The following is a 72,089-nucleotide window of genomic DNA, read 5'->3' as shown; positions in this document are numbered from 1 at the left end:
GTATCGCAAAAAAAAAAAAAAAAAAAAAAACAAAGATTAAAAGTAGTTACACATACACATGTATAACTGAATCACTTTGCTGTACACCAGAAACTAACACAACATTGTGAATCAACTATACTTCAATAAAATAAATAAAATTAAAAAAAAAAAAAATCAGAAACATTGCATGATATAATTAAACTATATTACGCTCAAATTCTTTCTCTAAGGCTAGTTCCTATTATTACCTGTTTACATATTTCTGTCAAAGGAATATGTTATTGAAACAGAGGAGAGAGGTAGTACACAAACACCTAACAACTTATAGCAACTAAATAAAGGATATATATTTAAGGTGACAGCCTCTATTTGAAATATGCTCTAAAGCACTTCTCTTAAATTATACTATGTAGGTGGGATGCTATAAAAAGAATGTTTTCCTTTTTGTACATACATTGTACAGTGTAAAATGTTACATTATTTTGAATTTTTAAAAAGGATTTTTAAGGAAGAAAAAATCCAAATACTAAGGATTTGTCATTTTCCTTATGTGCTATTAACTTTGTCTTTAGTTTACAAATGAGAATCTCAGAGTCTGAAACTGTTTCATTTACAAGAAATATAAGCCACTCCTCTTAAAAAATAAACCATCAAGGTCAATTTGGTTCACTGTGAACAGTTATACCTAAATAGTACTAAATATTAGGTTCAGGCCTGGTGCTGAAACCATGTTAGACAAATCAGTTAATAAATGCTCATTTAGCCATATCATATGTGAGATTACCTGTTAACTTCCATGTGGGATATGAATGCAAGTTCTCTCTCCCTTACAGAGTTAATACCAGAACTGAATAGACCGAGTTAAAACATATTGAAGAAGACAAAATTGGGGCTGGGGGGAGCGGTGCAGTGGCAGTTCATGGCTAATGCCAAATAAATACAGAAGAAAACATCACCATGGAGGCTTACAGGAGAAAGCTCTCATTGCACGGGTTTATTAAGCAAACTTTCTCTTCCTGTATGTGATGTTAAAGCATCTGCTTTAAGTTGAAGGATAGCAAATCGGTTACACAGATGCTACCTCTTCCCTTGCAGCAGACATAGAAATCCTCCCCCAATAGCCCTGCCAGCAGCAGCCTGCAGCAGCTGACCAGCACTGGCAACCCAGAGGACACCTGCCTGCCAGGCTGAAATAGGCTGTGGGCCCCCTGCCATGATAAGGGCTTTATCCACAAAATTTAGGACACAGCTTGGCACACAAAAGGTCTCTAATTAAAAGAAGCTTAAGTAACTAATTAACTTATTAAGTTACATAATTCGGTTCTTGCCTAGGTGTGAACCATTTCTTTTCTGTATTTGACTGTTCTCCAACCCAGGAGGGACAATATTGAGATAGGCTCACAGGTCGGTGGCCTGTAAACAGAGTACTAAGGAGTAAAGAAGACAGTAGAACACAGGAAACTGAAAAGGCATAAAGAAGCAGGAGCCCCCTGAGTGGAAGGGAAAGGTCTGAAATTAAAGAACAAAAGTAATGGCATCAAGGTCAAGTTAAGCTGACCATGAACCTGAGGGAAGTCACTGTCCCACACAGAGGTGCATTTTGTTAAAAATATAAAATACAACTTATTTGCAAGTGTATATAGAAAGCTTTTGTACAGTTTAAAGAGCAGTAATAAACTAAACACTCATATGCCTACTACCACATCAAGAAATAGAATATTCCCATCCCCAGAAGCCACTCCACACCCTCACTGATTGCACCCCTTCTTGCTCTTCTCAGTGGTAACTACTGCCCTGAAATTGTAATCATTCTCTAGTTATTCTCTGTCTTTACAATCTATGTGTCCCCATGTTTGAACATTTGCAGTGGAATAATACTATGTGTCTCTTCTTCTATAACTTTCTTCTTTTGTTCAAGTTTATGCCTTTAAGATCATCCATGTCATGTATGTGCTGAAGCTGATTCATTTTCACTGCAGTGTAGTATTTTACTATATAATTATTCCATACTTGTTTGTCCATGTTACTTTTACGAACACTTGGGTTTTTCCAGGTTTTTTCCTATTATAAACAATGCTGAAAAAAAGAAAAAAACAATGCTGCTGTAACCATTCAGGTACCTGTCTCCTAATACACAAGTGCCAAAGTTTCCCAAGAGCATGTACTTGGTAGCAGAATGGCTGGGTCGTATGGTATGGTCATGTTCCACTTTACTAGGTAATACAAATTGTTTTTCAAACCTGTTCAAAAGTGATTGTACCAATTTGCATTCTCCCCAGCAGCGGATGGGAGTTCCCACAGCTGGACATTTTTGGCTGCATTTGGTATTATCAGTTTTTCTAGCTTCTGCCAATTTGATGGAATGTCCCTGCAGTATTAAGTAGCATTTCCATTCTTTCTTTTGCCCATTTTTTTCTATTGGATTGTCTGCCTTTTTATTATTTATTCCCAGGAGTTCTTTATATATTCTGGTTACTAACCCCTTGTTAGTTAACCAGGGTTCTGATAATATTTTTTTCCCAGTTAGTGGTTTGTCTTGTCCCTTTCTTATTGGAATCTTTTGATATCTCTAAGTGAGAAATAATCCTGGTTAGTCAGTGGCAAGGGGAGAGGAAGGGAGAGTTCACTGGAGATCACCCCCACACACACAAAAGAAAAGAGAAAAGAAATCAAGAGAGGCTAGAATAGGAAGTCACTGTAGAGAATAGTCATTTTCTGACATAAGGGTAGAGAAAACTGGGCCAGGCAACATTTAAATATAAGTGGAGAAGAAACAAAATTACACCTAAGTGTTTTTTTCCAAAAGCCTGATCACCATTATTTTCTTTTAAATGCAATGCTTACTAATATTTTTCAAGTTAGCTATTTTAGGATTTTTTTTTTTAGGGAAGAAAAGCATGTTTGCCTCTACCTCAGATACTTTCTAGAAGGCACATTCAGAAATTCATGGCAGCATATTCAAATTGCAAACGTATTTCTCTGGGAGCCTGGGAACCCCATGAAAGTGAAATCCACAGGTCTAAACATAAAATGTGATGACAGCAAATATACTGTGATTTAAGGTTTGGGTTTTATTGTTTCATTTTTATTCCATTTATTCATGGCAAATGAGCATTAGGGTTTTTTTTTCTTCTTTTCTCCTATCTCCTTTTTAGATTCTTATTACATTGCATCGCTAGAGTCACAAGTTAATTCTCAAATGTTTTGAGCACCAAACGAGTCAAGTTTTCGCTACCGCTTTTAATAAAACAATAAATAAAACCGGGCACTCCCCTCAAGAAGCTTACACCCAAACAGAAGGCAGCAGGCAATTGCAATACAGTAAGATAAATCTCACATTCTGGGTGAGAACAAGATGCTATGAAAACAAATAACAGGGACATCCGACTCAATCTAGTTCAATCTCATTACGTCATTTGGGAAATTCTCCTATAACACTTTTTAAAAAAAAATTCATTTCTTCCCCAGAACCTCTGACAATTACTGATCTTTGTACTGTCCCCATAGTTTCGCCTTCTCCAGAATGTCATATACTTAGAGTCATACAGTATACAGGCTTTGCGGATCGACTTCTTTCCCTTAGCAATATGCATTTAAGATTCCTCCATGTCTCTTTTGGGGCTTGATAGCCTCTTTCTTTTTATTGCCAAATAATATCCTGTTGTCTGGATGTACCAGTTTTTAACTCCATTCACCTACCGAAGGACATCTCGGTTGCTTCCAAGTTTTGGCAATTATGAATAAAGCCACTATAAGCATTTATGTGCAGGATTTTGTATGGAATAAGTTTTTAACTCATTTGGATAAATTCTAAGGAGCACTGTTGCTGGACTGAGTGGTAGGAATCTACTTACTTTTGTAAGAAACTGCCAACTCTCTTCCAAAGTAGCTGTGCTGCTTTGTATTCTCACCAGCAATGAATGAAAGTTCCTATGGCTCCACGTCCTCACCAGCGTTTCGTATTGTCAGTGGTCTGGATTTTCACCATTCCAATAGGCATGGAGTGGTGTCTCATTATTGTTTTACGCCCCAAAGCATTTTTGTTTCAGAAATAGTAATTGCATCCTCTGACTACAAGTTTTGCCAAACTCTTCATCATACGATTTTTGAAAGAATTTTTAAAGTCTCTCATGAAATTGCAATGGAAAAGCAAAAGGCAAATAATAATAATTTTGTAAAGAAAGAAAAAACTTTTGGAGGAAAATGCTTATGTATAATGAGGTGCCGTCTTTACTTATGTTTAAATGCTGTCCTATTCAGCTTAATCTAACTTTCTGAAAAAAAAATACCCCCAGTATCAATATTTATTATAAAGCTATAGTATATTACTACTGTAACACTGGTATTGGGATAGACAAGCAAACAAATAGTACGGAATCTGGATGCTGGAAACATACCTACTCATATATAGAAACCAGCTGCCTTTGAAATTTAGTGAGGAAAGGAAGGACTTTTTTTTTTTTTGCGGTACACGGGCCTCTCACTGTTGTGGCCTCTCCCGTTGCGGAGCGCAGGCTCCGGACGCGCAGGCTCAGCGGCCATGGCTCACGGACCCAGCCGCTCTGCGGCATGTGGGATCTTCCCAGACCGGGGCACGAACCCGTGTCCCCTGCCTCGGCAGGCGGACTCTCAACCAGTGTGCCACCAGGGAAGCCCAGGAAGGACTTTTTAAGAATTATGTTGGTACAATTGGACATCCATATAAAAAATGTTAATTGGTACACATTATACACAGCAATAAATTCCAAATGAATTGAGGACCAAATGTAACATTTGAAAGTCAAACCTTTAAAACTTTAGAATATAATTTAAAACAACATCTTGATGACCCTGAAGGAGAAAAGTATATATAACAAAGTTTTTTCTTTTAAAAAAAAAAGCACAATGTGAAAGGAAAGATAAATAAATTCAAGTATATTAAAAATGCCTCTTTATTGACAGACATCATAAAATAAAAGGCAATCCACTGATTGCTATGCCCATTACTGATAAAGGGTTAAGGTCTAGAATAAATAAATAACTCTTACAAGTTAATAAGAACCACCTGCCAACCCTCCCAGGAATTATCTAGGAAAGTTTTAGATGCACAAATTCTACAGTCTAGAATGTCCATTCTTAGGCATTTACCCTAGAAAAACTCATGCATATCTATCATCAGAAGGATGAATAAAGAATTGTAGAATATTTATTCAACAGAATACTATATAATAGTTAAAATGACTAAATCTCAAAACACAATGTTGAGAAAAAATTGTTGAGAATATGTTGAAAATGAAAGAAATGTTGACACAGTAAATACCCTTTTATCAAACTTTTAAAATATGCAAAACAGTATCACGTACTGTATGTAAATACGTATGTCATAAAATAGAACAACTTAGTAGCAATGATAAACACAAAATTTAAGATGTTGATTACCTCTGGAGATGGGCCTCCACAGTATGTGTATTGTGTTATTTCTTAAGCTGAGCGATGCATACATAAGTGGTCATTAGCCTCTGAATCCCTTTTAGTATGTCTGAAATATTTCATGATTAATTTAATTAAAGGTAAAGAATTTTCTTTTAAGGGAGTACTTAAAATATAGTGCTGTGAGCAGAACAGGCCTTCTGATGAAAAGACTTCTTCAGAGACTTAGATAAGGCCCCAACTCCCTCCCAGGGCACACTCCGAACCCAGTATGGAACCTCCCCTAGTTGCAAGCATGCTCCTATCTTCCATCACAATGTTGACCCTTTGACATAGAGCCCTGCTCCTGCTTCCTCACATCTGCCCTCAGATAAACACCCCTCTCAGTGCCCCATGCCCCCTGCCCCTACTCAGCCACTCCCAGCCCATGGCATCTTCTCATCCGGCCTGGCCTCTGCCAAAAGAAGCCGCAGACAACCCCCTCTGACTATTCCCACTTTTCTCCGGTACATCTCAGACTCGTGGATGCTTCAAGAGCCATTTTTAAAAGCATTTCTGAAACGACCAGTAACGTGGCGTTAATTAACATTCCCAGCACAGGCGTTTACTGAATGTTCTCATTACTGAACCTCAGATGGTGTCTGTAGAGCAGCTTTCTTGACTACTCCCTGTTCACGTACACAGCTGGCTTTCCCATTTGATATTCTGCTTAAATATCTACAACTCTTTATTTAATAGTTAAGTGCAAAAATGCTCCAAGTTTTATTGCCACCATTGGAACTGCTTTCCCATAGTCTCTGTGTACAATACCCAAAGCTGAAGTAGCACTTGGTGAAGTCATGCCACAATACATCATCTTTAGATGCTTTTTGCTGCAAAATGCTCCACTATTACTGCTGAAGAATGTTTTGGCTTTTGAAAAAGTATAAATTTCCCGAATATTGTGAAGGACATTTTACAGGGAAATTTTGGATCCTAGCCCAAACTAGGTGATGTTGACACACACAATGTGCACAGAGAAAGACAGTGTAACACAAAACTACAAATAATAATGATAAATTTAAATACTAAAAAAAAAATGTTAGTGGAGAAAAATAATTCAAAATGAAGTTTAACAACTGAGAGTAACTAATCAAAGTGTTGGGACCCTGAGGAGTTAATGAACAAACCAGGTTTGGTGTCACCAGCCCTCCCACTCTGACCTCACACTCACTTCCCTTTTCTCATCCCCAGTAAGTCCCCATCTCTCTGTGTCCCTGTGTCCTCATTCTGCCTCCTGCTGAAATGAATTAGCACAGCTGTGCCCTCCTGGCTTAGCTCTTACTGAGCAGATCTTATTACCCCAAATTGGTCCTTCCTTCTATGCTGCCATCAAAACCTACCTGTTCTGTGTCTCAGCCACAAGGGCTCATTCCTTTTTCACAATGGAAACTTGTCTTCTCTTAAGTACTAATGGAAGGTCATGGTTCCCCATTGTCCCTTCCATGGACATATACATGAGCTCTAATCCACATAAATGAATCCTTGATGCTGAAATTTTACATGCCATAAATGGCAGCTAGAAGAGACATTTGCGGTGCTAAAGGTGCTTTTTCGGTTTCCCTAAATCACAGCCCCTGAGTAACTCTGTCTTCCCCAAAGCTGTGTAGTGGGTTGACCTTCCAGGGGCAGGCAGAGCCCTGCTTCTTTGTCTTTTTCTGTGGTTGTCATCCCAAGAAAATCCAGACTGTGGATTGTGCCATGGTCCTAAAGGACACTATGGGACATGCCGATGGAGTTGATGTCAACACTCTGCCTTTAACTCAGACGCAGGAGAGCCACCTCCCAGGATAGACAGCTGCAGGCACTCGGGTGTCCTGGACTCTGACCCCCTCATCAGAGACCATACTGCATCTCACCTCCAGGTCTGCCCCTGCAGTCTACCAGCTCTGCACTTCTTGTTTGCTTTTCTCTTTGAGACTTGGTTGTCTTTGAGACACTTTGGGTCTGGTGTTCTGCTCTCCTTCTCATCCACTTACCTGTATCTTGCTGCTCTGGGTGTCTATCCCACTCACAGCAGCTTGTCCAGCTGGTGCTTCCCACTGGCCTTCCCAAGCCCTGAAGGTAAATCTCAGCTCCCACATCAGTTCTTCTCCTGTGTTTAGTGGTCAGGATGAGCAAAGCCAGCCCCAGACATGGTGCAGGAAATGGTTACCTGCACAGTGATTGCATGTGTGGTATAATTTGAGGGGCCATTTTACAGAAACGTGGTTAGGAGTCCAAACCCTAGAGTCAGACTACTTGGGTTCAAATCCCACATCCAGTAGCTATTAGCCGTTTAACACTGGGAAACTTCCTTAACCTCTCCAAGCCTCACTTTGTGGGAGTGATCATGGCACCTTACCTCATAAGTTGATCGTTAAAAGTAAGTGAGACATACAAATACTGAGTCTAGCATCGTAACCAGCATGTAGAGCTAGTGCTGTAATCATTACTACAACCAGGCGTTACAGGGCCTGTGCTTCTACTATTAGAGGTTCAGTCCTTTATCATCCTCTCCTCTGACCCATTACACTAATGCACAGTGGACTTTTGGCAACAGCCAGAGAACTTTATTCTTGACAATAAGGCAGTGAACTCAAGGAAACCTAAGGGTAAAAGTGGGAAAAGGCAAGAGGTATAGACAGAGAAAAAAGCCCTGAAGATGAACTTTACCTAATTCACCTGGGATTGACCCTTCTGACTGGTGGGGGCCTGGGTCTGTTCCTGGGGATGAAAGGGAAGATTGTATATTGGATAGGTAGGTAACCATCATGGTACTTCTGTGTGGAACAGTTCCAGGAGTGTACTCACAGGGGCAATGAGCCAGGGTTGCCATTAAGTAAGACACAACGTGAAGGTGCCCTCTGGAGTCATGTGACAGGGTGGCCCTGAACTGACAATGTTTGCCACCCTCCTCAACATCCGTTCCACACCACTCCCCACCCCATTGTGCAAAACCCTGCTCCAGGGTGAGGAATTATTGACTGATCTAAGCCAGGGGTTCTCAATCAGGAACAATTTTGGCACCCAAGGGACACTTAGTTTTCACAGCTGTGCAGTGGAAGATGGTTATCGTCACCTCATGAGCAGAGGTCAGGGATGTCACTAAGCATCTGACAATGCACAGGACATCCCCCACAGCAAAGAATTATCCAGACCAAAGTATCAGTAGAGCCAGGATTGAGGAACTCTGGTCTAAGTCAGCCACAGCAATCATTTCTCCTTGCCAGTGGTAAGTTCAGGGGCTCAGACCTTCTTTTGTCAAGAATGCTTAATGCATAGGAGGTAGAAAGTGGAGAAAGGGCAGAGTTTCATGTGACAGTTGACTTGGTGAGGATCCACACTCCATAGATGGAGTGACCTTAGGATTATTAATTAGCCCCATCCCTACACCTGACTTTGGGAATTCACAGAAAACTGAAGTTCTATATCCATTTCACCTACGTCTTGAGCAGTAGGGAAACCCCTAGCTGAGATTTAAGTTACATTTCTATATATTTTAAAAGTATATTTTATTTCTAGAAAAATATATCTGTAGATAGCTCCCTATCAATTAAAAAAACAAGAAGTAACATTCCCTTTTCCTGAAGCCTGTGTAGACATAATCTTGAGATATGTTTGGTTTCAGTCTCTGTCTGCTGACTTTCCTGGGACTTGCCTCTAGTCAAGATCTCATCCCTCCACCCCTCCAAGCACTGGACTAGACCACGAAGATCATGGAGATCTTCATCTTTCCTACTTTTTTATTCCCTGTACCTAAAACTTGTAAATAATGAGCGTGCAATAACGATCTTTCGAATGACTGAATGGGTGAACATACAAATTAATATAATCTGCAATTTTGTTGCTAATTTATTTTGCTGTTTTTCTCCTAAGAATTACTAAGCATCTTCACCATTTTTATACATCTACTGGTACCTGATATCAAATATTACTCCAAAGTATCCATTTCATTTTGTTTCACCTGTCGTCTCATATTTCTGTTTAGTGTTATTGTCTGTCTCTTGTCCATGATAATCTTCTCAGCCTCATGAAATTCACCAAAGCCCTTGCCAGCTTTCCATCATCTTTGTGCTAAAGCCCTAGTCTCTCCCCCCAGTGCTGGGGCTGTTCCACACCATCCCAGGAAGAAGAGCCTCTCCCAGAGCCAACCCCAGCCCCAGGCAGAGCCTTTGCCTGTGGTGACTCCAGACACGTCTTCCTGTCCCTGTTGGGCTGTACACTGGCTTCCCATCCACAGTCATCACCAGGCTTGATCCCCCCGCAAATCCTAGGAATACTTCTCTCTCTGGTTTTTTTCTTGGATGACTTCCTCCAGCTTGTCTAGAAGCCCTTCATCCTCTCTAACAAAAGGAGAGAAAGGTGTTCTCTGCACATGCTATTTTTTTCCCCTATTGTGGATTCTCTTACAAACCTACAGAACAAAATGGTGCCCTGCATCCTCTCTGCTTACTTCCTGTTAATGTCACCTTCTGTCTCCTCAATATTCCATGAATAGTATTGTTTGGGGCCAGATTTACTACGTAGCCTAAAACTGAGAGCTCATTTTAAAACTGCTTAATCAGATTTGGATTAATAAATATGTATTTTATTTTAACTTTACTTGAACATACTAAGTGCTAAAAAATTTAAGCATCAAAAACATGTAAGTCAGACTTCCCTGGTGGCGCAGTGGTTAAGAATTGGCCTGCCAATGCAGGGAACACGGGTTCGATCCCTGGTCCAGGAAGATCCCACATGCTGCGGAGCGACTAAGCCCGTGTGCCACAACTACTGAGCCTGCGCTCTAGAGCCCACAAGCCATAACTACTGAGAGCCTACACTCTACAGCCCATGCGCCACAACTACTGAAGCCTACATGCCTAGAGCCCGTGCTCCGCAACAAGAGAAGCTGCTGCAATGAGAAGCCTGAGCACCGTGACAAAGAGTAGCCCCTGCTCGCCGCAACTAGAGAAAGCCCATGCACAGCAGTGAAGACCCAACACAGCCAAAAAATAAATAAAAATCAAAAAACAAAAAACAAGTAAGTGTTGAGTTTAGAGAAAGTTTAATACAGTACTTGATGTTACAAATAAGTAGAGAAAATGAGCGCAAGTTACAGAAGTCATTATTTGATGCACTCTGTACATCAGGTGTGAATGGAATTTTTAAGTGTAGGTATCTTTGTAAAAACAGTGACTTGTTCCTTATTCTCTCCTTATCTAAGGGCGGTGGGGGGACCTTGCTCTGATAGAAGCAGAGGACTCACATAGTACAATAGAGTCTGATTTCATTTTTTTAAGTATTTGCGGACAACCTTTAAGCCTCTTCCCCTTGTGCTCCACATCTGGGCAGGTTGATAAGAAGCCCTGGGTGCTCTTTCCTTTGGCTGTACTGAAAAATTAAACTACACAAGCTCCTGCCTGCATGTGGGAGCCCTCACCCTGACCCCACTCCCTAACCTCAATAAAGACCCCAAGCCAGTCTCCTTTCTTTGCCTCTCAAGCCCTTCTCTGCCCAGAAAGCCTCATCACATAAGCGATAAACCTTCCACACCTGTGTGCCTGTGTGGCATTGATAAATGGGACAGAGATGTTGTCAATATCCTTCTCTGATTTAAAGAAAAAACTTTAAAAAACACATTTCATTTTACCTCTGAAATGCTTTAGGAGCAATGCATTAGAGAGTATACTAAAAGCACTGAAGAAATGTTTTCCAGTCTCTTCTTTCTTTATCAAGTTTTATTATTCTTACTTCCTCTGCATCTTAGAAGCCAAGAATGGAGCAGCTCTGAAAGATGGCACTTCAGGAAATTATTTCTGTCTGTGCTTTGTAATTTCGCAAGCCATTTTGTATCTGATATTCATTTCCTGCTGGTGACTAAATGGATGTCTTTAATGTCTCATTACAAATGAGAGCCCAGAGGATAGGTAGGCAGAAACTTTATCACTGATCACCATCAGCCAGAGATTACTGAGTATTATCCATCTATGATCATAACAAGAGATAGACAACAGGAAACAGGGCTGGATTAATTTAGAAAGTGTTATACCCCCTGCAGAGCCAGACTTGCCTTCTGGGACAGTAACATTTATAAGAGTAGAGATAAGAGTATTTTTTTTAATTATTTAAATTTTTTTTTTGGCTGCGTTGGGTCTTCGTTGCTGCACGCAGGCTTTCTCTAGTTGCGGGGAGCGGGGGCTACTCTTCGCTGCGGTGCGCCGGCTTCTCACTGCAGTGTCTTCTCTTGTTGCCGAGAAGGGGCTGTAGGTGCACGGGCTTCAGTAGTTGTGGCACGCGGGCTTCAGTAGTTGTGGCACGCGGGCTCTAGAGCTCAGGCTCAGTAGTTGTGGCGCACGGGCTTAGTTGCTCCGCAGCATGTGAGATCTTCCCGGATCAGGGATCGAACCCTTGTCCCCTGCATTGGCAGGTGGATTCTTAACCACTGCATCACCAGGGAGGTCCCAAGATAAGAGTATTTGAGTAATTTTTTCAACTTACGTTAATAAGCAGTAGCTACTCTGTCTCATTCACCCAGCATTAATATACTATGTAGCTCATAGTAGGCACATGATAAATGCAAAAGAAAATGAATGAGTGCATTAGAACCATTAGGTATTTTTGCTGAGCATCAATTTATTTTGTATTAATATACGCTGGTAAATTAAATATTGAGATAGCTAAATCATTCTAATTTAAAGTTTTATATGACCAGCATGATCTAAATTATGCTATCTGAACAGTGCTCAGTGAAAAAAAACATAAGGAACACTTGCATACATCTCCCTGGATACCTTGGTAAGAGTGTCTCTAGGATACATTCTCAGCATTGGATGTACTTGGTCATGGGGTTTTCTTTAACTTTATTAGACATTGCCAGTTTGTTCTCCAAAATGGCCATACCAATTCAAATTTCCTCCAGCTGGGTACAGAGGGTTTTCATCAATCCATATCTTTGCTTGCACTTGGGCTTATCATGTTTTTTTTAATTTTTACAGTATGATGGACTAGTTATTGTGGTTTTTATTTGTATGTTTCCTGATTTGTAGTGAGATGGAGCACCTTTCACTGTTTTATTGGCTACTCAGGTTTACTCTTCAGATCTTCTGTAAATTATCCCATACCTTTTTTCTCCCCTTTTTTCAGTTGAGTTTATTATCTTCTTCCTCTTGATTTGAAGGAGTTCTACGCTGCCAGCACAGGTGGGTGTTGGAATAGGAAGAAATAGGTTGGAGAGTCAGAGAATATCCTCCTTACAAGAGGCTTTAAGAAGCAGGCTAAGGAGTTCCGTATGGGTGGCTTTGCTGAAATGGGGGACCAAGAAGGTAAATTTCATGAAAGAGCAGGGTGAATTAAAAAGAGAGAGACTGATGAAAGTTGAGGCATCAGCCGGGAAGTTCAGGAATAAAGGCCTGATCTTCAAAAGCAGCAGTGAAAATGTAGAGGAGGCATAATGGCTGACAGATACTCCAAAGTGAGCAAGTATTTGTTTTGATGACCCTGGCATTAGGGGATGGAGGAGAATAAAAAAAACCAAAGATGGCCTGGAAGTTTCTGATTTGGAAGACTGAACGGTAATGATGCTCTGTACAGATATGGAATAAGAAGGGGAACCACAGTGGAGGGAAGGCAGCCACTCAGTCTCTGATTAATGAGAGTAAGACACCTTGAAGGCAAAACTCTGTACATATCCTCTCTATGTGCAAAATTCTCTAATTCCTTTCTAAATATGCATTGAATTTTGGAAAAGGTAGAATTCAGGAAATTCAGACACTTTTCCACTCTCTTAAGAGGATAATTCTGGGCCCAGAAAATTAGTATTGAAATGAATTTATTAATACCACAGAGAGACACCGGGTGGGCTGAGAGTTTAAGATCCCTATAAGGTTATTTAATCATTCTTACATTTCCTTCACATCACTGATTCAGAAAGATTTACCAGCTGTCTAAGAATCTGAGCCATAGGAAATTTAACAAAATTTATTTCACTTTAAATTATGTTTATTGTGAAATATTTTAATTACCCATAGATAAAATTCAACTGCTAATGGGAGGTTTGCAATACACGAATTTGAAAGTCAAGTGATTACCATAGTCGATGCTATTGCTTTCAGAGAAAACAGCAATGTCATTTCATCTGGAAGTCTATGCATCATATCCCAGTGTCAGTATCTTCAACCAGTGATCATCCAAGCCAATTGTATGCTATTCCCCAAGAGAAATGGCTCTAAAGGTACACCTAGCTCTCTAGTTTTATAAACGCATATATCTTGTTGCCATTTGACCATTATGTAAAAGTTAACCCCTTAAAATTGAGGATGGATCTCTCTCTCTCTCTAACCCAGTAGTTTTCAATCTTGGCTGTACGTTGGAATCACATGAAGAATTAAAAAAAAAATCATATTGATCTCTAGCACCCACCCGCTCCCTCATGCTAGTCGGTCTGGAGCGCAGTCTGAAGAACAAGTTTTAGATGCTCCCCAGGTGATTCTAATGTGCAGACACATTTGAAAATACCTGCTGTTTTCCTAATGATTCCTTGAAAGGTAAGTTTTCTTTATATTTTTAAACAATTTCCTGAAAGTATGAAAACCTTGTTAGAATAGACCACTGATGTAAAGAAAAAAGTGTCAGAGGGAATAAAAAGCCCAATGATACAAGGATCAATAAAGGTAGTTCTTCTAGGAAATACGAGGGCACTCTAGGGAGAAAATTGTTATTTGGGGAAATTGTTTAAAGGCTTTTAGATGGACAAGGTCAGAGCCAATGACTACTGTGTGTGGGAAATGTTGAGTCTAAAAAGTGTTGAAATTGTTTGTATGATAAAAAGATACCTCCCTTTGGCAGAGAAGCTATTTCCCATTGGTTCTGTAATCTGATTTGTTGGTCACCAGGTTTGGTTTTCTTAAAATAAGCATTGTGTTGATTCTTCTGGCTGCTGAAAAACGGTTGATTGGTTGGTTGGTTGGTTGGTTGGTTGATTTGGGGAGGAGCAAAAGAAGAAATTGGTAGATGGCCTTAGAATGCCCTTCTTATGATGCCAGTAGGCCAGATCCTAGAATCTGGAGAGAAATAACCAGTGAGCAGCTTCTCGGGTAAGGTTTGATTGCTGGAGCTTTGAAGCAGCAATGTCAAGTATCTTTCTTTTCCATGTTGGAATTCCCCCCTTGATTGTCTGCCTAGATCTTCTGTAATGCTTTGCTAATAATCACAACTACTAGTTGTCTATCTTGTGTTAGTGTGGTCTTAAAGAATGAAGAAAGAGAGCTGTGTTCATGTTTATAGTGAAATGGGACAACCTGCAGTAGCAAACTGTAGAAACACCAAGTCAGGAAAACAACTGTTGGATGACAGGTGACAAGCAGAAATCCTATAGGGACTTCATTGCAATTTTTTGCAATTATACAGGAAGAAATACTGAGATGTTTTATTTAGAGATGAAAGGAGTAAACAACTTCAGAAAGCTTAAGAGACTGAGAAATATATGCCTTCATCTAAGGCAACCTAGCTCCAGATAATTCTAAATTTATTGCATTAGAGAATTCTGGAACTGCTCAATATCCACGTTTTTCCTCCTCTTCTTGAGAACACTCCTAAACAATATTTCCTGCCCTCCTTAATATTAGGTTGGGCCATGTGATTGAGCGCCAGCTAATGGAAAGTGAGTAGAAGCAATTTAAAGCACTTCCAGGCCTGACTTCCTGAACTTCTCATGTGATCTTCCATGTTCTTTCTCTTTACTCACTAAGCAGATGAATTCAGAGCTTCCAGCATAGAAATTTGAGAATACCCTAGAGCATGACAGAGCCACCAAATAAAGGAGTCTAGGTACCAGAATCGTCACAGGAAAAGGTGTCCATCATACACTCTTTGGACTATGAAAAAAATCAAAACATTTATTTTGTTAAGACACAGGAAGTTGGGGGTTGTATGCTAGAGCAGCTAGCACCTAGTTTTACTTAACTTGAAAACATACTAAGTGACTATCCAAATCCAAAGAAACCCATTCTGTACAGTCATCCACCAAAACAAACAAACACATCCTCAGTACATTTAAAAGAATTCAACTCATACAAAGTATGTTTTCTGACCACAATGGAATTAAATTCGGATATCAACAACAGAAAGAAATATGGAGAATCACCAAATATTTGAAAACTGAATAACACCCATCTAAGAAACTCACGGGTCAAAGAAGAAATCAAAAGGCAAATTCAAAAGTATTTTGGGGCTTCCCTGGTGGCGCAGTGGTTAAGAATCAGCCTGCCGATGCAGGGGACACGGGTTCGAGCCCTGGTCCGGGAAGATCCCACAGGCTGCAGAGCAATTAAACCCATGCGCCACAACTATTGAGCCTGCCACCTAAAGCAGGTGAGCCACAACTATTGAGCCTGCAACCTAGAACCGGCGAGCCACAACTACTGAAGCCCACATGCCTAGAGCCCGTGCTCCACAACAAGAGAAGCCACCGCAATGAGAAGCCCGCAACAAGAGAAGCCACCTCAATGAGAAGGCCACAACAAAGACCCAATGCAGCCAAAAATTAATTAATTAAATAAATATTTTTAAAAGTATTTTGAACAGAATGAAAATGAAGACAACATTTCCAAATTTGTGTATTAATATTAAAGCAATACTTAGGGAAATTTACGGTATATTATAGTTATTTCTTTAGTAGATCTATATCCCATCCTTTCGGTTCGGTTCCTTCCTCATTATTTTCTTTCTATGTGAGGATGGAAACTATGATTTCATCTTCTTTGTCTTATTACTAATTACCATAATTTACCTACTAAATAAGCATGTATCAGGAGACTACTGTTGACCTATAATACTGACTCAGAGTAGCAGTTTGATAAATAGCTACTGAATAAATAATGAGGAAATTTTGTCTCATTAGTATAGAGAGAGGGAAACAAAGGAAATGAAGGACTTGGCGGCTCCATCGTCTAGATATCTATGCTAAATCAAAACATTTAGTATTCAGGTTCATCCCACTTACAGTCTGTTTTTTTTTCCACTTATAATCTTGATCCTCACTTTCCTCTCTTTTAAAAGAACAAGTCATAGAATTACAAATCTAATCTGGTCACATCTAATGCACAGATCTCTGGCATCTCCAACAAGATCGTGTCCAGCCCCCTCTGAATACCTCCAGTAACCTATTCAATATACCTGTAAATTTTCTGTATTCATGATAGTACAATGCTTTGGATTTACCTTTCTAAACTGATTTGTAATTCTGATGAAAATAGGAATGTGATCATTAGCACTGAGTCTGACTTGAAGTCCTTGCAGCTCAGGTGGTCTAATTTCTAAAACGAAGAGTAGTTTATAGAAAGACAGAGTTATCTTCATTCAATTAGTTTAGACTTAGAAGAGCAACTATGTATTCCCCCAAACTTCCATTTTCTTCCCTTTATAAGTTATTAACAAACAACATATTTGCGTATATCGCCTTGAACATGTTTGTATTTCTATCTTCTACACACCCTTGATACACAGGCTTCATGAACACAACTGAAAGCAGCCCTTCTCTTTAAATGCCCTATATTACCCTTTCGAAGGTAAAGCAATACCCAAAGACCATGAAAAAATAATTCTGATCACATTCCCACTCCTTTATCGTTTTGATGAAGATCTGCCTTTTGAGTCGAACTACACGATTCCTATTCATTTCCCTTGACCATTTTAGTGGATTCTTTTCAGATTTCTGCAGCTACACTGTGCCTTCCTCATGACCTTAGAATTGCATATATTTTCCAAGAGCTTATGTAAGAGGATGATCGTATTTGCAGTTTTCTTTCCATTGCCTTTTGATGATTCCTTCCATTTGGACAGCATTGTCTGTATTCCAGAATTTATCTTGCTAATGTCTCCAACTCTTACTGCTGTATCTTGTTCTGGAGGTAAAACTTAGATCACAAAGTTTATCATGATTTAAGTATATTTTGGAATCAAATTTTCCAAGATATATTACTTGAGTTTGGCCACAGTAATCAAATCCTGCCCTTAAACTCTTTTGTCACTATTCAATGTTTTGCATAATCTGGTGAAGTATGTTAATTTAATGTCTTCTGTATTCCATGTCTAGTTACCTAATATTTTAAATGACATTACATTTAGCATATAAATGCAGCTCTCTTCTTCTAAGGCAGCATGTGAATCTTACTAATTTTTATTAGAACACAGTGAACTCTGCCATTAGTATAGCACTCTAGAACTCTTAAGTAAAACCAACACCTTTTATTTAGAATGACAAGTTCATAATCACTGCCATGTGCAGGCAATCCAAAAACTCTGGTTTATACCAACCTGTTTGATCAAAGGCAATTTCAAATGAACGAAATAATTGTATTTCCAGAGAACAAAACACTCACAGAGAAACCAGACTTGGTTATTTCCTGCCCTCAACGTTTGTATTGGAACAAACAGCACCCAGAGCAAACAGAAGACTAAAATTGAGCAAAAGCAGTTGCACTGGCCACCCTGAGGTCACAGTCTTTACTGGTGAATATAGAATGGAAGGCAAGATGTGAATGGGGAATAGATGTGTCCCCTAACAGAATTCTTTTGGAGCAATCACTACTCTCAGTTAACAAATCCAGTTCACTTATTTCAGCTCCCTCTGCAACTCTTTCTGAGCAAACCAGCAGTATAACTTTCTTGATAAGCCAAAACGATAACCAGTCATATGCCGGATATCTCTCTGATACCCATATTCAACTGAAGTCTGTTACCTATTATTAGAGCAGGGAATTGATGTGTTCCAATTCATTAAGTTCGCATACATAAATACAGTGTGGAGAAAATGCTACCATATATCAACTGAAAACATGTTTTGGTATAATGTTTTCAAGTATTTTTATTATGTATTTTAAATAGTATTTTTGTTTAAGATGGTTGGATGATAGTCTAACTCTGTGTTTCTCAATGGAAGCTACTATTGGCACTCAGGAGGAAAAATTCCCCATTGTTCTGTGCATTGCAGGATGTTTAGCATTCCTGGATGCCCTCTGCAAAGTGTCAGTAGAATTTTCCAGTCATATGACAATCAGAAATGCTCCCACATATTTCATAATTGTCCTTAGGGCAAAAATTCTGCCCTCTTTCCCAATAAAGAATATTTTGGTAAGGTTTCTCACTAGATTTGATGGATTTAATAAGTTATTTCCCTATTGTATGGTCAGTGATTCTCTAGAGAAATTCTAAACCAAAGAAAAAAAGGAAAGCTGAATCTAGAGGATAATTTGTACAGAACCATAAAAATACTCATCTCTGCTTCTACCTTTCCCTAAATGCCTAATAGAGGGTCTAAAGTTAGAAACTTTAAAATGTTAAATTGTATATGACCAAAATAATAATAGTGAAAGACAAATGACAAACCAGAAATATATTTGCAGGGGTTAATAACTTTAATGTATAAAGAATCCCTACATATCTATTGGGCATTAGAAAAAAACTAATGCCCAATAGAAAACTGGACAGAGGAAATCAGCAAGAAATTCAAAAATAAGAAAAATGGTTAATAACATAAGAAAACATATTCAAACTCATTAATAAACCAATTAGCATAAACCACATAAATTAAAACAAAAAGGAGTATTATTTTAAAGTATTATTTATTATTATAAAGTTGAAAACTTTATTTAGATGAAAATACTCAGTATTGGTGGAGGATTCAAAGGCATGAGCAAATAGAGACCAAAATTGATGTAGCCCTTATGAAGGAAATTTAGCCATGGCTATGAAAGCTTTAAAATTTTGCAATTCATTTAATCCATCAATCCAAACTTTGGGGATTTACACTAGGAGTACAACTGTGGTTGTGAGCAAAGATTTGGCTACAGTGTTGCTCCTTGAATCATTATTTTTATAGTAACAAAGTAAATACAACTTACGTTTTCAAGAAGAGGAATATTCGATTAAAAACTATTGAGTATATAGAAAATAAAATATTATGAATGAAAAATAATGCCTTTGAAAAATATTTAATGGTATGGAAAATAATCTTAGGATATTATTAAGGAAAAAACTCAGGATACAAAACAATATGTATAATATAATACCTTTTTTGGAATATATATATATATAAGTGCATGTATGTATATATGTGTATGTATAAACATATAGAGACATATATATTTATATGGAAACATATTTATAGAGACAGTGAAAGACGGAGAGAGAGGTGCTATGTCTCCTTTGTTGAGAGGGATTGTCTACCTTGTTTTCCTTTGCAGGGTCAAAACCTAGCATGGTGCCTGGAACATAGAGTGTGTATTGAGTCTACCAAGTCAATTGCATATATAAATGAATGATTAATAAAGGACTATGGGACTATGAAAACACTCACTAAAATGTTTATTCGTTATTGGGGCTGAGATTAATAATTTTTTTGTTTTTCTCTTTGCCTACCTTTTTTTCCCTGGGTTTTTAGTCAATGAATAAGTACTTCTTTTATGCTTAAAAAAAAAAAGTGTAAAAAGTCACAGAGAAAGACTTAATTTAGTTAGGAAGAAATTTTTAGATTTTAAAGGAAAAGATTTCTACATGTACTGTAGCAACTTTGCCTCTATTTATCATGATCAGCTGTTTCCTAGCCATAATTTGAACTAATTTAAGTGCATACTAACCTGCTGTGTTAAAAAAAAAAAGGGTTTCCCCACCCTCTCCGCCCTAGACTTTGGAAGTCTGCACCAGAGACTTTGGAAGTAAGACAGTAAGTTTCTGAATCATCCCACCTTGCATGGGAAGCAGGGACAGTGTAAATGGGGAGCCGAACCCCTGGGAACACTTAACAGAACAAGATTCTAGTGCCACTTGTAATTCTGAAATGGTGAAAACATTATAGATGAGGATGTTAGGCTCTTTGATTTTTATGTTTGTTTTGGTTCTTGTTTGAAGAGGTATGTATATTATGTCAGCTAACGTCAAGTTTGTAGTCATAATTTGAGGAACAGTTTAGTTGCTTTTAAAAAGTAGCATTTCTTTCTCAGTTACACTCAATTCACTTGTCTAGAAAAGGCAATGACCTACTACGGCAAAGAAGCAAGAGTGCCACCTAGTGGCATTTTTCTAAACATGCACATGGTTCTCGGGAACTGGAAGGAACTCGAGACTTAAGTCAGAGAGGCAATATGGTGGAGAATGGCTCCCTGACCTAACATTCCTTACCAGTTTCAGTGCACTGAATTGCAAAGGCGCCTTCCTATCTAGCATTTTAGATTTCAGAAATTTGGCGATTTTGGTCAGCATGGGAAAGATATCCTGAATTACTAATGATCACTACCTTGTGTTATGAAATACAAGGTTCTTTGGAGATCGAACATTGTTCTCTCATAGCATCATTTAGAATACAGCCAAAATCATCTGGTTTCAGGGAGCTGTTGCCCTCTCTGCATTCACTTATTCAATCGTTTAATGAACATTTAATGGGTACCTCTAATTTCCAGGAACTTCCAGGCACCAAGAAGATAGAAATGAATAAGTTACATTCTCCAGCTGGGGAGAAGCTCATAATCTATCATGGGCTACTGCACTGCATGATTTGTTGTTAACTCAGCACCACCACCATCCCCTTTAAGGTCTCCTCTCAGAATTCCCTTCCCTGGGATGTGGAGCTGCCTATAAGAGGAAGTTGCTGGAGATTTGGAAGGCGGAAGAGGAAGAGAAGCTGTAATCTCCGCTGGCAGCTGCAGCCGGACTCACGAGCAGGTGAGAGATGCACAGCAGCTCCCTGGGGAGCTCTTGGGGACCACCCGTGTGGCTGCTGCGCCCTGAGGCTGTGAGAGTGCTTCTCCGAGATCCTTGAGAGTCGCAGCAGCTTCCTGGTGAGTTGTTACTTTGGGCCAGATCTTCTTCAGTGTCAGCCTCCTTCCTTCCCCTCTGCAGCGGCTTCCCATACTTCATTACTCCCTCAGCTCTTCCTACAGTCAAGTAAGCCCCTAATTCCTGTAGCAAACCCTGTATGCCCAGAAAACATGGAGTGGCTTCTGTTTTCCTGACCAAGCCCTGAGTGATTCAGACACATTGTGGGATAATCCTACAGCATTGCCATAACATAATGCTATAGGAATATATGAAGTTTTATGAGAACTACGTAGCAGAACATCCCAGCTTTAGAAGGATCGGGGAAGGCTTCCCAGAAAAATTGGCATCTGAGGTAAGTCTTAACTGTGAAAAGAAATTAGCCAGGTACAAAGGAAAACTTAGAGACTGAAGTATTTAGGGAGGAAAAGCCAGGTTTTAAAAAGACTAGCTAACCAAAATAGAACCATGTTTAAAGGAAAAGAAAAAAAGCCTCAAGGCTACAAGTTATCAAGTTTACAATTAGTGTGTTGATGGAGAATAAAATGGTACTTTTCTCACACAATTATCATTTCTGTAAAGGTACTTACAGATTTGTAGATATCAATGTGGCAAAATGTAGCAGTGTTGTTGGGTACTTAATTCACCCCATCCCCTCCCTTAACCAGATTGGCTCACTGAATTCCCCAGCTGCTGTGAAAGCTCTCCACTACAGCTCACAAGGCAGCCTTCTCCAGAGAATTGCCCTCAGCTGGTGAGTATTCCCTAGCCTGGAAGTGCCTGAAAGGTTTTGCCTTCCTCCAAGGGCATCCCTGGGCAAGGGCTGGCAAAAACCTGGCCCCATGCCTAAAGGTAGGATAACTTTGTAAAGCCTTTTACTATCCCCACGGGAACAAACTAAGAATGGACGTTAGCAGAACTTCATCTTTGCTTAGATTTTCCCACTGTCCTGTCCTCTGCTTTTCTCGCATCCTGATGTGTTCTGGAACTATACACAGTTTACAGTTGCTTGAGCGGGAAAGGTGAAGCATGGGTGCAGCCAAATCATGCCAGGACTTCTTGTATGCTGTGCAAAGGGAGTTTGAACTTTATCTACTAGGACCATGGCCGTCAGATTTTTGAATGTCCACACCATCTGTAAAAAAAAATTTAGAGCATGCTGTATGTATATATTTAATTATTAATGTACTAACATGTTGTACATTTTTTAAATGGTGTACAGACACAGAAATTTTAAAGGGAAAATTTTAAATAGAAATTCTATTTTTCTTGTACCCAATAGACAACCTTGCATCCTGCTTTAGGTGACATGTGCCACTTTGGGGGCCATGGAGGCAGGGAGGAAGGTTGGTCAGCTCTGCATTTCAGACCCATGATCCCATTAGTCTTCTCATCTCTAGGCCAATGATGTGTAGCTGTCGCTCTTGGCTAGAATAGGTCTCCAGTGCCTGCTCTTGAGAAAGGAGGGAGCAGAGATTGCAGGAGTACTCTATTCGCTCTTCTGATGGGCGGCTTGCCTAAGATGATGCCCACCTCCCCTGACCCCTGCCAACACACACAGTCAAGCAGCTCTTTACCAGCATTTCTAGTGATAAAACCTAAACAGTACAGACGTAGGAGATGGGGATGGAAAAATCAACCCTCCCACCCCCCACCAAAAACACACATGCAGGGGTTTCCCTGGTGGCGCAGTGGTTGAGAGTCCGCCTGCCAATGCAGGGGACACGGGTTCGTGCCCCGGTCCGGGAAGATCCCACATGCCACGGAGCGACTGGGCCCGTGAGCCATGGCCACTGTGCCTGCACGTCCGGAGCCTGTGCTCTGCAACGGGAGAGGCCACGACAGTGAGAGGCCCGCGTACCGCAAAAAAAAAAAAAAAAAAAAAATAGTGGGTACTTCTCAGGGTTGTTATAGAGACCTAGCATGGGTTTTAGATCGGGGTTAGACTCACAGTGAGTCACCAGTACAGGTTAGCTCGTGTTATGGGTAAAAAGTCTTTTAGCTGGATTAGAATACACTGAGATGAGGCAGGGCTCGCTAGAGTGGGTGCTCATATAACTGACAGTTTGTGTAGATTTTATTGCTCAAAAGGCAAATAAAATCAGATTGGGGTTGCCCACATTCCTTCTTACCTTTGAGTATGAGAGATCTTAACCTTTTAAGAACACACTCTGTACAGGTACGTTTAGGAATACGGATCACAGAGAAGGAAGATAGAAGGTTCAGGAAAAAATACATATATAGCTCATACTGGCCTGAACAAGAACCATATGTTGTTAGCAAGTTAAAACTGTTCGCTTATTACCTATCGCAAACTGTGGAGCTTCTGTGCTTGGATTTATTCCGTGAAATGAATGTGTCATTTCTCCAATTTGGCATAAAAGTTTGTCTGCCTTACCACATTGGAGAAAAATCATAAAATGTCTGAAGAGAAAATCATGTGTCTTGGCTGTCACCTTGTGGTCTTATGTATTATATTAGCCCTCAGAAATCAAATATTTTATACTGCAATAACCAATTTCTAAAATACACTAATAATTTGAGTATGACTTTTTTCCTAGCATTACTGAAAATCCTCCAAGTTGCAAAGAGGACTATAAATTAATTTTTGGCATCCATTTACTGGCTAGCTAGGGCCTGAGATCAGGTAACAATTCACATAAGATCTAGATCACATAAAATCTAAATTGAACTAAGTAATGTGTGCCTCTTTGTGTTCATAACAAATTTTTTGAAAACTTTTTTTAAAAGAAATTCTCTTATGCTTAAATTAGTAGGTATGTTAAATAACTTCTGAACTATCCATTAAATGGAGTATATAATCCCATTTAAAATAGAGAATTAGAGAAAAATCTCGGAATTATATTTTTTCCATGCACATAATTATTATCTCTGCCCTAATCCTTTGAAAGGTAACACAGAGTAGGGGTTAAGTTCAAAGCCCCTAAAATTCTTGAACCTGGGATCAAATACCCCACTCTGATTACTTATTAGCTATGTGAACTGGGGCATGTAACCTAACATCTCTCCCCCACACTCTGCATCTATAGAATGTGGATGAGTTGAATAGTATACACCTTACAGGATTATAGCTTTGAGAGCAGTCTTAAGCATTCAGGAAGGGTGACCTTTGGTTCTGGGTAACCAAAATTAGGACGGCATGAGTTAACTTTATTGCTAGAAATCAGCCTTCCCCCCTGAAAGCGTTCCCCACTTCCACCAGCTCTCTCACTCCTGCCTCCTCCCGGCCACACAGTGATGTCTTGCCTGCTCCTGAGCCTTGAGGAGCAGTTTTCTGCTGGAGCCTCTGGGGGAGGGCCCTCAAAATGACTGGTGAGCAGGGTGTCAGAATTGCTACCCACCAGGGTTTGCTGTATGCCTCCCGTTCTTTCCTTTTCAAAGAGGAGTATATGTTTTGTTGTTGTTATTTTATTCCTCTTCTATTGTATATTGAACAAGTAGGGAGCAGGTAAATTTTCTAATAAGTTTATGAAGAGGAGCCACCTTGTACATCAGTCCATCACCCAGAAATCCTCAACTCTGGGCATATGGCCATGACAAGATGGAATTCTTGGGTTGTCACTCTTGAAAATCACTCTTGCTGATTGTATTTTGTGTGTATGAAAGATAGTGAACTATTTGGTGACTGAAGGGTGGATTTGGGGAGTCATTAGTACTGTTCTCCAAATACATATTTCATTTCCCTTTCTGGTACGTGCAACCTTGAAGTTAGGAGTGGTCAAATGACTTGCTTTGGCCCATAAAATGTGAGGAAAAGTGATGTATCTCTGCAGGTGGAAGCTCTAAGTCACGGTACGTGAGTCACCACTGTCTTCATCCCCTGCCTTGCTGGTTTTGGAAGTGTGTGTCAAGATTGTGTCTCCATCAGCTGAGTCCCAGAGTGATTATAACCCCCTCAACAATGAGCAGAGCCCCCCCCCCCCCCCAGAGACCCAGATGAATATACGGTTTGAGCAAGAAATAACTTTTGTTGTGGTAATGTACTGAAGATTTGGGATTGTTTTCTCATCATCTAACCTAGCCCTTTACAGAAGATGATTAGCGTCACTGGCCTTGCCTGGGAGGTAACCCATCTCTCCCTGCTTCTGCTCCCAACTCACCTCTAGAGAAGCCCCTTTCCCCCAGTTCCTAATTCACAGCAGAGACCCGGGCTGTACTTTCATGCTAGTATTGGGAGGATAGTCAGGAAAGAACACCACGAAGACTCTAGAGCCAATCTGTCTGGCTAACTTGGGGCTCCACCACTTAGTAAATAGCTGAATGATTTGGGCAAGTGACTTAACCTGTGTAAAATAGACGTAATAGTGTTTACCTGTGCCAGCTACTATGCCTGTGTAAGAAACCATCTCAAAATGTAATGGTGTCCAACAACCATTTATTAGGCTCATGGATTGACGAGTCAGGAATTTGGATGGAGCACAGCAGGGTTGGCTTATCTCTGCTCCCCATAAAGGGGGTCTCAGCTAGAAGGCTCAGACTAGGAGCTGGAATCATCTGGGGGTTCACTCACCCCACCCCTGGTGATTGACATTGACCGAGACCATGGCTGGGGCTGTCAGCCCTCTCACACATGGCCTCTCCGTGTGGCCCGGGCTTCCTTACGACACACATCGAGAGAGAGAAAGCAGAGGCCGATTCGCCTTTTGTGACCTATCCTCAGAGGTCACTTTCTAGTAGATTCTACCAGTCAAGGCAATCATAAAATTCTTCCCAGGCTCAAGAAGAGGGGAAGCACACTGCTTCTTCAAGGGCACAGCAAGTCTCTGGCAGTCTGTGAGACCAGAAACACTGCTGTGGCCACTTTTAGAAAATAAAATCTGCCACGCTTCCTCAGAATGAGGGTTAACTCACTAAATGAGCTAATGCAATAAAGTACTACAACAGTTGGTAGGTACGTGCTTGATGTTGTAATTTATCCACTGCACAGGCTTTAGAGCCATATGGAACCGCCTCCCTGTGGCCGGCTTTTCCCCCCCGTGGGGACCCACTCCAAGAATCTGTTATCTCAGACTCAAGACCAAACTAAGGCAACCCCAAGGCAGGAGGAATCGAGGAGAAGGCTCTGAGGCTTCAACAAGGTGTTCACACAATGGTCTGACACCAGCAGGCCCAAGGTTAGTTCCTTTTTCTATTTTCCTTGTAAAGGATTTAAGAAGCTTTGAGGCCTTATTTAACTAAGATCATATTCTTGCCTAGGTACAACTGTGCTTTTACAGCTAAAGATCCGCAAGAAAATGTTAAAACTATTGAAAACAGCGGTAGGATTGAGGTGTTTCTAATATTTCATTTTTTAATGGAAATACATCTTGCTATCAAAACTATAAAGTAAGTTTTCTACAGTATTAAGGTGAAAAAAATCTTTTAAATTGAAGCATGGTTGATTTACAATATTAGTGTCAGGTGTACAGCAAAGTGATTCAATTATATATATATATGTACATTCTCATATACATATGTTTCAGATTCTTTTCCATTATAGGTTATTACAAGATATTGAATATAGTTCCCTGTGCTATACAGTAAATCATTGTTATTTATTTTCTATATAGTGGTGTATATCTGTTAATACCTAATTTATCCCTTCCCCTCCCCCTTTTTCCTTTGGTAACGCTAAGTCTGTTTTCTATGTCTGTGAGTCTTTCTGTTTTGTAAATAAATTCATTTGTATTATTTTAAAGATTCCACATATAAGTGATACCACACAGTGTTTATCTTTCTGTCTGACTTCACGCAGTATGCTAATCTGTAGGTCCATCCATGTTGCTGCAAATATCACAATTTCATTAAGAAAAACAAACAACTCTTAAAGGGCACATCATCCACTAAGGTGTGCGAATGAGGTTGACAAGGCAGGACACGATCAGCTAAGAATCCTTTAGTTTCTGCTGAAGGGATTGGATTATCTGTTGGTAACAGTGCTGTGTGGATTACAAACCACGTGCCTCCTTAGCACTGAGTCATCAATATCAGGCTCCAGGAAAGTCATCAAAGTCCAGGAAAGCAGGCTTGGCCTGTATGTAGCTGCTAAGTCACGTGCACATGTCCCAGTGTCTAGTTTCTTCAGCTACTTTAGTTGCAGAAGAAAAGGCTCACGTTAGACCATGTGCCTAGCACATTATGTAGGTCTCACAGACAGTTTGTTATCTAGCAAGTTGCTGCAGTCATGGTTGACCTGCAGGACTATCTCTACTGTCAAACTTTTGGGTGGTATCTAAAACCACACCAGATCACAGAGTCACTAAAGTTAAAAATCTGAAGCCCAAGCTCATGCCCTCAAAAACTGGTAGTTTGTGGTTTACGGCATACCTTAGTCTTGCAGTGCACCCTGGGTAATCACTAACAGCTAAGTCTCCCAAGCATTTCTGGTGTCACTTAGCTTAGCTGGGTGAGGCTGCACCATGAATGGACACGCCTGGCATCAAATCATGCCGGGTTTAAGCATTTCAAGCACTTACAAATACAAGATTATCATGAACAGTCACCCAATATTAATTAATGACATTTCCTCAGCTTTCTAGAGACTTTAAAAAATTTATTGAAGTATTTACAATATTGTGTTAATTTCTGCTGTACAGCAGTGATTCAGTTATACATATATATATTAATACATTATTCTTCATATCCTTTTTCATTCTGGTTTATCACAGGATATTGAAAATAATTCCCTTGTTTATCCATTCTATATAAATAGTTTGCATCTGCTAACCTCAAACTCCCAGTGCATCCCTCCCCTACCTCCTACCTCCCTCCCCCTTGGAAACCACAAGTCTGTTCTCTATGTCTGTGAGTCTGTTTCTGTTTTGTAGATAAGTTCATTTGTGTCATATTTTAGATTCCACATGTAAGTTGTATCATATGGTATTTGTCTTTCTGATTTCATTTAGTATGATAATCTCCAGGTCCATCCATGTTGCTGGAAATGGCATTATTTCATTCTTTTTTTATGACTAATATTCCATTGTATGTAAGTACCACATTTTCTTTATCCATTCCTCTGTTGATGGACATTTAGGTTGTTTTCATGTCTTGGCTATTGTGAATAGTGCTGCTTTGAACATTGGGGTGCATGTACCTTTTCAAATTAGTTTTGTCTGGGTATATGCCCAGGAGTGGATTGCTGGGTCATATGGTAGTTCTACTTTTAGTTTTTCAAGGACCCTCCATACTGTTCTCCATAGTGGCTGCACCAATTTACATTCCCACCAACAGTGTAGGAGGGTTCCCTACTCTCCACACCCTCTCCAGAATTTGTTTGTAGACTTTTTAATGATGACCATTCTGACCAGTGTGAGGTGGTCCCTTATTGTATGGCCATCTCTATGTCTTGTTTGGAGAAATGTCTATTTAGGTCTTCTGCCCATTATTCAGTGGGGTTTTTTTGTTGTTGCTGAGTTGTATGAGCTGCTTATTTTGGAAATTAAACCCTTGTCCATCACATCATTTGCAAATATTTTCTCCCATTCTGTAGGTTGTCTGTTTTATGGTTTCCTTTGCTGTACAAAAGTCTGCGCATTTGATTAGGTCCCATTTGTTTACTTTTGCTTTTATTTCTATTGCTTTGGGAGACTGACCTAAGATAACATTGGTACGATTTATGTCAGAGAACGTTTAGACTTTTTAAAAATAAGTGAAGGCCAACAGGTAGGCTTAAACAGTCCCCAACTTACCAGCTAAATTTCTGGGCTACTCACTCTTCCCATGAAGCATTCTTTTATTTACCTGTGCATCAGCAGTTTCCTCTTCAAAAATTTGTAATAACTAAATTCATCTTTAAAATATATTTCAAAATCCTGTCCCTAAATAACCAATGAGCAGTTAAATGAAATTCTACCTGTTCATTGAATGTTTCCTTGTTATATTTTCTCTTCTTCCAACTAGTTTTGGAATGCTTTTTCCTTTTATCAGAAATGCCTGGCTCTAGAACAGGGCTTGGCAAAGTATGGCCAATGGGCCAAATCCAGCCCACTGCCTGTTTTTATAAAGTTTTAATACAACACAGCCATGCCCATATGTTTGCATATGGCCTTGCCCGTTAGTTTCCATACTGTCTGTGGCTGGTTTTGCACCATAATGGCAGAGCTGAACAGTTCCAAGAGAGGTCTGCAAAGCCGAAAATATTTACTGTCTAGCCCTGAAAAAGTTTGCTGACTCGTGCTTTACAATGATAGTTCCAGAAGAGACATTGGCTCAACAGAAAAAAATATAAATTACTATCCCTGGATGAAAAATGTTGTCTGCCATATCAGTAAGCAAAGGATATTGCAGCCATCAAGCCATCAGCCACCTGCCACTGTGCACCCGGAGGGGATTCAGGATGGAAAAAAGTAGGATACTGGCCCTAGACAGTTAAGATGCATATCAAAGGAATGATTTCAATTAGCCCAGACTCTTGCCTCTTCCTATACAGAGAAATGCACTAAAATCATTAACCTGAGATGTTTGGTTTTAACAGTAATCTTTTGATGTTCTGGACTACCTGGTCTTTGTTGCAAAAACTATATATCCTGGCTCCTCCCTTACCTCTGCGGACCAGTCCCTCAGAACAATGTGAGAGGCTGTCTTCTGGGCTTAAGTAAGTTTTATTTGGCAGATTTTCTGATGACTTAATTCTCAACTTTTAGGCTGTGCAGTATTCAGTCAACATATCTTACAAAATAGAGCTGTCAAAGTCTTACAAAGGACTGACTTCTCCAGAGTGTAACTAGCCAGCTGTTAGGAATGCAGAAAGAACTAAGGGAGGAGGTCAGAGGAGGACCACACGTAGATGAGGCAAGGCCTGGAAGGAGGCCCTGCTGGCATGAGACCCAAAAGTCCTCTCCAGTAGCTCTGCCAGGAGAGGGCGTGTGAGGCTTCCCAAACATCAGACTGTTTCCCCTTTCCTAGCTCACGCTCTTATTGTGATACAGTGAAAGCTGTTCAGTTTCTAGCTACCTCTGATGAGGGGGCTGTATGAATGTAAATGACTAGAGCAATGTTTCAGATTTAAGACTTTTATTTTTTCACACCCAAGCAAGCCTGGGCCGTTGACCCTTCCTGCCCCCAAGCCCCCTACCCTTCACAATGAGAAGAAATGTTTGCTTTCACTCCACGGCTCAGGGAATACCTAAGCTTTGGCAGTGGCCTTATAATGGGTCAGAGTGCGGGCAGAAGGGTCAGTGGCGCTAGTCCACCTGGGCATCCAGTAATGAGGCAGCCAGTCGGCGCGGCCCGGGTAGTGGCGTTCAAAGATCTGACGGTAGTAATAGCCTTCTTTCGTTTTGGGAGTATTGACGGCAAATTTTTGGGCTGCGCTTGCCATCGCCGCGTCATCAACCTGCAAGAATAACAAGATAGAAGCGAAATGGCTTTTTAACCAGCATGGAAATACTTGTATTTAATCTGGCTTCACAAAAACAGAAAACAAACAAAAAGAGAAAAGGCATGAATGTATATTGTGTGAGAGACTCTTTGGATCACTTAGAAAATGCTAAAATACCGTAATATACATAGCTGCAGTGACCTTTAAGGAACATTCACATGCATACTTCTTCTAAGTGGTGGCTCTAAGTGTTCGATTCATTTGTGCCTAATAACGTCTGGCACCCAACAGGTGCCCAAAAATGTGTAAGATGAAAGCCAGGGGGCTTCCCTGGTGGCGCACTGGTTAAGAATCCACCTGCCAATGCAGGCCACACGGGTTCAAGCCCTGGTGTGGGAAGATCCTACCTGCCGCGCAGCAACTAAGCCAGTGCACCACTACTGCTGAGCCCACACCCTAGAGCCCACGTACCACAACTACTGAGCCTGCATGCTACAACTGAAGCCTGCAGGCCTAGAGCCCGTGCTCTGCAACAAGAGAAGCCACCGCAACGAGAAGCCCGCGCACCGCAACGAAGAATAGCCCCTGCTCACCACAACCAGAGAAAGCCCACGCTCAGCCACGAAGACCCAATGCAGCCAAAAATAAATAAAATAGATAAATTAAAAAAAAAAAGTCAGTGATGACTGGTAAGTCTCCTCTCTCTATTCTAGATGCCACTTTATTCTTACAGAATTCTTTAAAAGAAGTATTGTTTATAGGGCATCTCTCCTGCAGACACAAACATTTAAATTAAATACAAAATGAACCGTGATTACTCCTCTGCACCCAAATTATCCTATTCCAGAAAATACTTTTAAAGACATGATACCTGATGGTCAATGTATTCCTGTAAAATCCTAAACCAGGAATTCTTAACTGAGGTTATTCCATCACTGAAGGCTTCTTTTGGTCGCCAGAGAATCTCTTTAGGTATCAGATTGGAGTCCTCAAAGGTCTCTCTCAGAAGATGTTTTTCTATCCCGTTCTGACATGAAAACAAAAGGAGTGTCAGTGAAAGTTCTAAATGTTACCAGTATCAGTGGTTTTTTGACAGTTTTTATCTTGATTCACCCACCTTGGGGATTCTCATATTTGGTGGCAGAGACATGTAATAGGAAGAAAATCGATGATCCAGGAAGGGGACTCTCAGTTCAAGGCTTAAAAAGGAAAAGAAGAAAATCTAAATCAAAATGGATATTTAGTGCCTGTCTGTTTAGATTCAGACTTAGTTTCCTAGGAATTCACTTAGCCTCTAAGTAATGTTAACATTATAAAGTCATTTTTTATAATCCTAAGTAACTGCCCTACGCTAATGCATGAATACAAAAGCCTTCATTCAGAGTACATATTACATCATCTAGGGAGTGAAACAAACTACTGGAGAATAATTACTTTTACTTTCCCTTCTGTAAACTATTAAATAACTCAAAAATCAGAAAAAGAATGAGTGACCTGATCATTAAGAACGTACTTTGCCTGGACTTTTCTGACTCACAATTTTTTCTCTCGTCCTATTAAAAACTGTAATGCTGATCTGCGGTTATTACCCTATCTGCTTGTCCTAACCAGAGTCTCCAGGATTCAGGAAACAGATGATGTGACCTTTGATGAAACACTGTGGAATGCTGGTTTATACTGAATGTAAGTTATTCACCAGTTAGTAGTAAAAATGTTTGAATTCACTTCATTCCCCAACCTCATATTATTTTCTAATCTAAGTGTGATTTGGTAGAAGCAACTAAAAGAGTTGATATCGGTTGTTTATCACGTACAGTAAGAGTCTTCAATTCTCCAGCATGACCAGCTTTAAAAAGTGAAAACTTTAGCCAACTTTAAGCTAATCAAATCTCTTGCATCTTCGCTTCCCTCTCCCCACACATGGTCCCCACAGCATCAAACTGGCATGGCAGGCGTTCAACGCTCACAGCATGAAGGTGTATAATCTTTACTTCTCTTAAAAAAAACTAAAAAAAAAAAAAAAAAAAGCTGCAAGTGCCTTCCATCTCAGTTGCCCAGAAGTGGGCAAGATGTTGTGCTTTCAAGATGGGAACTCCACCTCAAACCACCTATCCATGTCCTCTCACCATGACAACAGCACTCTGATTCAGCCTAATCCCTTTGCACTAACAGACAAGCTTCATTTTATCTATAGAAGGCATACTTTGCAACATATAACTGGAAAGAAAGAAATCGACCACTGAGCCTTTTGTTTTCTGAGGTTATTTTTACAATCGCTTCCTAAAATACCACGTTTACCCATGGGCAGCAGTAGTTCGATCTGCTCGGAGAACATCAAACAAATACAGTTCCTTCAGAAGCCGCTCACTCTCCTCCTCGGCCTTCTCAGGGGAAGGAGCCTATTTTGCAAACGGAGCTGAAGTTACAAATGCACCCACAAGCTTTGCTTCTGGCACATGAAACAGTTTTTATATCTTACTCGTACACGTAACTCCAATTCTAAAGGCGGGTAAGACAAAAAGCCAAACAGAGCTTTGGGAAGGGAGTAAATGCTTCATAAAACGTACCTTCCCTCACACCAAGACTGCTAGTGCTAGAACAAATAAAATGACATGCTGTACGACAGCCATAAGACCATAGGCGACTAAGAACAGAAACATGATTCTTAGGCTTAACTAGTTCAAAAAAAGGTATTATCTGACACTACTAAGACTTCTTTCTCCCCCCCAAAATACAGACACTATCAGATTTCCTGATATGCCTCACAAGATATTCAAAGTGTTACTGTTATACCAAAAAAGATAGAAAATAGGTAAATAATAATTCATACTTTTCTTCCCCTAGGATCAATATCCCTCCATTTGAGAATGCTTACCTTGTGAAAATATATGTAACCCTGTGTAAGTTCATCTGAACCTTCTCCAGAGAAGATCACTACGCTATCCGTGTTCTTCCGAATGTACTTTGAAATTAAGTACATACCTTAAAAAAGAGACAGAAGTTATTGTTAATGTCCACATAACCCTCTACCAAAAATGCCTTTTATTTGATTTCTGGAAATGACTGCAAGCTTTGCTATCAGACTAGACTCTCTGTTAATATAAAGTAGTTTGCAAAAACAATACCTTTATATGGTACCTATCTTTTTATGTATGTAATCCAAAAGTTGTACTGTTGTGATGAAACAACCCAAAACCCTTCCACAATTTTATATATAGGTTTTAAAATAGTACTGCTTTCAGACCAAGAATGTCTATCTGAAAATTGTGCTAAACAATGTTAAAAATGCTAAAACATTTTGCTGAACAATGACTCAAATATCTTAAATGTGATAACTTTCACACCAGTATCACTATAAAAAAATGAAAAGTTAGGGCTTTGGTAGCTTAATGTTTATTCGGGGCTTTTTTTCTGATACTCCCCATTCAGCATATGTCAAATACAGTTAAGAATATTGCATCATTAAAAGATGCTGGTTGGGGCTTCCCTGGTGGCGCAGTGGTTGAGAGTCCGCCCGCCGAGGCGGGGGACGTGGGTTCGTGCCCCGGTCCGGGAAGGTCCCACATGCCGCGGAGCGGCTGGGCCCGTGAGCCATGGCCGCTGAGCCTGCGCGTCCAGAGCCTGTGCTCCGCAACAGGAGAGGCCACAACAGTGAGAGGCCCGCGGTTGGTCCCTGCTCCACATCCCTGTAAACCAGTATCTGTTCTTAACTGTTTTTTCATATCACCTCCCTAGGGATACTTTTTAGACCTTTTTCCCTAATCTCCTTCACCAATGAAATATCAGTACCAGAAATACCGTATTTCTGCTGATGTACTGTGGCCCTTTGGAAGGCCAGAAACCACTGTAATACCTAAGACTTTTTTGCCCTTCAAGAACTAATTTTTGCTTCCTTGGGAGAGACAGCACCTCTGTACTATTACTGCAAAGTTTAGAGCATGAGGATGCAGACCCTGAACTTTGCAATGGAGTCCTGTCAGATTCAGCATCCCTTAAGAGAGGCATATCTAAGCCAGTGGCATATTAGAGGCTCTGCAAAATTAGATCAGTCTGATTGGGAGTATGCTTCTAATCTCAGTGTGTATCCACAGGGTAAAACTAGTATTTCTTGCTGCACAATATGTTACTGATAAGTCGTATGATGGAATATTTACCAAAATATATCTAAAACGAGCATTCCTTACAGAAATTAGTTACAACGTAGACCTATTTCCCTATACAGCCCAAGAAACTTTTATACAGAGAAACTGGGGTAAAGGTGGTACAAAACATATGTATCTACTTTTTGGAGAAATATATATAGTGATACCATAAATGTGGAAGTTTAACTATGTATTTATTGTTCCTCTCCAAAAGAGATTTCAGGAATTCTTAAATGGCCTTGTCTTCAACAACTGCTGACACAGGAATTTTACTTGTGTTCATTCTTGAGTACTGTTTTTTTAAACAACTGCTTGAAACAGGACTGTTTAATCCTTACACCTTTTCAGTATTAAAAATCTTTTTGGGATCATAAAATACCTTACCTACTGAAGCACGGACTGTTGTAATATCGTAAGTTTCCAAGGAAAATATGACTTCATCCAGGACCTGAATACCTTCCTCAGAGTTAAAGAGGACTTCATGGTGTTCGCTGCCAATATGATTTGCCACCTGATTATATAAAGAAATACCCACAGGCTTGTGTTTTAAAGGACTACTCTTGAAAATGAAGCGGGACTGTAGTTCACAACACATTATGAATTAACAAGGGTGTTAAACAAACAAGACAAACTAAGCGGAAATGATTCCGTAGGCCACCACAATAAGGGGAAATGATTCTCTAGGCCACTGAATACGAGCCCCACCTAGTCAGGCTCCCTTGCCTCCTCCAGTGTCTGCCCTCCACTGACCACCGAGAGGTAGAGCTCCCAGCCACTCTTCCCACGCCAAGACTTCACCCTAACAAGCGTGCCCCCCACTCCCCCTCACACTGATTTTACCTCCTTTTGGCCCTCCTGCAATGCCTAATTTTACATCCAGGATGTTATTCCTAAATTAAACGGCCCCCCGTCATTCTGTTTCCTTTGGCTATTGTGGATTCATTTAGCATTGGTCAGCTTGCTTTGGGACCACCTGCTTGCTCCTTCTCAGCCATTCTACGCAAGTTTCTCCAAAGTGGGAACGAGGTCTCCCGCACACTGAATGTGTACAAGGTCCCCTCTGCCCACAGCCCTAAACACAGTACTTTATAAAAAAAAAAAAAGAAAAGTAAAAAGAATAGCTAACGTTCTCTAAGTACTCATACACACTAGGTTCTATCCTACACACTTATATTAAGTATTATGTAATTTTCACCTCAAAACTATCCCATGGTAGATACTATTATTTCCATTGCGTAAGTGAGGAATTGTGTGGTAGAAGTAGGAGTTGAAACCAGCAGTCAGGCTCTAACGCCTACAGCCTGAACCACTATACCATGCCCTAACTCTCAAAAGGGCGGAATTATCATAGGGTCTTTGTGAGGACTGCACGGGTCATGATACATAAAAGTGCCCAGAGGGGCTTCCCTAGTGGCGCAGTGGTTGAGAGTCCGCCTGCCGATGCCAGGGACACGGGTTCGTGCCCTGGTCCGGGAAGATCCCACATGCCGCGGAGCGGCTGGGCCCGTGAGCCATGGCCGCTGAGGCTGCGTGTCTGGAGCCTGTGCTCCGCCACGGGAGAGGCCACAACAGTGAGAGGCCCGTGTACCGCAAAAAAAAAAAAAGTGCCCAGAGTACAGTGTACAACATAGTTGATATTCAACAGGCATTTCATTCCATTTTAATGTATTTAATTCAAAACAATTATCTAAGTCAATGCAGCAGCAAAGTATAGAACCATCAATTACTAACAAGTCTGTCTTAACTACATAACAGGCAAAGACAGTGTCTTACCTTTCTAGCAGCTAGTAAATCGGGACTGTCTTCCATGCCAATCGCAAACGTCTGGAGAGGATACTGTACTTGGGCCTCTTTTAGCTGCTTCAACAGGATGGCAGCAACCAAACTGGAATCCAAGCCACCTATGAGCAAGACAAGTGGTTATGGGCCTTACATAAGACAGGGACAGATAATGATTTACATTCCTATTAAGCACTAAGATTAGCGTTTTACCATTTAAAATCCCCAAGTCTTATAAATTGAAAATCAACTTGAATAAGAAAAATCTAACATTTAACCTGTGATAATGGTAACAGTATTTGAATTGGTTGAAAACCACTACACACATTCTAGGACTCGAATCAAGATGGTGGAGTAGGAGGACATGGAACATTCTAAAGAATGTTTACTAGCTCACTCGTGCCAATATAATTATAGTATCACTTTAATTTGCTACATTATTATTAAAATATTGAAAGCAACTTACAGAAAACTTTTTCATCCTATAATGGAGGAAAGATTAAATCATATAGTATTTTATAGTCAAAACCTCCAGGATAGCTATAAATCATTTAACTTAAATATGCACTAAATACAATTAGGTTTTTAAACTGACTTCACCTGATAAAAGGCAGCCAATCCTTCTGTCCGTCATCAAACGTTTCTTAATGGCATTGTCAAAAAGGATTCGGAGGTTGTTCTTCACAGTTTCTATCTCAAAACCTATTAACACATAAAGGAAATTAAATAGCTGCAGAAAAGCCTGGGCTGAATTATTTACTGAAATGGGTACACAGTCATCTACCTCTGTCATGATGGCATTTGCTCAACAGTGAAGTTGGCGAAATTGCAATGTGTCACCTCCAAATTAAAAAGGAAACAGATTTTCGAACTTACATCATTCCAGTGATGTGAGAGTACAGTTTTCCTTTTGGGGAGAGAGGTGGGGAACAGGTGGGTGGGCTTCTGCTTTCTTACCTGGGAAGAGTTTCTCCACGCTGTCATACAGGGCATGCAGAGGCTCATCTCTACAGTTATGATATTTAACCATTTCCACCGATGCTACTTTGCCATTTGGCTTTAAATCCAAAACTTCATAGTGTCCTGGGAGAAAAGGCTCCACTTTTAAAAAAGGAGTCATGGAGTGCTTCAAGTTAATGAGACCTACATATTCAAAAAGATAAATTTATTCATATGAGGATAATACTTCACAGTAACTTTCATGATTAGTTAATATCCTCTAACTTCCTATTTATCGTCCCTCTTTAATACAAATACGTGTCCATTACATAAGCAAAACTGGAAAAATATAACCACTCAAAACCCTACCACCTACTTACTAGAAAGGTAATAGTACAGAGATGCACAGCAAAATTACACTGGTTTATAGTAATTCAAGGCAATAGGAAAATCTTCAGTGTTCAATTTCTTCTCCCTAGCTGGAATTTCTGATTTTAAAACATCTATTTTCTTCACTAAAGCAAACAAATACAAGAAAAGATACATTTATTAAGCAAAGAGAATGACTTGAAACTTAATTTTATGATATCCTGGTAGTCACTTGTCATCACTGAGGTATCTTAAGAAAATAGCTGTGGTTCCCAGTCTTTTAACAAGCAAAATGATCCACCATTACGTACTTTAAACTCAGGTATTAAGAAATCAAACATCTATCCCTTATGTAGCTATTATATACTGTGATTGAGTTAAACATTATAATTTAAATCCCCTCAATAAGTTCTCACAGGAAGTAACCAACTTGACTTCACCATGATCTGTGATTAAAAAAGAAAAATCAGGGGCTTCCCTGGTGGCGCAGTGGTTGAGAGTCCGCCTGCCGATGCAGGGGGACACGGGTTCATGCCCCGGTCCGGGAAGATCCCACATGCCACGGAGCGGCTGGGCCCATGAGCCATGGCCGCTGAGCCTGCGAGTCCAGAGCCTGTGCTCCGCAATGGGAGAGGCCACAACGGTGAGAGGCCCACATACCACAAAAAAAAAAAAAAAAAAAAAGAAAAGAAAAATCAGTGGTTTATTATAAACAGTAAGCCTATCTACACAGAATACTTATTATGATTTATAATTTGAGTTTGTTGACCCAGGAATCTACTGTGTAGTGTGGAATTCAAACAGCAGACAAGCCCCAGATCCTATCACCAGCTAGCAGACCTCAAGCTAGCCACACAGCTCCAGTAGGGGGAGAAGCAGTTACAAGACTTTAAGCAGGGAGCACCATGACCAAATGAGTTTTTGATAGGCTATTCTAAAAGCACTGAGAAAGGAAAACTGTTGCAGTACAGTATTCTAGATGAGATCATGTTGTTTAGAAAAGGGCAGTGTTAAGGATGTAAAAAAATCACAAGTCAAGAAATTTCAGAGGGTAAATTGTAGTGAGACCGTAATTCCATATCAAGGTTTTGGAGACACAGTGGAAGTATGGAGTCTGCTTTTCCCTTGTGTTCTCTTTGCTGGGCTTCCCTAACAGCACTTTCGGTAAATAACATATATACTTCTTTGCCATACGATCACAGTAAGTGATTTAAGGAATGAGGCAAAAAGGCAGACAGGCAGGTAGACCAGATTTTAGGATGTCATTCTATCTAGCTAGGAGATAAAAGATGAATGCCTTCCTCAACTTTGTCAAGAAATGCCAAATATGATTTATAAGTATTTTATTCCATTCTGTGGGTTGTCTTTTCACTTTCTTGATGGTGTCCTTTGAAGTACAAGAATGTTTACTTCTGATGAAATCCAATTTATTTTTTTGTTGCTTGTGCTTTTGGGGTCATATCTAAGAAATCTTTGCAAAATCCAAGGTCATGAAGATTTAGCCATATATTTTCTTCTAAGAGATTTATAGTTTTAGTGTTTACATTTAGGAGTTTGACCCACTTTAATTTTTATGTATGGTGTGAGGTAAAGGTTTAATAACTTCATTTTTTTGCATGTGTGTGTCCAGTTGTCCCAGCACCATTTGTTGAAAAGACTATTCTTCGCCCATTGAATGGTCTTGGAACCCTTGATGAAAATCTGTTGACTGCAGATGTATGGATTCACTTCTGGACTCTTAGTTCTATTCCACTGGTCTATATGTCTGTCCTGCCAGTACCACACTGTCCTGATTACCGTTATTTTGTAGTACGTTTTGAAGTCAGGAAGTGAGAACCCTCCTACTTTATTCTTTCTCAAGATTGTTTTGGTTATTGTGAGTCCTTTGCCATTCCCTATGAATTTCAGAGTCAGTTTGTCAATTTTTACGAAGAAGTCACCTGGGATTCTGACAGAGGTCATGCTGAATCTGTAGATCCATTGGGGGAGTCTGTGCCAACTTAACAATGTTAAGTCTTCGATCCATGATCATTGTATGCTTTCCAATTTATTTAGATCTTCTTTCATTTCTTTCAACAATGTTTTATAGTTTTCAGCATACAGTTTTGCACTGCTTTTGTTAGATTTATTCTCAAGTATTTTATTCTTTTTGATGCTATTTGTAAACACAGAGTAAACCACGTGACCCAGCAAGTCCACTCCTAGGTATACACCGAAGAGAAATGAAAACACAAAAACTTGTACACAAATATGTAGAGAAGCATTATTCATAAGAGCCAATTGTCCATCAACTGACAAAAGGATTAACAGTGGATAAACAGAATGTGGTATATCCATGTAATGGAGTATCTTTTGTCCATAAAAAGTAAATACTGATACATGTTACAACATAGGCAGACCTCGGAAACATTATGCCAAGTGACAGAAGCCAGTAACAAAAGACCACATATGATATGACTCCGTTCATATGGAATGCCCAGAATAGGGAAATCCACATAGACTGAAAGCAGATTGGCAGTTGGCTGGGACTGGGGGGAGAGGGGGTAGAGGAGGTAGTTGGGGACAGGAAGTTTAATGGCTGATGGATATGGAGTGATGGGGAGTGACAGCTCAAGAGTACAAGGTTATTTTTATGGCTGCATTGCAAGACTTGTGGGATCTCAGTTCCCCTAACCAGGAATCGAACCGGGGCCCTCAGCAGTGAAAGCGCAGAGTCCTAACCACTGGACCGCCAGGGATTTCCCTACGGGGTTTATTTTTGAGGTGATAAAAAATTTCTAAAATTGACCGAAGCATTGGTTGCAGATATCTATGAACATACTAAAAACCACTGAATTGTACACTTTAAATGGAAGAATTGTATGGCATGTAAATTATACACCAATAAAGCTGTTTAATAAATGCTAAATTAAAATGAGTCTGTGTGATAGCCATGGCACAGTACCACAGTGCAATAACTGCAGGGCCGGCCAACCCTACCATTACAATGTGACATAGGAAAACTTGAAAATACATATGGGATCAGACCAGACGCAGAGCCTATCAGCACGACAAAAATTAAATGACTTTACTACAGACTTATCCTCTAAGGTTTACAGAATTTAAGTGCTAAAAGGAGAGTCCAACTCCTTGGCTTTATAAAGAAAAGCTCAGAAAGTCCATGACTCACATAGTCACTTGTAAAAAATCTGGGTTGCCCCATTTGTAAATATGCATTGGATTAGATTTATAAATATTATTTAAAAGAAAACACAGAATCAGGACAATAATGAAAATCTACAGTAAAATTCTATCATTACCTTTAGCTTCTGAACACACGGCCAAAAATCCATCTTCTGTCATGGCTTTAAACAAAGGTCTGACTCCATAGGTATCTCTGCCCAAGAATACTTTCTTATTGGCAGTATCCAGTAAAATAAATGCAAATACCCCATCCAACATACAAACTGTTTGCTCAATTCCTCCTTTGTCATAAAGATGAAGGATTATCTCACCATCCACTTTGGTCTGGTATTCAAATTCAAAATGGTGTTGCAGCTTAAGGAAACAATAGCAAAACAAAAATGTTAGAATCCTTGTGCATTCACTAATTTTTTTTTATTGCAAAGTTGCTTCAGTATTTTTGTGCTTTATAATTTCATGCACGTTAGTGATTTAAAAGAATCATAGCATTATAAAAATATAGCCTGTTTGAACTCAGAATCATACAAATTCTTTATAACATAAAGCTAAGCCCGTGAAAATTTTAGTTGCATTCTGATAACCAGTATACAGACGCAATGTACCTCTGTATTCCGTGGAGGGATGGAAATGTATATTATATACACACTGTGTATGTAATACACGTGTATTTACATAAATATGTTAAGTTAAGCAAATAGATTGCCAGGTGTCATGGACACTAAAAATGTGTCGTCTTCAACTGTGCGATTTTGGTTTCGGAATATAGTATCAGCTGAACTTCTTCAAGTTCAGCCTCACAGACTTCCTATGAAAATAGAAAGTGAAAGGACAAACACATTTGGCACTATTCCCTGACAAATAAATGATTCCATCACAATGGTGGAGACAAATGGTCCAACACAGAGCTGCTGGTCCTGGGGAGGACTATAGCATCCCGTCCTTCCACCACTGCAGAGGCATTAAAGCTACTTCTCAGTGATGGACAAAATGATGCTGGAGCTTTATTCATCCACATCCCCCAGTGGAACAGCAAAGAGACCATCATTCCCACTGCATGTAGAGGGGGTTCAATTAAGTTAGGCCCAAACTCCGTGGCTCTCCCTCACCAATGGCAAACTGTGAGGGTGAAAACTTCTTGGTACGTTCCTCTTTCTTTGTACTTACTCATATTTTTGGCTGATAATAGAGAGGAGGTTCACAAAAACAAGTTGAAATGCTGGGTACATCTGAACATTTAAAACATGTTTTTAAATTTCAAGAAGTAAGTCTCTATGTTTATATGTGTATGACGTGTAAGGAGCATGCTTCACAACCATGCTCACTCTATAGATTTGTGAACCTTTTGTGCATAAGCACGGACCTGTACAAAAACGGGCTTTGGCCGCTTCCAATAACTACAAAGCCACCTCCCGGTCACCTCTCCTTGCTCTGAGAGACTGTCAGCGATGATCTCTGTCACTAGGAGGCAGTGTCTGGAAGGGGTCTTCTGCTGACCCTTCTGGGCTTAAGTACCTGCAGGATAAATGAGCCTAAAGCATTGGATGATTTCAGCAAGCAACAGCTTCCAAATCTATACTCCACCACCTCATCATCATCATGGCTCTTTGGCCTAAAGCTTACAGGTAACTTACTGGTTAATGATTCACATGTATACTTCCCACCCTCCTGAAGCCACACTTAGCTTAAAGCCCCCATATTCTGCCATCACGCAGAAATCACACTGCCATTTGACTTGCTGGCTGTAGGCCTCTGATGCCCCCTGCAGGGAGGGGGCCTCCTCTTTGCCCAACCTTCACTCGTATTCCTCCTCTCCTTGACCATCTCCCTCCACTCCCAACTGCTGGCTGGATTTTAGTAGTAAATTCTATTTTCACCAAAAAAGGGGGACCTTTGAAGCTTATGTTGCAGAATTCTTTATATAAGCCTGAAATGTCAATTCTACTCTTTAGACAGATTTTAGCTGCTCACACTAGATAATCTGAATGATTGGTAGAAGCAATGGAACTTCTCTGCTTCTGAAAATACAACATGTTTGGCTAATTTAGAAAAGAAATATTTTAAAAATATTTAACAAAATACACAAAAGCAGCTATGTTGTTCAAGTAAAACATGGCATTTCCTACCTAATTTTAAGGTGAAAGTCAGGATACTACTGCCATAATACAAACTTAGCATTCTCACGTATAGGGTACCAACTTGGCTTTATAAGGAAGTTTTAACTGCCCCCTCCTCTGTTCCCACTAGCTTGAAACTCCCTTACCTTTCCTGTTCCATTTCACCTCCAATCACCTATAAAAATGATGTCTGATGTATAGTAGGCCCTTATTAAATATATGAAAGGAATATGCTGAATAACTATAACGACTCTTCAAATGAAAAGCCTATTCTTGAGTGTTCCTATAAGCCGACAACAAACAAAGACTAAAGCTATTATTCAGAGATAAAAATGGCCAGAGGGTGACTAGAATATAAATCCCTACTCATGAATGATAGACATATATCAAGAAGTCTCAAAAAGTACCGAGAAAAATCACAACCAAATGTATGACCCTTGAATGAAATCTGGCTCAAAACCAAAAAACAGCTATAAATATATTCGTGGAACACCTGGGAAATTTTAATATGAACTGGATATTAGAGGGTATTATGGATTCTTAGGTATAATAATAGTATTGGTGTTAGGTAGAAGAATGCCCTTATTCTTAGCAGACAAATGCTTACATATTTAGGAGTAAAGTGTTATAATATCTGCAGTATACTCTAAAATGATTAAGCCCAAAATTGAATGTGTGTGTATACAGACAGAGAGATAAAGCAAAAAAGGCAAAACATTAACAATTATTCCATCCAGATGCTCAATGTTCTGTTCTTTTTTTGTAAATTTGAGATTTTCAAAATTAAAAGTTGGGGTGGAGAGTGACAAAAAAAATAACTTGCAAATTTTAGATTAAAAATTTTCTTATGAAACACCAGCCAAACAATTCCAGATTGCAAGGCTCTTAGTAAATCTGGCTTCCTCGGGTTAGAATTTCCAAACCTTCACTACTCTCATCCTAAGAGTATGCTTTCACCAGATTAAAAAGCGTTGGGAGAGGCCACAACATTGAGAGGCCCACGTACCGCAAAAAAAAAAAAAAAAAAAAAAAAAAAAAAAAAAGCTGTTCCAATTTTAGTGCTGCCGAAAGTCTTACTTCTTGCACTCCACTGCATCTGGCTACCTGTCTATCCTTTGCCTGATTAATTATGCAACAGCAACATCTTAAGGGCAGCATTAAATATGTTACAAATGTGATCACCCACAAACTATTAAATTCTATCCCTGCCTTAAAATCTTCAAATCTCACTGCTCTTAGAATTATATTCTACCTCCTTACCAAGTCCTCCTTGCTCTGGTCCTCCCCAATTCCACCTGGCCCTTGTTCACTTATGACAATCTCAGGGTTCTAAGCATGGCTATTCCCTCTGCACGAAAATGCCCTTCCCAGCCCTGCTAGCTAATCCTTGTCCATTCAAGTCTGAGTTGAAGTGTCAATTCCTCAAGAGGCTTTCTCTGACCACCTATACTGAAACTGGATCTCCCATATCCATGAGCTCCATATTCATTTTTTCAGAACGCCTAGTATATGTACAATGATTCTAAGAGTTAAAAACCTGAAGTGTAATTCTTTTTTTTTTTTGCGGTACACGGGCCTCACTGTTGTGGCCTCTCCCAACGCAGAGCACAGGCTCCGGATGTGCAGGCTCAGCGGCCGTGGCTCACGGGCCCAGCCGCTCCGCATCATGTGGGACCTTCCCGGACAGGGGCACGAACCCGTGTCCCCCGCATCGGCAGGCGGACTCCCAACCACTGCGCCACCAGGGAAGCCCTGTAATCCTTTTTATCATTTTGTTTGTGTGTGTGACCAAGTCATTTCACCTCTTTGTGCATTGGTGCCCTGTCTCTCTATATATAATTGGAGCAAATGAGAATGAACATGGAAAGTGTTTGAAAGCAAAAAGCATTATACAAAATAAAATTATTATAACCAACTAGCTCTGAGGCTTAATCACATCCAGATAGCTTCTGGTTTTATTCTGTTTACCTTCTTGTGGTTGTAGATTTCACCATTGTAACACAGCCACAAGTAAGGATATTTCTTCACTCGAATTGGCTGCATTCCAAACAGCTGGTCAACCACTGCCAAACGGTGAAATCCAAAGCAGCAGTTGGTATATCCATTGACATTCTCAAAACGAAATGCATCTGGACCTCTGTGTGCAATCTTCATAGCACTCAGACACTGAACAGAAAGGCAGTCGTCACTGCCAAAGAGGGCCCAAATGCCACACATGGTACAATGGAGCTATGGGCTCTCTATGGAGAGAAAAACAGACAAATTAAATATTCAATATCCAATCCAATTCTGTATTCAATCTTGATTGCCCAAACTTGCATAAGCCACTTCAAAGACTGAAATATAAATTATCTTATCTACAGCAATTTTCCAGTAGGTTGGCAGGCACACAGGGACAGAGAATGATTTAATTTACTTACAAGTATTCAGGAAAGATGGATGACCTTAACATCCAGCCAGCTATAGCAGCTTAGCCCCCAGTCAAAGGCTGCATCCCTCTCACATTAGGATTTGGTCAGCTAGAGCTAGCAGTGTTCAGGCCACATTCTGTTTTGTATCCTAGGTTTACACCCAAGATACAGATACACATGCAGGCTGGCTCCATCCTTGCCAGAGATCCCATCCCCACTCTCTCCATCCCAGAATCCCAAAAGCCCTGAAAAATCCAAGAGATGCTCCAGATTACTACAGTCGCCTCTTGTGTCTCCTTGACAATTAAATGCCGGCTTTATACCTGTACTAATAGATGTATAGTGGGTAGAAAAGATGATCATACATACTGCTTAAGTGTAACATTAAGATACACAGCTATTATAAACATTTCACTAATTCTAGCTTACCTCCAAGTGACTTATTCAAACACAATCAGAGAAGTTCTAAAAAGAAAAGAGAAAGCAATATTATCTGATATATATTAATATATATATATTAGTTTAATAACAACAAAAAAATTTAAGTTGACAGAGATACAAAATGTTCACCATCAAAATGTCCTATAAAACAAAAATGTTAAACATTTTTGTCTCAAAGCTACCTTGGTGAGTAAGAAAGCAAAGTAGGTGGGACATACACACCAGTATCTCAGAAAAACAATTTGGCTATTCCCTGTAGGCCAAGAAGCAAATAAGTTACTTCCTACAAATGTTAATTACTTTGCAATTCAAATTCAATTCTCAACTGTGAAATAAACAGCAGTTTTAGTTGAATGCTGTCAGCTCAAAACAGTTACTTTACCTAAATATCTATAACTTGCAAACTATTTTGGTATTTTTTTAAAATGGAAATTTGCAGCAAATGCCTAGATAAAAGGCATCAAGAAAAAATATAAATATTCAAGTTGCATCAATCACTTGGAACAATCATCTGAAGACATTTCATTTGTATTTAAATGAACCAAAGCCTTATTTGGAGCTTTTATGAGACCAGATCCAATTAATGGAAAATGGTATTAACTAAAACAACTCGGAAATGAAGTATCACATGTCCTATGCAGCCCCTCCCATGCATTTGGCTGAATAGCCCATAATCAGATACAGGAACATCTCTGAGATATTGTCAGTTTGGTTCCAGACCACTGCAATAAAGCAAGTCACATGAATTTTTTGGTTTCCCAGTGCATATAAAAGTTATGTTTACTGTAGTCTATTAGGTGTGCAATAGCATGATGTCTAGCAATGTACATACTTTAATTTAAAAATGCTTTATTGCTAAAAAATGCTAACCATCATCTGAGTCTTCAGCAAGTAGTAATCTTTTTGCAGTGGAAACATCAAAGATCACTGATCACAGATCGCTAAAGTTTCAAGTTACAAAAATGTGACAGGAAGTGAGCAAATGAGCAAATGCTGTTGGAAAAATGACACCTATGCAGAGTTGTCACAAACCTTAAATTTGTTTAAAAAAAAAAAAAAAAGCAGTACCTGCAAAGCTAGGTACGCTTGGATTTACTTCGAGATTTACTGGGAAAATTCACTGAGGTTTAAGTGAGGTGACTATTAATAAGCCATCTACTTTTGACTCTAGAAAAATGGGCTGGGAAAGTGCTCTGAAATCATGTGGGGTGATTAGTCATTTACCTAAGTCTTCCTAATGCTGCTTAGTGAATCCCATTAAGCATGCTACAGAAACTCAGTAAGCACTAAATTGGAGGGGAAACAGGGGCGACAAACGATTGCAAAGCACACTTATTTCTCCAGCAGGAAAAGCAAATTAAAACTATCACCTATTATTTTTATTGGAAACAGTCTTACTTGCAAACATCCTACTTGGCAGCGCTTTTTCCTACTGCTGTTACCTGTTCCCAGTAATTTTCCATATTTCCTCATAAATGTCTAGAGCAGTGCTGTCCAGTTGAAATGTGAGCCACATGTGTAATGTTAAATATACTAGTAGCGCCATTAAAAAAGTAAAGACAAACGCATAATAAAAATTTTTTTAAAAAGAGAAAAAAGTGAAATTTCAAATAGATTTTAACACAATGTACTGAAAATAGTATTATGTCAAGACGTAATTAGTACAAAAATATTAAGATATTCTACATTGCTTTTTTCTATTAAATCATCAACACTTTAAGCACATTTCAATTCGGATTAGCCAGCACTTCACGTTCTCAATAGTCACATGTGGCTAGTGGTTACTGAATTGGACAGTGTTGTTTCAGAGCACTTTATTTCTTAAACCAATACTTAAAAGCAAAGTGATATGGTGAAGTTTAAGATTTCAGCAACTAACTCCTGCACAGGTTCAAGACCTAAATTACTTTTTTTTTTTTAAATAGATCTTTACTGGAGTATAATTGCTTCACAATACTGTGTTAGTTTCTGTTGCACAACAAAGCGAATCAGCCATGTGCATACACATGTCCCCATATCCCCTCCCTCTTGAGCCTCCCTCCCATCCTCCCTATCCCACCCCTCTAGGTCATCGTAAAGCACCGGGCTGATTTCCCTATGCTATGCTGCTGCTTCCCACCAGCCAACTATTTTACATTCCGTAGTGTATATGTCGATGCTACTCTCACTTCACCCCATCTTTGCCCTCCCATCCCATGTCCTCCAGTCCATTTTTTATGTCTACCTCTACTATTTACCATAGCCAGGACGTGGAACCAACCTAAATGTCCATCGACAGATGAATGGATAAAGGAGATGTGGCACATAGATACAATGGAATATTACTAAGCCATAAATTACTTTTAATTAATCTTATAATAATGAGACCAGTCAATGAAAAAGTTGAGTTACCAGTGCTTTTAAATTATTTATCAAGCACCCCGGGCAATAGATGGTAAAGAAATAATGTAGGCCACAGGCTGAGGAAAAACACTGTCCTTTCATTAAAATAATAACATTAATCTGAAACTAGCCCTATAAAATAGATATCCATTGAGAAAAGGCATGCCCGTTTCTTTTGCCTTTTCCCATACTGCGCCGCCTGTCGTGCCCAGATCTCTTCTGGGCAGGATTTGCTCAGCAAGTCACTTGTTGAGTCTTGCAGGCTACACAGATGGGGGGAGGGGTGACTAGGTGAAGGGGTGGAGGTTGCCGGAGGTGAGGGGGTATCCTCCGAGGCCTTAACAGACAGCCCTTTAGACCCTCCCTCTCGGACCAGGACCTAGCGACCGCGTCGACCCACGACTCGCGACTGCACTCGGGCCGCGTGCATCCTCCAGCCCATCCGAGCGGGTCCCCTGAAATGCGAAAACTTCCGCAGGCTTCGACACAATATAATACAAAATAATGAAATTTAAAATGGCCAACTTAAACCGCCGCCGCCTTCTCTCCAAAGCGGCAGGGCCTTGGCTCTGCGGGTCGCTAGGTCCCCCCTCCGGGACCACAGCGGAGGTCTTCCCAGGGGCGCAACAATCGGCCCCGCCCCCTTTGCTCCGCAGCAGCCGCAGACGCCGGTATCCGCGTCTGCCCTCCCGTCGGGCAGGCCAAGCTGCTGCGCATCCTCCTCCCTCTCCCGGGGCAGCCCCACGGCACGCTGGGAGAGCGCTGCGACCCCCGGCTGCCCGGCCTACCTGGGCTCCAGCGGGGTGGGCGGGCGGGCGAGCGTGAAGCGAGCAGGCCGTGACTTGCGGGCTGAGGACCTCCCCTCGCCTCTCACTTTATAACCGTCTGGCTCCTGTAACGCGTGCAGGAGGTTTCATCACTTCTGGGAGGGCGAACCAGCGCGCAGAGGCGTGGCCCGCAGGGCGTGAAGGCGCTAGCCCGGCCAGGACTGGATGCGGAGCGAGGGAGGCGGAGGAACTGCTCTGTTTCTTGCTTCTTAAAGTGTTAGTGCACCTGCTGAGGGAGAGCCTCAGAGGCCTGGCCAGGTGCCCCACTGACACCTAGGATTACCTTACCTGCTGTTCTGACAATTCATTAATCTTCTGCACTTGTTTTGTCCTTAGGGAAACCATCAGCAACTGAATGCCGTATCCCCTCTGCAGCAGATCTCCCTCATATGTCTTTGTGAAGTCTTTAGAAGTGCTTTATCCTCCTTATTACTAAGAGAGCATCTTAGCTGTGGATACGCATATATTTGCTAAATTAATAAATAGTGAGACAGATGGGAATAGCTGGATGGGTCTCCACCTTTTATTTTATTTTTAATTTATTTTGGGGGGCATGAAACTCCTACATCTTTATTTTTTTAACATATTTATTGGAGTATGATTGCTTTACAATGGTGTGTTAGTTTCTGCTTTATAACAAAGTGAATCAGCTATACGTATACATATATCCCCATATCCCCTCCCTCTTACGTCTCCCTCCCACCCCCCCATCCCTATCCCTCTAGTCCACTTTTTATTAAATGCAAATTAGATTTCATTATGTTCTTCTACCTCAGGCGGAGTTAAATTTCTCCTTCCTCTGGACTTACAGCACAGTGTAATTGTATTTTGTGATGGATCATCATCAGACTTCTGAGGTGGTTGTATTGGCGCTCAACCAGACGGTAACCTTGTTGATTGTGTCGACCTCTTCACCTTTTGGGTCTCAGGATCGGCTCAGTGGATTCATGTATTCAGTTCAATTCGGTTACTCATTACATTTGGTCGTTGACAAATTTCACTTTCAGGAAAGGACTGAGTTCCATTCCAGTCTGAATTTTATGACTACTCATATGACCATGAGATATGTCCTATAACCTCTTAACATTTACATCTTTAAAATAAGCAAGTTAGGGACTTCCCTGGTGGCACAGTGGTCAAGAATCCGCCTGCCAATGCAGGGGACATGGGTTCGAGCCCTGGTCCGGGAAGACCCCACATGCTGTGGAGCGGCTGGGCCCGTGAGCCATGGCCACTGAGCCTGTGCGCCTAGAGCCTGTGCTCCGCAATGAGAAGCCACCACAATGAGAAGCCCACTCCGTGCAACAAAAGAGTAGCCCCTGCTCGCCGCAATTAGAGAAAGCCCGCATGCAGCAACGAAGACCCAACACAGCCAAAAATAAATAAATAAATAAACTTAAAATAAATAAATAAATAAAATAAGCACGTTAGAGACTACTGGGGGTCCTCCTAGTCCTGAAATTTTAAGTACTACAGTGATGAGAGTTCTGTAGAGCCATAGCACCCAAGGAGGGAAATTATTTCTTTTCATCCCCACAATATCAACTATCTCATCAAAACTCAAAATAGCATTGCAATCTGGATATTTTTACATGAGGCCCAGTTAGAAGTATATTATCCATATTTACACACCTAATACTTGTGGATCCAGATGTGACACCAGGTTTGTCTAGATCCACAGGCCATTTTCTTTTCATCACATTCTGCCTGTGGAATAGAATGACAAGAAGATCTGTGTTGTACTGGAGACACTGACAGAAGAGAAAAGGGTTGATATAGCCTCTCTTATTTTTACAAAACATGAATGACCTCCATTCAGGACAAAATATATTTTATTTTCCAGATTTCATCCCCATTCATATATTGGAGAATTACCCTGAAATTAGACTTTTTTCCTATTTATTGTCTGCACTGAGAGCTTGAAAGAGGAGACTCTCCATTTTAAAGGCACTGATGAACTGGTACCAGTACTGCCCTCAAATTTATTATGCAGAACTGGGTAAGCCATGTCCTCATTAAAAGATGTTTAAGGCCTAATGTTTCTTTATAAAATCTAAGTCACGTTGATACCTAAAGCCAAAATATATCAGTGACCCCTAAACATTTTTATAAAGATTCCTTTTAGAATTTTTTTTAAAAAGGTTTTCTTGACCTGTCCCCACAAGAAGACAGTGTGCTTTTAGTGTCCCTTTGATAGAGAAAATATACCAAGATAAAAATAAACAAGGCCCCATGACTTCATAGCACTCTAAAATAAATTTGTATTTTATTAGTCACATCAGCACCAAAATATAGTAAAATTACATGTGCAAGACATACTGAGATCAGACTATAGTTAATGCTTGTACAGGATACAGGTTTGATATCCTCATGTAATACATTCCCAACCAGTTCTGTAATTGCCAAGAATACAAATTCCCTAAGCAAAGAGCATGCAGTGGACACTGAGTAGTTGCCAGACAAGAGCAAAGATGACAGAGGACTAAGTTCTAAGGTTCTTTATTGCCCTAAAGTTTTCAGCATCAAATAGACTTTGCTATGTCCTATTCTATATACTCTCTCAAACCTGAGGACGAGCTGGGAAAGTAGGTTTTCTACCCACATTTTACAAATGTAAAACTAAGACTCAGAAATTGAGGGATTTAGCCAAATACACACTGTTTGAATGAAATCATAAAGAATTGAATCATAATAGTATAAATCCCATTTCCCTTCCCAGCCTGTCTAGGTAGTGGGAGATAGATACTTGATAGACTACCTGGTGTGGTTGCTGGTACTGGGTATCCTTCCCTTGTCTCTTCAGAGCCACTTTCAGGTTTGTGCCCTGGCTTCCCGGCCCTCCTCTTTCACTGGGAGTGGTCAAAGGGAGACACTTCCAGGAGCCGCAGAGGGTGGGAGGGAGAAGTCTCAGGGCATTTCTTTTCCTGGCTCACCTACCACAAAGCTCCTCTCCTGTCAGCAGACCCCCTTTGTTCTTCCTTCTCTGCAGATTCCAGGAACTGCTTCCTCCTCACCCTCTTCAGGCCTAGCCCTAAGGTGCTGAGGCTGTCCTAAACCCTGCCCACCCTTCTCTCATTAGCCCTAATTGGAGTGTGCCATCTGCTTATCTGAACCTGACCCGACACATTGGTCTAAGATATAACTGAGTTTGTGGTGGATTAAACTAGAGTGGAAAACAATTCACATCCTCTCCTAATTATCCAACACAAATGAAAACTAAATTATGTTGGCCTATTTTCCCACATCTTACCTTACCCGTCCCGAAACCACACTCTAAAAGCCACCTGGGAGCATTTAAAACTCTTTGAACTTAGTCCCTGAGGAATCAGAATAAAATCCTCCTCTGTCATGTAAAACCTGTAGGCTAGTTCCCCATCCAAAAAATGTAATTGGCAGCACAAGACTATATTTGTTAAGCCCTGAGAGCATTCATTAAAATCAAGTCTTTAAATTTCTTTTAAATATCAACTAAGCTGGTTTTTCACAATTTTTTTTTGTAGGTGGATCCGTTTTCTAGAATTTAAAAAATATATAGTTGTTAGACAATCACATGATGGTACCTATTCTTGGGTATTCATTGACTAAGAAAAAGTACATTATAATGAAAAGCTTCATTGATGTTAATAACACCTTAAAATAAATACTTGTTGAATTACTAAATGGTGAGTTGGAATGGAATAAGTGAGAAGAGTACAATGTTCTCCAGTCGCTATAACAGATTTGATGAAGCTTTCTTTGTGGTCCTCAGGAAAATGAATCCTTCCTTCCTGTGGCTCCCTCTTCACTTATAGCTGATGTTCCAGCCTTTTAATATTGGTAACTGTGTTGAGGTATGAGTTTCCTACCTAGCTGTGAACTCCTAATAGTCCCATCCAAGCATGTTAACGATGCTAGGTTAGGAAACTAGAATACTGAGGTCTAGTCCCAGATACACAAATAGTTTATGATATGTCTCTTGATCTTCTTGGGTTTCCACATCTGTAAAATAATAGGGCTGAAATAAACAAACTTTGGTGTTTCTTCTAGACTTACAATTCTAACCGTTGAAACTAAGTAGACGTGAGCTATTTACAGCATTCCAATGTAGGAGTACAGATCAATGCGTTAATTTCTCATCTAAGAAACCCTTATATTTACATTGCAAATAAGATTTCCCCTCATTTAAAGCTAATTGAGACTCAGAGATAGGACAGGACTTTGGATCACACAGTCATCCAGGAGTATACCCAGGATCTGAGCCCAGATGGATCTGAATCCATTGTCCCTTCTCCACCACCCACATGGCCTCTTATCTGGGAGACTGATCTATCTAAGAGGATTGTCCTTTTTATTCCAGGGCACAACTGAGATCCAGGTTGTGCTATATTAAAAGATAGCGTATTTCTAAGTATAATCTTTTTTCCAGTCTTTGCTTGCATTTTTTATTGGAAGCTAACAAAGGACCAGAGGCACTTTTAAAATTATTTTAACTGAGCTATTGAGAATGTAGAGTTCATCCTGTTCCTGTTTTGAAAAGACCCTGGTGTCAGTATCCTCATCTTCCCCCATTGCCACTTACCCATCCCCATTCTGTCACTGATACTTTACCAAAGTTTATTATGTAAAATTAATATGCCCTGTCTGCAGGGTCCACAACCAGAGAACAGCTCTAGCTGAGAATATTAGTTAAAACAAGAGTTTCACGTGAAAACTATTACTTGGTATGTAATAGTTATAAATAAGAATGTCTTTTTTAATGTCAAAAAATTGAGCAGTCTCACATGACAATAGTTGTACATCAGTCTCCCATTGATCGAGAAGAATAAGTGAGAAGCCACTTAAAACTCAGTAAAGACTTTGGAACTCATTTTGTTTTCTTCAGCGTAAGAGCATCCACATATATTCTGAAATATAATTCTTCACGTGCGTTCATGATGCCTCTGATACGCAAGATGGGCAAGGACGATTATAGAGTGATACTGTAAATAGAATGGAAAGGACAATGGAGGTAACAAGGGCCACGAGAGGTTTCTAAGTGAAGTGAAATCAGATCAACTTTTTCAATAGCTGACCTTGACAGCAGTGGGGAGAGCCAACTGCAATGGGATGCCCGGCAGCAGGAGGTCAATTAGAAAGCAGAGGAGGATGTCAGCAGCGCTGGGATGCAGAGACAGATAGATGTGGAGACAGTGGGTATGAGGGTGAGGGAGAGGGAAAATCCAGAACAGTCTACACTTGGGGAATAGATTGAAGGAGAAACCATGATAGGAAATAACAGGAAATATCAGAGGAGGAGATGTTAGAATAGGGACATCTGCAGGGTAGGGAAGGGGTTGGAACGAGGGGCAACATTGTATTTACTTTAGTATCTATTAAGATAGAAATGCCTGAGCTACATCCATTAGGCAGTTGGATGGATGTACCAGTTTAAAACTAGGGAGATCTAAGTTAGAGTTTTAGAAGAAAATAAAGCATAGTAGTTACAACAGCTTTAGAATCAGATAGACAATGAGTTCAATCAAAGCTCTGCCATTTGCTAACTCCATGGGATTGGGCAAGATTCAGAGCCTTACTGAGCATAAGCTTCCCCATTTGAAAATGAGGCTGGTGATACTCAGAGGAGTTTTTGGTGTGGATGGAATGACACAAGGCAGATAAAGAGGTTAGCAAACTGCCTGGCACATAATAGTAAATTCTCAGTAAATGTTAGATGCCATTATTATTATATGTTATTGAACAATGAATAGAGGTAAAAATTGAAACCAAAGGATTGGAAGTGATAACTGTGGGAATACACAAGAGAGAATAATCAAAGGCAAGGTCTTGAAGATGCCAACTCTGGAAGGGAAGGCAGAGTAGGAGCAGGCAAAACAGACTGAGAAGGTGTAGAGGAAGGAGAAAGGAGGATCAGGAGAGAGCGAGCAGTGGCCTGGAAGCCGATGAAAGAGTTGCAACAAGTAGGAGGATGGATCAAAATCATCGTATTAAGCAGTTATGGAGCAGAAAATCAACCATTAGATCCCATAATGAGGATGTCATTGTTGACCTGAACAAACAGTACTTTAAAGAAAGGGTAGAGGCAGTACCCTGAGACAGCATTCAGCTTTCCTAGATGTCTGAAAACTTAATTACTAAAAATAGATATATAATTATAGAAGAATATACTCCAGCTTAAAAACAAGAAGGGGCTAATTAGTAGTATTAATACAACTGAAATGGTTCTCTCCAGGAACTTTCCCCTCAGTGTGTGATCATGCTATTATTTCTCCCATCTTAAAAACAACAACAAATCTTGACTCTATAACTCTACTTCTTCCTCTGTCCGCTGCTCCATCTCTCTTTTTAATCTTTGCAGCAAAACTCTTCCAATGGTTGAAATTCCCGATCTCCAATTTTCTTCTACACTCACTCCAAAAGGACTTCTCTCCCACATTCCACCAAAATTACTATTGTCAGAGTCACCAGTAACCCTCACATTGTAAAATCCAATGGTCATTTCTCAGTCTTCACCTTAGTTGATCTATTACCAACATGCGATAGTTTATCATTTTCTGCCCTTTAAGCGCTTAGCTTTCAGGATGCATATTCTCTTGATTGTCCTCTATTTTCATAGCCACTCTGTCTCCTTTGCTGGTTCCTTATCATCATCTTGATTTCTTAATACTGGAGAGCCTTACAGCTCAGTCCTTGGACTGCCTTATTATTATTATTTTAATCTACACTCATTATTCACTCAGTAATCTAATCTAGTATCATGACTTTAAAAATATTTACATGGTGGTTCCCAAATTTATATCGTAAGCCTAGATCTTTCCAGAAATTCCAGAATACTACATCCATCTTCATTTTAGCATTTCCACTTGAAATCTTTAAAAAACTGTACATTTAAAAAATGTATATCAACTAAATCGATGCTTGTTAACCCTTTCAAGCATGTGGAGCCCTTACTAATTTAAAAATTAAACCATTCACGTGAGAGTAGTTGTAATTGGATATCCACTGATAGCAAAGTTTATAATGAAAGAACTTACTATGACTTTAGTCACACGTTAAGTTTATATTTCATTAATCATTACATTCACTTGAAAAACATTTTTAAAGATGTTATCATTACGTTATTTTCAATCTATAGACAATGAGATAGCAGCAGCCACATGAACCAATCCATTGCTATATAATTCCCAAACTCTCCAGGATCTATGCCCCACAAGTTGAAAAACACAACTGGGTTACCAGTTAATTCATATGCATATCCAAATGTTTATGCCTTCAAGGCAGAGCCCACTATTTAAATTTTATATAGGTTGACACTTACCCCAGATGACTGATTCCTTGTTTCTCTTCATTTCAGTACATTACTTATAGGGATTCTCTTTTCAAGCATTACAATTCAGAATGGGAAAAACAGAAATCCTCATGCTTAACCCTCTAGTCCTCAGTCTTCTCCCATAATTTCCTAAAAGTACCACCAGCATCTGTTCACATCCTAAATACAGTTCAAAAGTCAAGTAGCAGAAGATAAAATTTGAGAACACCCAATAAACCATTAAAATACCATGGTTTCGCCTCGTGTTATTTTGACTAAATATTAAAATTCACTTCCCTTTGTGTAAAACAATAAAAGACTATTAATATGGTCCTTAAAAAACACTTCTTAGAAAAATTAAGATGGCTGTAAGATGTAGGCTGGAATTGTAGTATGGAGAGACTAAAAAGCAAGGAGACGAGTTAGGAGGTGACAGATGATAGAAGTAGCAGTAGGGATGTCGAGATACCTCCGAGCTAAGTACTACAGGACTTGGAGCCAAAAGTATAGGGAGAATGAAGGAGCGGAAGGATTCTAGGATGACTCCCAACTGTCTGTATTTGTGTGAGTGGTGATAATATTAACAATATGTGACAGACAAGAAGAGGAGATTTGAGAGAATGTAGGTTCAGTTTTGTTCTTGTTAAAGTCAAAGTTTCTGGAGGCATCTAGGTGATGACTCAATAGAAAGTTGAACATAAGGATCAAGTTCATCAGTGTATCAATAGCACGCATCAAAATCATCTACCAAGATTTTTATTCAGTAGCAATGAACAGGAACAAAGGGCACCTCTATTTAAAACAATTTTTTTTTTTTTTTTTTGCAGTATGCGGGCCTCTCACTGTTGTGGTCTCTCCTGTTGCGGAGCACAGGCTCAGCGGCCATGGCTCACGGGCCCAGCCACTCCGCGGCATGTGGGAACTTCCTGGACCGGGGCACAAACCCATGTCCCCTGCATCGGCAGGCAGACTCTCAACCATTGTGCCACCAGGGAAGCCCTAAAACAATTTTTACTGATGTCTCTGAAGTTCCTCAAAGGTGTGAAGCCCTGGTCTCAGGTTCAAGACAGAAACTGAGGTTGGCAATATATTGGGTAGCATATGGTAAGTTTAAAACAATAGTTTGCAGTCATATCTAGGACCAAATCCCAGATCTTTCAAGATGTGATTTGAACAAGGAATGCAACTTTTGTGATCAAAACAGGAATACTATTAAGAGCCTTTCAGGGTTTTTGTAAGAATTAAATGAGATAAAAAATATAAAGAAATAAAAACAGTTCCCAACATATAATTGCTCAAAAAATGGTACATTTGGAGAATGGAATTAATCATCCTGAAAGGACAAAAGGTCAGGCCTTGGGAATGCCAACATTTTAGGTGTAAGGAGAGAATGAGCAAGCATATACACTATGAAAATATCAGCAAGAGGCCAGAGAAGATCCATGGAGAGCAGTGAACTAGAAGCAATGGAGGAAACTGTTTTCAATAGTCATGGGATAGGCCAATAGCATCAATTTCAGGAGTAAGGAAGACTAAAACTAAAAGTGTATCACTGGACTGGAAGATGAGGAATTCACTGGGGACTGAACAATAAAACACACTCACAATAGTGAGTCCTCTTGCCTGTATCCTTAGGGATGGCACCTGAGGTTGATTTCTAAACAGGCTTGTGACCAGACATCGGTTTCAGTTTCTGGTTGATTGATGTCTTCTCCAAGGGCCACCATATCCTACCTCTGGAATATTGCTGCTTTTGTCTTGAGTCGATCTTTCATGCAAGGTGGTTGTCAGAGCACCTAAAGGGACGGAGAACTTGAACTTTATCAAGCTAATAGAAGAGACTGAATATACTATTTTATGTCTTCTTGTACACATGGCAGAATGTGACCTAAGGATAGCTTTCATTAAAACCCAGCTCAAGATTTTTCAGCAACTATAATTTTCTATCAAGAATTAACCATTCATTAGGGTGATCTTCAGCCTTTGCCTCTTGTGTACTCCCTCCTTCTTTTCTGTGGTGCAGTTTTGATAAGCAATGAAGTCTGATTATAAATCCTGAGCTCGAGTTTCATTTTACACAACAGTTTGGTGTAGTTTTTTGGGATGTGAAACAAAGACCTTGAGAATGGCAGAGGTGAAGTACAGGGCAGGAAAGTGTGGGTTCAGGGTAGGACTTTTTGGTGCCTTACTCTAGGTTCTTTCCTACGTCCCTTCTGCATGCTCCCTCAGCAATACTATGGGTAAGCTCTATTCTGGAAGTGTTTTCTGTTCAAAAAGACTTTGTTTTGGGGGGAGGATTATAAACTGAATCTGTCTGTCTAGTTACTCTTCCTACTTCTTACATCTTTCCTATATGATCGCTTCAAAATTGATGGCTTGTTTGTTGACGTTTATCTAGCTCAATTTTCTATCAGTCTCCGTCAATCCAAGGTTTAAGAAGGGTGTCTCACCCCTGCCTGGTGCATGTAAAATCATCATTGTCTTTGGGCTATAGCAGCAATTCTCAAAATATAGTCTTCAATGAGAGCAAAACTATTTTCTTAGTAATACTAAGATGTAATCTGACTCTTTCACTCAGTCTGTCATGAATGTACAGAGTATGAAACATTTACTGATACAGTTTCAGATTCCATATTACAACCAATCTTTAAGAAACTACCACTTGTCAAGTTTGGTGTAGTATCAAAGAAGAATATCCACAATTATCTCAAAAGGCTGCTAAAATACTCCTCTCTTTTCCAACTACACATCTGCATGAGGCCAGATTCTCTTCATATACTTATGCCAAACAATATATCACAACAGACTGAAAAGAGAGGCAGAGTGAGAATCCAACTGTCTTCTAAACCAGACATGAAAGAGATTTGTAAAATATATAAACAATGTCACTCTTATCACTAATTTTTTGGAGGGGAAAATAAAAGTATTTCTCATAAAAATTATTTATTTTAACATATAAAGTTTTAATTGTCATTTTTAAATGAATCAAGGATAAATACATTTTTTAATTTCTCTGTTTAAATTATTTATACCATAAATATTGATAGATATGTTCCACCTAAAAAAAGAACTCTTTTTTAGGTCCTCAATAATTTTCTGAGTGTAAAGGCATCCTAAGATTAAAAAAAGTTTAAGAAACATTGGTCTATAGAATTTGTTCTTTTTAAATAGAGCTTCCCCCTAAAATCTAAAAACACGTGGCATCTTTAGCCTACAGGCTAGAGAGAATACACCCTGCGACATCTCCATCAGACTGAGTGAAGACCTCAGGAAGCCTCTAAGCTCCTCATGGAGACTCAGGACAAATCATATCAGGACTCAGCTACGTACTAATAAACCACCAAGCCAATACCCCTGCAGAATCACCGTCCTTCTCTGCTTCTAATCACAACCCCTCCATCAAGTGTCTCTGGAAGTGATAGTCAATCATGTTACCCCTAGAAGGACTCATAAATATATAGGTATTCAGGTGTGGATTACAATCTACAAAGAGGAAAAGTCGATCATGAAGAAAAGCAGCTTCCGAAATCAACAGCACTTCTTGTCATATATCCTAAAAGATAAGATCTCCAGGTTTCCTTCCTTGGTCCACTGCTCTCCGGAACAAACACTGTGACTCTTTCATAGAATGTTTATGTTTTACTCCCCTGGACAAATACTGTGATTATTTTTTAATCTTTAATATTTTATTGGACACATAGCATAACTATGTTTAATTGTAGGTAGCCCCCTTCAACGAGCCCTTTTCAAGTTTGTCAACTTGGGACTATAAGCTCTGCCCTCCACCAATCTTCCCTCCACCCCAACCTCCCATATCTCAAAATCCAGCTGTATCACCAGGACCAGGATTTCCACTGACACTTGTACATGTTGTGATAGACCATAGACTTAACCTAGAAAGGAAAGAAAATGAAATATAATCAGGATGGTAGATGGGAAGACTACGGAAGGGTGGAAGCTAACGTGGTCTCAATTAGTTGGCTGAGTAGAGGCAGTACGTTAGCGGGTGCTTGTCGTATCATAATCATCATAGATTTGTAGAGATTTATATGAATTTGTATAGATGTATGTATGTAAAATTATAACAGTTTTCTGGCATATGGCAATTTATTAGGTTACTGTGAAGTATAGAGGAAAGGGAGAAAGAAAGGAGCTCCATCTACCTTTAGATGCTCTGAGCCTTCCCTCTGCTTCTCGCACTCATGCTTGCCTTGATATTTCAGTGCTGTTGAGGACATTATCTCATTTCTGCAAAGATGGGCCAGGTTTCCAAAAGGGGTACGGCCTCTGTTGCAGCTGTCCGGCCAACTCTACTCTAAACCATAGGCTGAGAAGGAAAGGAGTCTGGGGAGAAAAGCAAGAGTTGGGAAGAAGGATAAGGAGAGGGGAGAAAAGCCTGTAGCTGTATCTTTGGGCCAAACTTTCAGAACACATTTGCAAATCAGAATAATAAAAATCCAGGGCTAATCTGGATCGTATTTCCCAAAGATCTGCCACAGCGGCTACTTGGAGATTGCCTGGCTTGTTGCTCTATAAAATAGGGAGCTTCCACATTTGTTTACATCTCTTTGGGGAGGAATTATCTTATTGTTACTTGACTTCCAGTCTTATGCCCCCCCCATACTTTAACTGTATATTGTTTGATTCATTTCTCTTCTTTTTCCCAGATGATGTCAAACACAATACCTGAAAGAAACATTTTGCTCCAGACATATTTGTTGAATTAATGATGGGTAGGATAATTTGGAATCACTCTTCAGCAGGTTTTCTAAAGCCTTCTTTTTGATCCCCAGGGAAATCCCTCCTTCCTCTGTGTACCCCAGACCAAAAGAATTTTTAAATTCTGAATTAAAAACTCTGGGTGAAGTCCAGGTATGGATAAGTTTGAAGACTTCCTCCAGATGATTCTAGTGTGCAGGCAGTGTTATGAATTTCTAGGACCCACTTCAGATAAAGAAAATATTTTTACTCATCATTGTACCCAGCAGTACCAGCCCAATGTCCAAAATTAAGAAGATTCTCACTTAGTTGTTCCATTCAATCCCTTCAATGTTTCATTAGCCTTTGATTGAAGATCAATTTTGCATTACTAGGGATGGAAAATACTAGGCTAGGAGAAGACTCTTCAGTCTCATCCCAATTATATAACAATTTTATGATGTGACCAGTAGATCTAGTATGGCCTCTTGCTTTTTTCACATTTGTGAAGTAATAGGCTAGGCTAAATAAGGGTTAAGTTTCCTCCAGCCTTAGAATTTTGAGCACTAAATGGAAGTGAGCTATTTGGGCACATGGTACCATAGAAAGAAAATTTACTAATTTTTTCAAGTTCAATGCTACCTTATTTAAACTCCCAATAACCTTATAAAATAGGCTTTGTTCCCATATTGAAGATAAGGAAACTGAGGTGTAATATTTGGTGATTTTGTATACAAGTTTTAACCCAAATAAATCCAAGTCCAGAGCCCAGTCTCCTCTCACCACACAGGGCCTCTGTACAAGGAGAATGATTTATATAAGGCGGCTGCCCTGGTGGTGCTGCCAGAAGAACAGGTGGCTGCACTAGGATGGAAAACAATGTCTTTCCCTGGCTTTCAATATAGGACGCAACTGAAGACCAAATTGCACTAGATACGTTATTAAATCAAAATATCACTTTTTCCCCTTGATTTCATTCCCATTTCTGTAGTGAAGCCTACCATAAAGGATGGATGCATTTAAAAGTTCTTTCTAATGAGCTGTTAAAAATAAAAATTAAATTCTTCCCTTCTCTGTAAAGATCCTAGGGCTAGTAACCCCATGCACACCCAGGTCCATGCCAATTATTATTCAGTCCAGGTATGACCTTGGCTACAGGGTCAACAGCCTTGGAACTACAATAGCTAATCATGTCATTAAAATTATTAAGTTCTAAAACCCCAAAGAAAGCTTTTATGAAATGATGATCAATCAAAAAGGAGAACTAATCAGTGGATCCCAGCCTTTTCTTTTACTTGTGAGACACTCATTTCAACATGAAAAAAATTGAAGGTAGTTGTACTTTTAGTATCTCATTGAGTGAGAAATTCACAATAATAAAAAGTCACTATAAATTTAGTAATGCTTTGAAATTAATCTGGAGTTTGTTCCTTATATAGCATCTACATACATCTGAAAAAATAATTATTCACATACACATGAGACAATCTGAACAGAAAATACAGGTGGGGCCAACCATTAATGACCCTGGATGAATGCTATGGAAATTGGTAGGCAATAAGGACTCAGGGAGCCAAGAGAGGTTTTTAAGCAAAATGACAGAATCAGATTGATTAAAAAGGATCTGGTGACAATGTGCAGGATGAATAGGTTGTGGAAAGACCAGCCCAGAAAATCCATTAGGAAGCATGAGATGATGTCGGCAACACATCCTTGCCATGAACCAAATGCTGCTGAACGTGAAGACCAATTTGACAGGGGATAATGGAGAGGAAGGAGTCAGGACATTTCTAGATTTAGAGAGTGTGTGAAAGATAGAATTGTGAAGCAAAATACATACAAAAGAGGAGGTATTTGTGTTGCTGAGTTTGGGGGGAGGGGTAGAGTTGGAATGAGCAGGAATTTTGGAAGGCAGTAGACCACAGTTGTTATGGTGACAATTTAGGATTCAGATGCGTCTGTGTTCAAAACCAATGTCTGTGACTTGCTGACTATGTCAGCTTGGGCAAAATCCCTAACCATAATGAATCTGTTCCCTCATTTGAATATAGGGACAGTGGTACACAGTAGAGATACAACGATACAGCACGCACTTAGGGATGAGAGATGTGCCAGCACGTGACGATGGCATGATCAACGTTGAGTGCAATTATTATTATGTAAATTTTCAAACCATCAGAAATGTCCAGGAGTTGAAGCCATGCTACTTAAATTGGAGAATTGATCTTCATCCTGAGAAACAAGAGAGAAAAATCAAAGTAGGGATCGCTGGATGTCAAGACTAGAGAGACAGTCAAATGAGAGGGAAGAGGTGAGAAAACGAGGAGAGGCTGGAGACCTGAAGCCGAGGAGGTAATAGTTTTAACAAGCAAGGGAAGAGCTGAATATCATCCCAGTTTTCACTGAGTATTGGCGACAGAGCTAAAAATCAACCCTGGATTTGCCCATGGATTAGTCATCAGTATGAAGAGAGATGTGAGGATAATGGCAATATGCAGGGAGTGACTTTACCTTAATTTATAAGGTAAGACGTGTATAACATAAGAGAGTGGAGCTTAAATTCAAAACAAGAAGACCCTAGTGCAAAGCAAGGAATAATTTGGTTCAATTAAAAAAAAGGTGTGTGGGGGGAGAGTCATTCCACATACTTTTTTTCCCCTCCCCTCCCAAATCTACTCCATTAATAAATTATTTTAGTTCTCCTATCAAATTAAATCCCAAGTCCATTTACCTCTTCTCTGGTCTCTCTATGGCTACCACTCTGGTTCAGATTGCTATCAGTTCCCTCCTGTACTACTAACCACTTAATTAGTGCCCTGGTTTCACCTTACTCCTCCGAGAAATGATTCTCTGTAGCATTAGCCAAGGAATTTTGAAAAAATGTTAATCAGATACTATTCTCCTGCTTCAAACCTTCAGCTGTTTCCCACTGCATTTAAAATACAACCCTCGGGCTTCCCTGGTGGCGCAGTGGTTGAGAGTCCGCCTGCCGATGCAGGGGACACGGGTTCGTGCCCTGGTCCGGGAAGATCCCACGTGCCGCGGAGCGGCTGGGCCCGTGAGCCGTGGCCGCTGAGCCTGCGCGTCCCGAGCCTGTGGTCCGCAATGGGAGAGGCCACAACAGTGAGAGGCCCGCATACCGCAAAATAAATAAATAAATAAATAAAAATTTAAAAAATAATTAAAAAAAATACAACCCTCACTATTTACCCTGGATCTATGCAGCTTTAGTGAATGGACCCCTGATTATCTCTCTTACCTTATCGCCCTCTACACTCCCCCTTGGCTACCAAGTTTAGCACAATGGTCACCTTTCCTTTCCTCTTGCAAGGCGACTCATTCCCATTTTAAGCCCTTTGCACTTGCTATTCCCTCTCCCTGGAGTGCTATCTCTCATGATCTTCCCCATCTTCCTGTTTTTCTCATCTCAACTCCGATGTCACCTTCTTCCATGACACTGGCCTTCCATGGCCTTGTCAATTGAAGTAGCTCTTCCCCCTCCCCCCAGTCAATTTCCACCTCTCTTGCCTTCACAGCTCTATTGACATCTGAGTCATCTTGCTGGTTTGTTTATTGTCTGTCTCCCATCTCCAGAATGAAAGCTTCAAGGACACCAGTACCTTACCCATGGTCTCAAATGTTAAAGGATTACTTGAGAGAGATCCAGATTCTACTTCTCCAGGAACAGACAGCAAGGCGTTAGGGTAAGAGGTAATGGGTAAACCTCTGCTTTTAGAAAAGGAGGGAAACTTGGTTCCAAAAGTTTACCCTTAAGGCCTCTGTTTCCACGAAGACAGCATTGCCTGTAGAGAGTGAAGGGGCTGCGGGTGACTTAGGGAGAATAGTACATAATGACAAAAAAAGGGACTGCCCTGTATGGCTGAGTCTCTATCTATGAGTGGAAGCCATACACATCTAGTGGGGCACTCAGTGGTGGGACTGTCTCTAAAAAGCAGGAGAGAACAGTGAACAAGTGTTGATCCCATGAGCTTATGAATCAGGGGTCCCAGTCTCTCTCATTCCACCTTAGCTCCACACAGCAGCCAAGGTGATTTCACAAGGACACAAATCATATCATGGTGCTTCCCCATTCAGAACCCTTTAAGTGTTTCATTCACTTCAAACCAAATGCAAACCCCTCAAGCTTTATGTGAATTGGTCCCTGCCTACCTTCCTGTCTGACATCATCTCATATCCATCCCTGCTAACACACTGGAATCCTCTCTTCCCCATAGTTCTCAAGGTTATTTGCACCTTAGGTCTTTGCTCTTGCTGTTTCCTCCACCTGGACCACTCTACCCTCAGATCTCAGCATGACCAGTTCCTTTATATCATGAACTCAAAGCTCTAATGTCACTACCTCAGCCAAGGCCACCTACTCTGAAATAGCCAGCTACCTCTTCACCCCAACCAGGTCATATCACTCCAACCTGTTCATTTTCTCCCAGTGCTTCCTGAAGGTTTCCTCTTTTCTAGGCACTGATCTCTGCATGCACATGTGCGTATTCATTTATTTAATCCCAACAACAACTAAATGAGAAGGAAGCCTTTATAATCATACTCATGTTATAGAATAAGAAACTGAGGCCCAAAGAGCTTAAATAAATTGTTCAAAGTCACATCAGTAAACCGTAGAGAAGCTGTGATTTAAACCCAGGCAGTCTGACTCCAGAGCCAGTGTTCTAGAACCCTTTCCAGTATACTTCAGCACACAGCATACAGTAAAGGCTCAATAAATGTTGATTAATTGTATAATCATCAAGGAAATAAGAAATCCAACACAGGGATGCAGTTTTACTATGATAAATTCCCAGGAGCCAAAACTACCCAGCAGACACCCTCACTAGGAAACCAGACCTCCAGGGAAGAAGAGAGGGAAGCCCACTCCAGGAAGTTCTCTACATCAGGACAACCAGCAAGCCCCCAGGCTGGCAGCAAAGGTTACCCACTCTTGGCTGAAGCTTGATGATATCCAAGGGACTTCGTGGACTCCTGAGCAAGATGGAGAGCTGAGAGGGATTTATCAGGAAATACAACTGACTAGGCTTTGACCGATAGTAGGCGTCCTCGCCCCCAACCCTACCATTGCCTCCTCCACCTTCACCATGTCTAAGTGAGACACTACACTCTCAGAAGCTTTTGGTGGTGCCCATGTAACAGGTATCTCTCTAGACCCTAGAGACTAGGATATAACCACCTGTGAATCCTGCATCCAGGACAAGGACAGGACAGGCAGCCTTGGGGGCTGCTATACCAGCCCTGGCTCTGAATGCCCTTTAGATACAATGACCATTTCAAACAGACTTCCTGACCCACGTGCCTAAAAGTATACCCTGCATTATCCTCCATCGGGGCTGGGGCTATACACTGTTAGCCAAACAAAATTTTCCATCTCCATGGTCTACCCAGCCACCTGGACTCCAACTTTTAACGCACGTGTATTCCAGTCTCGGATGGCATCGTTCAAGAGCATCCACATAAGCTTCATCTTGTTCAGGGCTCATCAACAGCCAGCTGGTCACAGTATATCCACTAAATCACTACGCTTCCAAAGGTAACAGGGATGGTCCATCTGCCCAACCTCCCTCAGTGGAATCTGCCTAGAGCAAGTCAGTGTTCCTCTCTGCTCAGAACACTCAGCATGAATTCCCCAGTGCCCCATTTCTCCTGGTTACAAGAACACTCTAGCAACCAGCCCACTCAAACCCTCCCAAAATAACTTTCTGGTGCACCAAATAATGGTATAAAGGACATATCCAGTAGGAGCCCAGGCAGTCAGAGTCAAAGACCCCAGCTGGCTTTCCTCCCAGTGTATACATTAGGGCATAGTAAGCTTTTCTCCCAGGGAACTTATGTGGACCCTTTCCAGACATATTACATCATAGTAGCTATTCTCTTGGTAATTATTGTTGAGAAAATACACGAAAGGATGACTTTAGAAATACTTTAAAATAAATTCCTATCATATTCATCATAAAGGCACACATAATTGTTTTTCAGAGATTATTAGTCTACAAACAATACTACAAGAGCAGTAATTATGAGCCCATGGCCCACAGATTAGAAAACACTGAACTAGATTCCCAGCTTAGGTCTGAGCCCCCAGATGTGGATCCACATAATGACTTTCAACGGCCCTGAGCACATCTGCCTTTGTGGATACTTCCCTCTGTAAAAAATATTAAAATTTATATTTTACAATTGTGTTGGTATATAGACAAATATATTAATATTATGTTAAAATATTTTCTTTGACCTAGATGCTCATTTTTTTCTGACTTTAAAAGAAATGAAAACATTATCACTGTGGGTCCTTAGCACTATGCTTCATAGAGAAGGCAGCTCTGCCCAGGTATAAACACCTTCAGGGCAGTGTCCATTTCAAGAACTCACTACTAATTATTAAGTGGGTTATTAGTCAATAACCCAAATGACAGTCATATTTTTTCTCACCTCTTCAATCTAGGGTCTAAAAGGACTTCTTTTTTAGTATTTGAAATACAGGTTTGAGAAGGTAAACTTCTGATCCTTAATTTTCCACCCCAGCGGTTATCTCTCATAATTCCTTAGTGTACTGACTGCTTTCAACCCATAATTCAACAGGTTAAAAAAAAACAGGATGGAAAATTCAAGAAGAGAATTTCTAATTGCCAGATACAGTATTATACTGCCATACTCATTTGCTGTCATTTTAGACCAGTTAGGACTATACCTCTTGGTCTCATGTGCATCCTGTACAAGTTCATAGAGGAATAACTGACACAGTCCACCAGTAGATGCATTTTTTACTTCAAGAAAAATGTCTCTGGAAGCAGTGGGAAGGAGAGCTGGAATGTGAACTGTTGGTAAGCTGGAGACCAGTGAGAAGGCAAAGACGATGATTTCAGCTGTGGGGATGCCCAGACATTTCCAGGGTAAGCTCTGCAGGAAGCGGTACCAACCACATGGGAAGATGAGGGAGGGGGAGCAGGTGGGATGGTTCCCTGTGCACCAGTTAGACCTTTATAGCCGCTCAGCTCCAAATTCACCCAAAGCCTACTCTGTGAAATGGACCTTGGCCCTTTAAATATTTTTCCTTTGCATGATTTAGGCTTTGTCAGTAGAGGGCACAGGAGGAAAGCGTTTTGCTTCCTGATTCTGGTGATCTGTGTGTCTTTCTCCAGCACCTGCTCCTGTGTCACATGCAGCTTCCCCAGTACCTGGCAGCTCCCAGCAGCCAGCAGCTTCCCCAGTCATCCCCCTCAGAAGGTTTTGTAGCAGAATGCCTCCAGGGACACACCTCTTTGTGAACAGCTTTCTTTGGCACCCTAGAGAGCTGATTTCTGGCAAGTTAGCCAGCACTGCACCCCAGTGACTTCTCTGCCACCCAGGGAGCTGGCAGTGCCCCCTCTAACAAGGTCCAGGTCTCAGCCTGGAAGGGGGTGGGGGCCCTTCCTTGTGTGCTCTGTCTCTGCCCCAGCGGTGGTGGCTGCTCCTTATATCTGCTATTCCTAGATTCATTTCAGTTCTTTTGCTTCTTCCTAGCCCATCTCTTGTTACTTCTATCCCCTTTTATACTTAATAGTTTTTTATATTAAACTTTCCCATTACTGTGTGGTTTATGTCTCCTGATTTGGCCCAGACTAATAGACCTGGCTCCTAAATTCATAAAGATGGTGATATTATTAATAAATATGAAAAATAGGAAGAGGAGGCAGTTTGAAAGGAAAGTGATTTGTTCTGTTGTGTACATGTTAAACTAAGGTTCTTGACAGACACTCAGGAGACAGTCAAGAACAGGGCTTTACATTATCTGGTGCTTTTCCAAAATACATATGTTCCAACTCCACCCACTGAGATGTTTATTGAGATGTGATACTAGATTGGGGCACAGACACCTGTATTTTTTTCATTTTATTATTTATTTATTTTATTTATTTTGGCTGCATTGGGTCTTTTGTTGCTGTGCATGGGCTTTCTCTAGTTTTTGTGAGCAGGGCTACTCTTCATTGCAGCGCGTGGGCTTCTCATTGCGATGGCTTCTCTTGTTGCAGAGCACGGGCTCTAGGCTTCAGTAGTTGTGGCACGTGAGCTCAGTAGTTGTGGCGCACGGGCTTAGTTGCTCTGCAGCATGTGGGATCTTCCCGGACCAGGGCTCGAACCTGTGTCCCTGCATTAGCAGGCAGATTCTTAACCACTGAGCCACCAGGGTAGCCCTGTATTTTTTTCAATCCCCACAGATGGTTCTCAGGTGCAATTGCAATATTTGACAGTATAGGGTGTTGGTTTGTAGTCAGATTAATTTGGATTTATATCTGTTTTGCCTTTTATTAGCGATGACGTTGAACAATGACAAGCCTCTTCTACAAAATGTGGCTAGTAATATTTGGCTATTTAAATTGTAAGAACTAAACTAGATGAAGATATGTAAAAAGCATAGTTCTTGGAACATCATAATGTTTATTTCAGTAAATGGTAGGAGTGATTATTCTTCTCATATGTTTTGAATCTGCTTCATTTTTCTACATTCTACTTACCCCCACCTGATATATTATACGATTATGTACTTATTTTATAATTCACCTGTCTAGAAAGTAAACTCCATGATAACAGGGCATTGCTCTAATCAGAGTTGCTCCCTAGGGTCCAGGACCAATGTAAGTAACGCAACAAGTATTAGTTGAGTGAATAAATGATCTAAATCTGAGCAGCAGCAGCATATTTAGAGAGTAGAATCAGTTAACTAGAAAGACCAAGAGAGAGTTGAATTTAAAACAAAGCCAATGTTTGAAAAGTAGGAAGAAGGGAAGCAGTCAAAGACATATATACACTAATTGAGACTGACATATATACACTAATATGTATAAAATAGATAACTAATAAGAACCTGCTGTATAAAAAAAGTAAATTAAATTAAATTAAAAAAAAAAACAAAGACATCGTAAGGGAAGAACAAACTTTTCTTTTACATTTTAGGCTCCTTTAATGGGATCTGTGAATTAAACTGACAAAGGACAGATTAACAGAAGAAAAGGCATACAAATTTTATTTGATGTTAATTTTCATTGGGTTGGCCAAAAAGTTCTTTCCGGTTTTTCCGTAAGATGTTATGGAAAAACCCAAATGAACTTTTTGGCCAACCCAATACATGTACACAGAGGCCTTCAGAGAAAATGAGTGAAGACACGAAGAGGCATTTAGACCCAGGAACTTATATACCAGTTTAACAAAGGGTAATACATTGTGAAGACCTGACTAGACAAAGGATACAGGGATTAGGACACAGACATCTTGGGTGAGACATTATTCTGTCTTCTGGGAATCTTCTATGATAAACTATCAAACGATTTGCCTGGGCAGGAGACTCTGACAATGTAAAGTACTGGTAATGAAGACAGTGGACTATCAAAATCGTGCTAATGTGGACAGCAAGGTGTGGTTCTCAGACTGCAGGCTGAGTCCAAAAGAAAGATGGCTTTGGTTTTCACAGCCATAGCCTACAGCAAATAAGGCAACTAAGATCCAGACATCACAATAATAGACATGATTTACTGAATCCAGCCTTCTTCATGTGGTTTAATTTCACTATTTGCTAAGTGTCCAAGAGCCAAAATTGCCAGTCACCCTATCTATGAAGCCGGAATCCCAGGGAACAGAAGCTTTGCTCCTTCAGCAAAGCTTTCAGTCTGAGAAACAGTAGCCACAAAGCCAGACCACAGACCAGGCAGCACCAGAACATCTCTCCTCAGGAGACCATGGAAGGTGTCTAGACTTACTTACACCGGAAGACTGAGCTTCTTTCCCTTGACTACTTTTGTAACGTACAAGTAGAAGAAGTCACAGTACAGGGTGGTCTAGGTAACTGGAGGCAGCTGGCAGCCTTAGGGCAGATGGGGCTGAGGGGGCTTGCCCAGGGCCAGTGCATTACGCCCACAGCCAAATGTGGAGCCTTCCTCCTCAAAACTCTCTATCTGTGCTTCTGAACATATAGCCTGCCGGCCTTCAAGGATATGGTTTACTCATCAAAAAGCCTCTTCAGTTTGATCTTACCCTGGTGTCTACTGTTGGAGAAATATAATTAAAAACAAAATCTCATCCCAACCCAGAACACCTCTCCACGAAGGTAAAAGGGGAAAAAAAAATTGTGTTATTGAAAAACCATTAAACCAGAATGTGATGCACATTACAGGCAACCCGCTGAAGAGTTTGCAAAGACAGAAAGAAACCTTACTATTATATATTGCTCAGTGGATACATTATATTCATGTTTTCAAGATAAAATTGCTAAATTTATTGTATCTTTGTAGAGGTAGAGTTTGCAATTTGGAATCAGGTGACAGCTGAAGTTTGTCCCATCTCTTCCTAGGAAATGAGATAGAGCGTTATCTTCCTTGATTTCAAAGAAATGGCTCTCAGATAGTTGTATGACTGGCAAGAGGCATTTGACCTTACTCTACCACCTGGAAAAGATCAAGCCCAACAGCACATGTGTCTGTTATCCCACCTTCAACACCAGAAACCTGACTTTGGCCTCCATTTTATCTGTCATCCCCAAACCCTGTCACATTAATCCTAAATTATCCTGCCCTTATTATAACCAGTGTTCCCAAACTTCAACCCATGGGTATATCCCTGCTTTGCTGAACTCAATTCAAAGGCCCCCATGTTAGCATCCTCCCACCAGGTGTCTGATGCATAAAATAATTCATATTTCAGTGGAAAACTATGCATTGTGTAGATGACATTTCTTCAAGTTATCAAGTTCTATCCCTGTCCTTTGTCCTTGAGCTCTGTAAGTTGTAGGTAACTGAGAGACTTGCAAATTCTGTCCTATCTTGTGGAGGTTCAATTGTCTTCACTGCCAATCTATGGAAAAAAACTTTGCCTCCATTTACATGTTCAATTCAATATCCTTTTGGTCTATATACATCTGAGCTTTTTCAGCTTTTCCTTTGCACAGGTTATAACATCTGACTGATTCCTTCTTGAGCTAAGCAAACATGTTCATTTTAATAACTGT

General features: G+C 40.2%; 1 protein-coding gene across 1 annotated transcript; it reads right to left on the bottom strand.

Annotated features, from left to right (window-relative positions):
* Positions 1-30,201: 30,201 nt before the first annotated feature.
* ASNS (asparagine synthetase (glutamine-hydrolyzing)) lies at positions 30,202-45,295 on the bottom strand. Its single transcript, XM_065883452.1, has 11 exons — positions 45,015-45,295; positions 41,049-41,286; positions 37,399-37,584; positions 37,042-37,143; positions 36,436-36,563; positions 35,047-35,173; positions 33,396-33,502; positions 32,819-32,919; positions 31,638-31,719; positions 31,392-31,547; positions 30,202-30,535 (listed from the first exon to the last, which is right to left on the bottom strand). The coding sequence occupies exons 1-11, from the start codon at positions 45,261-45,263 to the stop codon at positions 30,326-30,328; spliced, it is 1,686 nt and encodes a 561-aa protein (XP_065739524.1). The 5' UTR covers positions 45,264-45,295; the 3' UTR covers positions 30,202-30,325.
* Between the last annotated feature and the right edge of the window lie 26,794 nt (positions 45,296-72,089).

This window comes from Phocoena phocoena, chromosome 9, assembly GCF_963924675.1.
Source record: "Phocoena phocoena chromosome 9, mPhoPho1.1, whole genome shotgun sequence".
Taxonomy (NCBI): Eukaryota; Metazoa; Chordata; class Mammalia; order Artiodactyla; family Phocoenidae; genus Phocoena; species Phocoena phocoena.
Note: the sequence above shows the minus strand (reverse complement) of the source record. Positions and strands in the feature narration are given on the sequence as shown.

Coding starts and splice junctions, on each gene's coding strand:
- ASNS (XM_065883452.1), bottom strand. CDS start 45,263: ATGTGTGGCATTTGGGCCCTCTTTGGCAGTGACGACTGCCTTTCTGTT. Junction 37,144..37,398: donor CGTGGAGAAACTCTTCCCAG/GTAAGAAAGCAG, acceptor ATGTGTTAATAG/GTTTTGAGATAGAAACTGTG. Junction 33,503..35,046: donor AACAGTCCGTGCTTCAGTAG/GTAAGGTATTTT, acceptor CTCTTTTTTAAG/GTATGTACTTAATTTCAAAG.